The 72,089-nt window shown below is 37.2% G+C and overlaps 1 protein-coding gene across 1 annotated transcript; it reads right to left on the minus strand.

The window, feature by feature from the left end:
* Positions 1 to 4,887: 4,887 nt before the first annotated feature.
* On the minus strand, positions 4,888 to 58,989 carry sorcs3b (sortilin related VPS10 domain containing receptor 3b). The gene is made up of 27 exons (XM_079632258.1): positions 58,246 to 58,989; positions 39,677 to 39,744; positions 35,827 to 35,926; positions 35,566 to 35,724; positions 35,263 to 35,336; positions 32,444 to 32,508; positions 29,822 to 29,940; positions 26,300 to 26,389; positions 26,037 to 26,216; positions 24,847 to 24,993; positions 23,609 to 23,711; positions 22,217 to 22,293; positions 21,975 to 22,066; positions 19,949 to 20,056; positions 19,533 to 19,650; positions 18,940 to 19,073; positions 17,192 to 17,305; positions 16,660 to 16,831; positions 15,815 to 16,001; positions 15,410 to 15,543; positions 13,294 to 13,417; positions 13,004 to 13,116; positions 12,155 to 12,286; positions 9,972 to 10,071; positions 8,479 to 8,584; positions 8,035 to 8,270; positions 4,888 to 6,512 (listed from the first exon to the last, which is right to left on the minus strand). The coding sequence occupies exons 1-27, from the start codon at positions 58,831 to 58,833 to the stop codon at positions 6,451 to 6,453; spliced, it is 3,702 nt and encodes a 1,233-aa protein (XP_079488384.1). The 5' UTR covers positions 58,834 to 58,989; the 3' UTR covers positions 4,888 to 6,450.
* Between the last annotated feature and the right edge of the window lie 13,100 nt (positions 58,990 to 72,089).

Here is a 72,089-nt window from a genome sequence, read left to right on the forward strand (position 1 = left end):
CAAATGCATAAATGTAAATGTAAATCGGGAATAAGTGCAGAGGAGATTTTTTTTTTTTTTGCTGAAGAGTGTTTTTTTTTTTTTTTGTTATTAAAAAACAAACAAGCAAGCCAAACCCAAGTGAGAAAAAGTAACGTAACACATTCCTTTCAGTAACTAAGTAAAACAATTAGTTACTTTTTAGGAAATAACGCATAATGTATTAAAGTAACTTTCCCCAACACTAGTTACTAAGGTGATACAATGCACAATTATCATCTAAAAAAATACAATACCATTTAAAAGCTTGGGTTTGGCAATTTTTTAAAATGTTTTTGAAAGTCTTTTATGCTCATCAAGGCTGCATTTATTTTACCAAAATATAATTAAACACCAATATTGTGAGATTTTGCAATAATAAAAAAACATACAGAGTGGGTAGTTGATATATATATGACAGATCTAAGTAGTTACAAAGTCACATTTGCCTTTTTACTGATTGGACTGTGCGTATATGAGTGTGTGTTTGAGTGCATTTGAGAACTTGCTATGCACAGTGACTTTTTACTTTGAAGCAGCTGGCTCTATCTCAGCCAGTTCTGCCTTTATCATGTTCAAACACGATGCATAATTCAATGCATAATTTACATTGATGGCAAATACAATCACAATATATATTTTATTATTAACAACACTGATACACAGTGACTGCGATATCAAAGCTGCACAGCATGAATATAAAATACAAACTGCACACAAGGAACTGAAGCTGAATTACAGGCTGTTTGCACACATTATGGCATCTCTTAGAATCGGAAGTCAATATTATTAATCTCTCCATTATCAATTCCAGATGAGAATCAAGCTAATCTCTAAACTCACAGGGATTACATGCAGGTGTAAATTAAAAGGAAGATGATGCAGATGAAATGATCTCAGGTGAAGAGTTCTGTGTTAAAATGTTTTGCACACATTTTCACATAGATAATTTTGTTCTCATTAAAATGTTTTAAACAAGGGAAATAACCCTAACCTTAGCAACCATCAAAACACAGTAGTAACTGCATAGCAACACCCTAGCAACCATCTAGCAAACACCCAAGTTACCCTGGCGGTACTGTCACATGCAAGAACCACTCAGATTTTATTCACAAAATCTAATTTACATTTGTCTTCACATTTAATTATTCCAGATAATTACACAATTAGACATTTTCTCATGAAAATGATTTGTAATTAAATATATATTTTCGATTTGAAGTAAAACATAGCAAGCAAAGAAATATAACCGAAGCAGATCAATCTCTTAGGGATTCAACCGCATATTATGCCAAAATGTAAAATTGCACTTTGTCCATTTAAAATGGATATTAGTTTGAAATCTTCATGCTCCCCGTAATTGCTTAAAGTAGTAAAAATTAGGATATGAATCCATAAAATATGGAATCACAAAGCAGCTCTCTAGATACACAGATTAACATCATGCAATAAACGTGAAACATGGTCACATTAGCAACGAACAAATAAAATGTCATTCTGTTAAGTCTGAGGGGAGAAGAGGTTCCTGCAAATATAATCATAATCATTAGTTTGATATCACTAAGGACAACCATCTCGTTTAATATCCTTTAATGAAGCACATAAAACAGAATGGCGTTTCATAAAGTTGGTCTATTGGAAGGTCACCATGGAAAAGGATATTTCCTATGTCAGTCCCTCCGCTTGGATTTTATCCAGTTGGGAGGCGAGCTGGCATCCAAATTTTAAGCCTGGCAGTTATTTTTGGCATTAAGTGAATATATTATACATTGTATTAATGCCTAGTATGTTAGATATTTATAAAAAATAAATAAAAAAGTCCACATTTCAGGAAATGCAAAGTCTCCTGCTGCTCTAATGATATGTTTTGACAACTCGGTGACAACATCTCATTTCATTGTATTATTTTTTTTATAAAGGTCATGAATAATGATCGTGCATAAAAAAATGAACACGATTGTTTTTCTAACAATTGCGCCAGTCAGAATGGCACTGAAGTGAAACGGGCCTGATGAATGTGTCATGTGTGAGGTGAACTCCGTAAGTAATGACAGACGGAGGAGATGGAAGTACTCAAACCAAAACAGGCCTTTTTAATAATTCATCAGACATTAAATAATCCCTCTGACTTTATCAATGTTTCCCCATCTCTGAAAGCTCAGGATGACCTTTGGAAAATGTTAAATCTTTTTTATACGCGGCAGTGATGAGTCTGGCAGGAAAGGTTGAAACCTAAACAGTCCGTCAGCTACAGGAAGTACACACCAGAAATATTCACGCACACACATTCTCATGTGCTGACAGCCGAAGCTCAATCACTCCGACATAGATTCCTTTTTCAGACTTCATAACGTGACAGCTGTCTGTCTTTTTCCAAAACTTAAAGTTACATGAAAGTTGAAATGCACTAACTGCAGAAAGTCTGAAACCTGAAGTTTACAGCAACGTTTTTTTTTTTTAGCTATTCATCTACACAGATCCAAATGCACAAATAGGGGAAATAAAATTGGCAAAATACATTATTTATTTTAGTTGAGCAGAGTGGGGAATTTTTAATCAAACATTGCAAAACAAGTTTGCACAGTAATGTGAAGTACTGCGTCATGGGACGTGCAGTTTTACAATTTACGTACGGTCTCATTAACTTGTAATTATGCCGGTCACATGTGAATATTGGCTGAATTTAAAGTAGGCCCATCACAACAAAATACAAAACACTTAGCGTAGAGTGTGCGGCGAGACATCCAACTATTTTCTTTGCTGTACATTTAATCATAATGGTAAATGAGATTCTAAGGGAAGCGGTACAGTCCTTGGAGGCAAAGCTCTGTGTGCTTTACAATAAAATCACTCAAGCTCTCATCCTTCTCTCCCTTATCACATAAACATGACCACTAGGGCTCCCTAGATAAAGCTAACTTTGTTTCATGCAGAGTGCTCTATTGTTCAGGTTACTGAACCTTAATCTTCAAATGCAACCGCACAAACTTTGAAAAATGCTTAGAGCTAGAAACCGCTGGATATACGAGTCGTCTGCGGTTGTGTGTGTGTGTGTGTGTGTGTGTGTGTGTGTGTGTGTGTGTGTGTATGTATGTGCAAGAGAGAGCTAAAATGATGAAAAATATGACATTCTAAAGGCTACTGTGGTGCAGGATATTTCGACAGCCTTTGTCCAGACCAGCAGCCTGCACATTTATGGGTGGATATTGAATGGAGGCCTGTTTGCATTTCCTTTGTGTACCGGGTCTTTGAACAGCTTCAGCAGATTCTGGAGTCAAAATCCTAACACACTGAAGACATTTTTTGCAATGTCCTGTTTTGTTTCACTCTCTGTGTCCATCTCAAAGTACGCTGAAACATTTCAATTGAAAGTTTCCTGATAAAATCGATTAATGTAATGAATTATAATGAGTTTGCTCAATTAAATCTTTCTCTTATGACCCTGGCTGCACTACTATTCCAAAGTTTGGGTCAGTACGATTTTTTTTAAGGTTTTTGAAAGTAGTCTCATAAACAATAAAATATTATTGTGAAATATTATTAGAATTAAAAAAAATTAAATATATTTTAATATTAATTTAAAATGTAATTTATTCCTGTTATTTAATCAGAATTCTCAGCACAATTACTCCAGTCTTCAGTGTCACATGATCCTTCAGAAATCATTCTAATATGCTGTCACGTTGTTTTGTTCAGTTTAGTCTTAGTTTCCATTCTCATAGACCTTATTCACAACAGCGCCATCTTTGATTTTTAACGGGAATGAAAGTGAACGAGGCTGTGAGGGATAGACATGCATCTCTTCAGAGGGTTGTACTGTTATTTAATGTGTTTTTGGATTGTTCTACTTACGAAACATTGCAAAAATATCTTTCCAAGACATTTCAGTCGACAAAAAACTTTGATCTGGGAGCTTAATACTGCTTTTTACAGCAGATGCCATTGAGAAGATGGTAAGCTATACCTATCATGGCACTGCTCTGAATAAGGTCTATTGTTTGTCTTGATTCTACTGTAGTCACCCATCAACTGTTATAGTTTTTATTTATTCGTACACCTGTTCCCTGTTTTTTTGATTACCTATCCTCTGCATTTAAGCCCTGAGTTCTCCTCTTTCCCTGGTCCTGTGTTGAAGTTACGTCAAGTGTGTACTGCTTTCTTGTTCCTGGTGTTTATTACATTTTATGGTAACACTTAGTTAGGGTCTAATTACCACTATTAAAGTTGCTTATTAGCATGCATACTAGGACAATAGCCGTTTATTAGTACTTATAAAGCACATATTAATGCCTTATTCTGCATGACCATATTCTAGATCCCTTAATCCTACCCAATACCTAAACTTAACAACTACCTAACTATTAATAAGCAGTAATTAGGGATTTATTGAGGCAAAATTAACTTTTCACTACATTCATTTAAAATGTGTAGTCTTTCTTATCTGGGAAAATAATAAAATACAGATGGCTGATCCCGCACTAATAGGCGTTTCACACTGCCATGATTCAAAGCTGAGCTCTTCAATTTGTCCTACTCAAACTTCCTGTTTTAACAGGAAAAATGTCAATACAGGAAAGAAACGGACAGTAAACAGAAAATATACCTGAAATGGTGCTCAATGGAGATTATGCGGAATCACAGTGTTTACTTTCATTTCAGCAGAGAAGCTCTTTTGTTTCCTTTCATTTAGCGTGATCCTATTAAAGATTCTTCAGTGTCACAGGTCATCTGCTAGACTATTTACTGCATGGAGAAATGAAACAATGATGAGTGTTTGGAAATTGCACAGAGAAATTGGGACACACAAGGCCATCCACTTATATAGAAATGTCATTAAAATCCATTGTAAAGAATCAGTGGGCAGTCACTAATGTAAAAATACATTTATTCAGATTAAAGTGACTTTCAGTTCACAGTCAAATATAAAACTGGCTGTCAGCTATTAGCAGCAATGAAACATGCGCCCAAATGAGTATACGTCTAGGAATATAGTATTGTGAATATGAACCAAATTAAGAATATGTTGCCATCTTACAATACTAATACACATTGCCAAGGCACAAATGGACACGTTCAGCAGATGAAGCTTCTACACAGATGAAGGTACCAACCTATATTTGTGCCATATACATCTATTTGATCCTAAAACCATGCTCCTTATGACCTCTTAACATCTCAGAGTCACTATCAATTCAGGGCTGCGTTTCCCAATAACGTTGTCTCTTAGCGCGCTACGAAGACTCTTAAGGTATAACTGTCAAAAAACAGTAGGCAATTTGGTCAGGGATTTTTAGCAGGTTGGGTGAGAAAAAAACACTGACATTATGGATTCGGACGGCAATAAAATCACAGACGTATCCCTGTAACTGTTTAAAATACCGTACGAGCCTATGAGAAACAATTAGCATCCGAATAGGACTTAACTGACTTTCACTGCCTTTGAAAGCGCTCCGCAGACGGCGCCGTCTTTTAGAACAACTATTCGCTGTATCGCTGCCATAGTTTGAGCAAACTCCCCATCACAATCATTCCCTTTAAATAGACTATTAAGCCTTTAATGGTTTGCCAGCAGATGTACCTTTGGATAATATGATTAATTCAATTATAATATTATAATTAAAATCTAACAACAATCAGTGTAATGACAATTTTATTATTGGCATGAAAACACTTGAATTAGCCTAATTGAACACTGTCTTCAGTGTATTAAAACTTTAGAATTATATTAGTAGGCCTATAGACCTGCAATAGTGATAAGGTAAAGCTGAGAGTGCTCCAGACCAACCTATGACTTACAGAAGGTGTACATAACAAAGAACGTTTCGGGAAACACGCATTAGCAGTAAGGTACAGCTTAAGGTGTAACTTAAGAACCACGTAGCGTTAAGAGGGTTTCGGGAAACGCAGCCCAGATGAGGTAAGCATCAATATAAACATACATAAAGCTATAAGCATATTTCAAATGAATAAATATTGATTTTCCTGTATGAAAGTGTAGCATATATGTCTTTTTGATTTTCTAAAAGTGAGCTGTTTGTTTACAAATGTGAGAATCTTAATATATCTACAAGTTAGCATGCAGAGAATGATCTCTTACTTTTACAAAAGGAATTTGGTGTCCCTGCTTAGGAAGAATAGATCAGTTTTGCTGATCGCTTTAAGAAAGAATTGTATTGGGGTGAAAGAAACTACTAAAGAGCTGATCAAATTTAATTCTAATGTTTTCAGTAGAGATTTTGATTTAATTTACACCTATAATTAATAATACCTTGATTAACACTTTAGGAATTGTTTATTTATAGAGTTCAATGAAAAACACCACAATAATGAAAAAAGGCATAAGCACCATAATAACAGGAAAGGTTAAGGGAGAAAATGGTATAATTATACATCTTATACAATTGATATCTCATCAATAAACCTTCCTTCATTTCAGACATTGGTGCAGTTTGGAATCTGTCTGGTCCTTAGCCGCTCTCCAACTCCAAGGCCTCCTAAACACACACACACAAAGCAGAAATTCACAGTAATTGCAACCAACAGGCAAGGGCAACTCTGTGATCAATGCTTTCCACCTCAGTGTCATGGGATCAGTCCTTGATTACTGTGAATCAAAAACACTCATAAGACAATCACCTTCCCTGACAGCAGAGTAATAAAAGTAGAATGAATGAATTGGGGTCCATCCACTGACCTCACGCTTACAAACAACATATAGCCACAAAACAAGCACGTCTCTCTCCATGCTCCTTGAGCACCAAATCACATCTTTATAAGCATTAAAGGGACAGAAAAGAACTTCCCTTGTGGAAAAAGTGCACATAATTGACACAGTATGAATGTGCACTTGTAGTGTACTTTAAATCGGAAAAGTATATTTTTTAAAAACTGTATTTTCAGATGATATATTATAAATGAAATAAAAGGCCACTCAAGTGAACTTAAAGAAAGAACACTTTCATGACTGTTTCTGAACACACTTAAGTAAACTTTAAAAAGAGCACTTTGTAATAATGTCAAGTACAACGTTTTAAACATTTATCATGCTTTAAAGAAGAACACTTATTTTGATGCGTTGACTAACATACTAAAGCACATAAAGTACTTGATTATAATTTTAACTGTAGTGTGTTATTTGATATTACATTTAAAGTTAATCTATTTTAAATGTACTACATTGCAAATTCATCACTGCAAATATGTATACAAATATGTTTAAATACAGGTGAAACCCGAAAAATTAGAATATCGTGCAGAAGCTGCAGAAAATCTTTTCACAATATTCTAATTTTGAATTTGGGGTTTTCATAAGCTGTAAGCCATAATCATCAAAATTATAATAAATAAAGGCTTGAAATATCTCACTTTGCATGTAATGAGTCTATATAATATATTAGTTTCACCTTTTTTACTGAATTACTGAAATAAATGATCTTTTGCACAATATTCTAATTTTTCAAGCTTCACCTGTACATGATATTCAAGTTTCAATAGAAATTACATCAAAGTAAATTTTAGTTTACCATGATTGCTCCTCAGTACATTGGACAGTATACTTTAGCCGTATTTTTAAAATAATTATGAAATGACTTAACTATGAAAGATGTACTACTTTGGTGGGTCAAAAAGCACTCTTTAGCATTTAATATATTAAACAATAATACATTTTAATTTAATTGTAAATAAAATGCAATTAAGTGCCTGAAAATGTTATGTTCAGTTCACACAAAGTGGAATACTCTTTTTAGAAGTATGCTCAAGTGTACTTTATTCCACAGATAGATTCCACAAAGATTCAACAACAACATAACAAAACCTAGGACAGGTCCTGGAGGGCCAGAGTTTGCCACAACAAACCTGCCTGGAAGTTTCTAGTATGCCTAGTAAGACCTTTATTGGCTGGTTCAGGTGTGTTTAATTGGGATTGGAGCTGAACTCTGCAGGACAGTGGCCCTCCAGTAGCAATATTAGACATGACCAAACATATGTTGTGTATGGTTTGATCACTTCTCTCACCTGGGTTCTGAGCCTCCAGCTCTTTCTCCATCAGTTCTCTCGGAGGTGGCAGATGGCTGAAACTGTTGTGTGTTCCAGTGTTTGTGGGAAACAGTGTGTGTGTGGTGTGTGTGCTGCATGATGTGAACGTAGTGGATGTTGTACGTGTGCCGTTCTTCTCCTGTTCGACAGCACTGATCATCTCAGGCTCCTTCTCATGGGTATCCTCTGTCTCCACATGGATCCATGGGATTTTACTGAGCAGACAGAACCAAAAGTAGTGTTGTGGAAAAAAACTGGATGCACTTTTTTGTTGCTACTCCAAGAAGGAAACGGTTACTGATGCCAATAAAGTAAGTGATGATCATTGGCTGGTATTTTCAGGGCATTTGAAAATAACAGTCCGCCATAATTAGCCTAGATTTGTGGAGCAGAATTGGAGGATTTGGGAGAGGTGAGGCTTACCGTTTGAATTTGTAGATGAAGAGAATGGCCAATCCCACTAGGCCCAGAGAAACCAGTAACAGCATGGCAGAGCCACTGGGGAGAGCACTGGAGTCCACCAGAGGTGCTGCAGGCAGACAGCATAGTTAGTCTCAATGTCTCATCTCACAGTGTACTTGAAGCCTGTATATAATGCATATATATATATATATATTCATAATGTATAATCTATGAAAAATGCATTTTATGTACTTCTGGTAAACATGCCCGATTAACTATACATACGTAATTATTGATATTATAAAATGACTAATTACAATGCTTAATATTTCATACATTGGTTATAGAGACTAATCATATTGAAACTGCTGAATAAAATACAATATAGAAAGTACTTGAATACATTTATTTCAAGAATTTTATATTTATATGTAATGCCCATTTCATAATGTATTATGCCCATTAAAATAAAAATGACAACCATTGCATAATGTTTTTTTTCTTTGAGATTGACCTATTCTGACATTATGAAAATCTCAGGGATTTTCACAATAACTCTTGCTAGCAATGATTCTAAATCTTTATTTTCTCAGAAATAATCTCTAAAAACAGGAATAAAAAAAGACAATGTGTGAGAAAACAAAACAAAAATCGGTTGACCACAAATCTCTTTGCTGTCTCTCAGAGCGTGTCCATTTCAGTAATTCTAAAAACCGTCTCACTCTTTCACCACACACACACACACACACACACACACACACACACACACACACACACACACACACACACACACACACACACACACACACACACACACACACACACACACACACACACACACACACACACACACACACACACACACACACACACACACACACACACACACACACACACACACACACACACACACACACACACACAGCAGTCCATCCTTCAGCCCTTTGAGGGTTGACGCATGATGATTGTGACCTTTCGGCAGAATGCAGGAGGCAATCTGAACCTTTTCCTGTTCGGAGCAATGAAGACAAATGGCCGTGTCTGAAAAGGGTAGAATTATATGTGGCAGAGAGACACTCTTTATGATCCTGTAATGTCATTTCCAACTCACTATATTGGTCATGCTCAGACAGGCTCCGCATTATCAATATTAATCTAAAGTCCAGGGTAGAGTATCTGTTCTCTAGGATTTCTAGCTCCAAAAGAAGTTTGAAGGATTTGACACAATGGAACGTCAGCAAAGTAATCATTTAGTGTACCTTATATAACCACAGAAGCGTAAAGACACCTCACATAACCACAGGCAGCGCTGTAATCTACCACAATGAGGCTGCAATTAAATGCAGAACACAATGCTGTAGACAGTTTAATGTAATTTATAACAAAAGACAACAAGTTCTATAACCACAGACAGAACCAGTGGAATGCATTTAATGTTCCTCTGGAAGGGTCATCTGAGAACATGGCTTGTCCTATTAAATCCTTAGGAACAGAAACTTGTGTTCAGGTCTTACCCAGTGTGAGCTGAGACACAGACACAGTGACCCGCGTGTCAGGCTTCAGATCAAACTGGATCAGGTTCTGATTTAAAGCGTTCATGAAGACCTCCAGCATCTGAAACAAGAGAAAGATGATGGTGAGTGATGATGATGATCAATAGGAGGGCTAAAATAGTGAAGAGCTAGTTGAAACCTGTTATTTTTCTAAATGATCTGAAATGAAACGCCTTGTATTAATCGATAAGATCATTATATTAAATATTTAATACGCAATGTTAATACATTAAAGCAGAAAATGTGTGTAAATGATTCACAAGTTCACAAGTCTGAGGTCGGCACGTTTTTGTGTTGTTGAAAGTCTCTTATGCTCACCAAGGCAGCAATATTACGAAATATTATTACAAATATTATTGAAATAACAGTTTTCTATTTTAATATATTTAACAAATTTAAATGTATTCCTGTGATGGCAAAGTTGAATTTTCAGCTTTTAATTTTCATTACTCCAGTCTTCAGTGTCACATAATCCTTCAGAAATCATTATAATATGCTGACATCTTATCATTATCAATGTTAAAAACAGATTCATATTTTTGAGGAAATTGCAAAAAAAAAAAAAAAAAAAATCAGGATTCTTTGATGAATTGAACATTCAATGAACAACATTTATATGAAATAGAAATCTTTTGCATAACATTATAAATGTCTTTACTGTCATTAGTCTTAATAAATAAATGTATTCATTTCTGTCAGTTTTTTTTACTGATCCCAAACTTTTGAACGGCAGTCTATTTGTGTTGAGTTTATCAAAACAATATTTATAAAATGGTAAATGGACTGCATTTATATAGCGCTTTAACAGACCCATGTTCACCAAAGTGCTTTTACATATTGCCTCACATTCACCCATTCATACACCGACGGCAGTGTCAGCCATGCAAGGCGCCATCCAGCTCGTCGGGAGCAGCTGGGGTTAGGTGTCTTGCTCATGGACACCTCGACACTTGGTCAAGTGGAACCGGGGATAGAACCACCAACCTTCCGGTTTGTAGACAACCTACATGAACCACTGAGCCACTGCCGCCCCTAGTATTCAATGATCATACTAAATTTTTCATTCGGAAAGCCGTAGGTGTATGGGGCCCTATGGGCCCTTGACTACCAGAAGCCCGGGGGAGCCCTGGGGTTTAAGGCCGCGCGATTCAGTTTGGTTCAGAAAACCCATTAACAATGAAAACAAATGTTTATTAATGCTGTAATATATGTGTCCCATAGCCTACACAAGGCCTCTTAAACAAGGCTCTTGGACAATGAGGGCTCCCTGGAACTTACTGCTCTTATAGAACTATTGTCCGATCCTGTTTAAAATTATATTTATTGGAACCACTCTTTGAGCTTATTTATGTCCGTAAAAGGTATTAGAAATATAACTATTTATTATTACAGTAGAACTACCCATTTCCCCTAAGTTGAAGTGAGACAATTTTTTTAAACATTGCCTATTTTTTTATTTGCATACTTCTTTGTTGCCTAATTATAAATGCTCCAACAAAATGGGGCTATTGACATAATTTGAAAGCTGAGACTTTGTTTCATATCAAAAGTAACCTGCCTTGTCTTGTCTATCGGTATCAGTGGCCTCTTTGCTTCGGGATTTTTCATTGCGTGAAAGAAGAAACGGAGAACAGTGTCAACACGATGCGTGAGATTTGGCAGCCCTGTCTTCACCAACACTGTGCATTATATATATTAAAATCCGGAAAAAAAAAATTGCAGCCCCTGCGAGATTTTAGAATCGCACTAAGAGGGGGGGGGGGCTTTACAAAGGCCCCAGGGCCTTTACAAGTCATAATCCGTCCCTGGTCATCACCCTATATTAGCTGAAAATTCAATAAAAAATAGTGCTGTTTTTAGCATAAATTTGAATTATTGTCAAGTATTAATTTGACTGGAGTTTTTATTTCCCTTTATGGTTGCTAGGCATTACAAATTCAGCCCATGACAAGTGCGTGCATGTATTTTTCAGCAGGTTTATTCGCTAGTAATAAAGCCTGTTTTTATTGCCACTATAATTTATTTAGCCATCAGACAATCATAATAGGTTATTTTAACAGATTGTATCAATCATCAGACCTTGTCATTCCGGGAGATCATAGCAAAGCATTTTATTTCAATATGTGTGTGTGTGTGGTTTTTACCTTATCAAGCTGCTCCTCTGTGTGTGATCTGAATGCCGACTGGTTCGTCTCAGGTAGGATGAAGAGCTCAGCGGCAGTTGGAGATCCAGGAAACACAGAGACCAACAACTGGTCCTTAGGGAAGCCACAAACCTAGAAACACACACACACACACACACACATTTTTCATCCACTAATAAACATTACATTTATCAGCATGCAACATTCATGACGGGATCTAATTCATGCATAAAAGCTAGTCAATCATTTCATGCCCGTTTGCACATTAATAATATCTCAGTTAATGTTTGCAAATCATTATAAGTCTATTCCAGTGAATCTCGAGATGGTTGTAATATTTATGATATGATGTTGTGTAACCATACTGAAAGCACTGTTCAAGTTGAAAATCCAGAGGTATTGGGAAGACCATTATATTTGTGCTTGAGCGACTCATTGTAATGGAGTTCTGCGGAGCAGTTCTTTGGCTCTGTTCTTTAATTGGCTGACTGGCTTTAGAGTCTCTCGGTTGCCGCATCAATATTCACTCTGAACTCCTATGATTCACTCTTGCCAGTAGCACTACATTACCCTATCTCTCGCTCTCAGACTGAGGGGAAATCAGATGGATGCGTGAGAGCACGTAAAGCCTCTCAGCCAAACACAAACCTCGCCAGAGAGCCCAGAAAGAGCCATCAGGCTTAAAACCAGCAGCGTTTGAGAGAAAGGAAAGAGAATAGCTGAAGAGAGAGGAAGCGTGGTGAGCTATCAGCAACCTTTCAAGAAATTTCATGAGTTCTTTTCAGTAGTTCACTGACTTGAACAGCGCACTCCAACAGGAACTGATGATGGACTTTAAGCTCAGTATACCTGAGAGAGCGTTGCCCTGACAACCCGCCCCACGTCCTGTCTCCACTCGGCAACCGACGGGTTGTGCTCTTCCAGGTTAGGAGAGAATGACAGCAGTAAAGAACGGAAGAAGTCTAGAAATGAGAGAAACAACATTGAGGGATAGGAACACGGTTTATTCTTTCGCAGAGAAGCTCTGCCTGAAATTCCTCTTAATTCTGAGTATGTTTTCAATTCTCAGTGAAGCTAAAAATACCACATTCTGTATCTCAAAGCACACTGCAGTGTTCATGACTACAGGAGGTCTTCACCTTTGACAGTGATGGTTTTCACATCCTGTAGGACTGTGCCTCCTGCCGACACTTGTACGGTGACAGAGTTAGGTCCCTCTCCTGTGAACGTGTGTGAAACGTTTCCTTCCAGTGTGATCAGTGGCTAAAAACACACACATGCGAGATGTTCGGTTCAGATTTAGCTAGGCAGAGAAACAGGAAAGTAAATCACAACTCTGACTGACTCTGTCTGACTGAACTCTGGTCTGATTTGTGAGTGGCAGAATCATTTATAGCAGAAACCAGTTACAGCCCTACATGACCAAACTCCCGTTGTGTTTCATGGTTCAGTAGTCATGCTTTTGATCTCAGGGCTTTCCGTAGATATATTGGTCTTGGAAATCTTCATGCTTTTTCCTAGTATTTCTTAACATGCCACTCCGTTTGTGAAATGTATTTGTAATAATATAGAGGGCTTTGCTGATCTAATTTTGCGGTCCTTTTGTCTTGTTCTGGAACATGATGTTGGGCAGCAGCACTAAAATAAAATGACATTTATAAATGGCATTTTAACATTCACAATAATTTAAAACAACGCGGTAATACTTTAATGCTGCCTAGTTTTCCATGGTAATGAAAGTGGTGGATACAAAAACATTGTACTTTTAGTCTATAATGGGTTAAGTTAATGCATTTACTTCACTTGAATTATTTACAAGTATATTCTTTTTTTAATATCCCTAACACTGGAGGCTCTGCTTTTTGCCTGGCTGCACTCTATGGTGTATATTATTACTTTATTAAACATTAAATGCAACCACGAACAAAAACAGCTGGCTTATAAAACATATCTGGACTGAAAAAATGGGCAACATTTTTGATGCTTTTCAATGGAACGGTGTTCTGTTTGCATCACTCTAAAATAATCCTGAAAGCCGTTATTATATATAGGAGGAAGGTACACAGGGTGAAATTAACAATACTATTACAATTAGATATTTTAAGAGAATCTAAACGACATTCAATTATAATACAAAGCTTCTGTGCAAGTGAGTTTTTAAATGCTTTCAAACTGCTCAGCTCTATGGCAGGGCTCCAGCAGGAAAACGATGCATAACCATTAAAAGCTGCACTGCCACTTTTTATGTGTTTCACATCAGAAATGTTAAGTAGACCTGAACTGAATGATCTCATAGTGTGATTAGAAACATAATTCAGTGATGTTTGAAAGCATAATTAAATAGTGATTCATATGCCAATAATACATCTATCCTAATTCTGCATGAGACAAGAAACCAGAATAAAGTCTGTGATAAGCTTGAGAACATTTAGCAATAATTAAAACAGAGGCAAAGACTAAATGGCAGCCATATTGACAAAAGTTTGGAGTCTCTATAAGACGTCTCTTATGCTCACCACAGCTGCATTTCTTTGATCAATAAAATAAAAGTAATATTGGGAAATAATATTACATTTAAAATAACTGATTTCTTTTTCAATATATTTTCAATTGTAATTTATTTCAGTGATCACAAAGCTGAATTTTCAGTAGACATTACTCCAGTCTTCAGTGTCACAGGACTCTTTAATGAACAAAGAACAGCATTTATTTGAAATAGAAATATGTTGTAACATTATAAAAGTCAACTTAATTTGTCCTTGCTGACTAAAAGTATCAATTGCTTAAAAAAAAAAAAAAAAAAAAAAATCTAAATCATAGACTCCACACTTTGGACCGGTAGATTAAATGCCCAATAATATGTTTCCTTATGACAAGAGATCTTAAAATTCAATCTGGGCTTTTTAACTGGGGGCATTTTCCCCTTGTGTTTTCCCAACTATGCCTGTCATTCAACAAAAATTATTTTGACAGAGATAGAATTTAGTTATTCTTTTTCTTTTGGTAGCAGGTGTTCATACTGCAAGGGGGGAAAACAGTGTCACAGTACCTCCCCCACTAAAACATGGCTTTGCTTTTTACTTATTTGGCCTCGATCCAAATCCATACTAAAACAGGTTTACCTCTCTAACCCTGGCAAACACAATATCTTTTGCAGAGCCCTTGCTTTGTTAGAGGTCAAAAGTAATACTGGAATAGCTGCCTAACTGATCTGGGCCTCTGGGCCACATGTATACAAATACTCAGCGTTTGAACCTCTGTGCTGTTATTGAACCACCAGTAGAAGGTAGTGGTCTTGGGCTGACTGGGCCACAGCACTGCTGTCAGGTTGGCCTCTCTTCCTCTGATGACGACCACCGGTGTCGAAAGAAAGATACGCTCCACGGGACCTAACACGACACATCGGACGTGATATCTCATCAGACACAATATGAAGTCAATAACGATCACATTTAGCACTGTACACAACAGCAATTTCTGCTTCTACACATCCTTCATTGAGAGCTGGTTCAGAAATAGATTGTCTAGATGTGCAGTGAGTGCCATAGAGGTAATTTAGTGTGACAGGAAAGATTTTTTTTTCTTTTTTAAAGTGATGGCAGTGGCTTCTTAAAGAAAATTCTAATTTTTAGAAATATATGACTGTGGTCATGTACATACTAGTGATGTGCAGATACACCGAGCTGCTGTCAGACCCCTGACTGTTCTGAGCACGTGCGGTGACCCTGAATATCCCAGCGACCCTGTACGTGTGTGTGATGCTGTCACCAAGGCGACTTATATTGGAGTATGACACTGAGATGCCATCTCCAAAATCCACATGGAGACTTGTAGACAACGAGTCACCCTACAAAGAAACAAAAACAAGAAAAAAGCAGATATATTCTATGTTCTCGAGAGACATTGAGGCTGATTTAGTGGTTCACAAACTGTAGTCCGTGAGTTGATTGCCACATGAACAAAATTAGATCTAAATAAAATACATTTTCTTACTATTTCTTATTATTATCAATGTTGTGCAGCATAATATTTTTGTGGAAACCATAATGCATTTTTCAGGATTCTTTGATGAGCACAAAGTTCAGCATTAAGTGAAGTAGAAATCTTTTGTAACATTATAAATGTCTTTACAATCACTTTTGATACATTGAATTCATCATTGCTAATTAAAAGTATTAGTTTCTTTAAAAACAAATTCTTACTGGCCCCAAACTTTTTAGCAGCAGTGTTTGTAAGTGGTCTTCTTAGCTAGTGAGTTGGCTAGTTAAGGTTCATTAGTAGCAGTCTAGTTAATCTCATTGAAAAAATAACAAAACAGCACTCTAGCAAATTGTGGATTGGTGCCTCAAGACAGGATTGATGAATAAGACTACTTTATGAGATTTAGGGTTTTGGTTTTACTCTTGAAGTGGGCTCTCACCTAAAAATGTTTGAGAACCATTAATGTAAAGCACAATACCTTACTAAATGAATTACTTTGTGTGTGTGTGCAGCTGCTAACTCACATTTTGCAAGGCTACTCTGAAGGTGATGTTTGTTCCCAGTACATCAGTGAGCTGAGAGTTGATGGTGCTCAGTTGTAGGCCACTTGGTGCTATGGGTTTACACTGTTGCATTCTGGGACTCAGTGTATCCTTCAGTCCTTCTCTACAGTTATTCAACAGCACTCTCCTGTACCTGCACCGCCATGCACAAATACTTTAGAAAACATCTCTGTTACCAGCAGAAACACAAAAAGGGACATGTAGTTGATACACAAACAAAAAAGTTTTACTCAAACAATCTTCTGCAGGCTATATATGGTAATCTAGGGCAGGACTGCTATTACTTTATAAGCTAAACAGAACATGTCACAAAGAGATTCATATTGCATCTATGAATCACACTGCAATGTGTGTGTGTGTGTGTGTGTGTGTGTGTGTGTGTGTGTGTGTGTGTGTGTGTGTGTGTGTGTGTGTGTGTGTGTGTGTGTGTGTGTGTGTGTGTGTGTGTGTGTGTGTGTGTGTGTGCCTGTGTATCTCTGTGCATCTGTGTTACCCTGTGCTGTTGCGGAAACGCTGTCCATGGCTGCAGGTGTGTGCTGGTAAATTGACATCATACCAGAATGCAGGTGCACATTTTCCACTGGCCTGTCTCTCAAACCCATAATCACTGCAAGGAAATCATAAAAATACATCAATTATTCAGTTTGGTTAAGCTCCTCTCTATAAGGCCACAGCAGTCTATAGAGAGAAGTGGCTTGAATATATACTATATAGAATGTACTTTACATACAGTGCAAAATAAAGGTTTTTCAAGGTCTGTCTCATGCACCATAGGATTAACTAAAAACCTATTTTTAAATGTTCACTGTATTATTCGTGTTGTCTATATGAAAGGTTCCCCAATCTATCTGACATGATTTTTCGTTGACCTTTCCAGTCATTTGCTATAAGGATTTTGAGGGGGGGATTATAGCCAATTTTTTTTTAAGTCATCTGCCTTAATAAAAAAAAAAAAAAAAAAAAAAAAACTTGCCACACATCATCTGATTTATCGGTTTATACCTCAGCAGTTAAAATCACTAAATTGCACTCGGAACAGTGTAATTTTTAGTATGAATTATATATAGTACTTGTTAATATTTTGATTTAGCTTTTATTTTTACATTTTTAATTTGCCATTTGTATTTATTATTTAAAATGTCTATTTTGCCTTTATTTTTAATTTTAGTATTGTTTGTAATTCAACACAAACTTCAACTTTTATTTAAGTTTTTCATCTAATAGTTATATATTTTATTTCTATATTTCAATTCGAAAACTGTTTTCAAAAGTTCAAAAGTCAATACAACACTGACTTGGAATCAGACTGTCAAACCTATTTTGGTATGTAAAGGAAGCTATTATAGTAAATGTAGTGTAGAATAGAAAGCCTAAATTCAATCGGTTCATCATATAAAGCGATCGTGTCTCTTCAGAAAATTTGGACTAAACCGCTTAATTAATATGGATTAGTTTTACGATCTCTTTATGAACTTTTTGAAGCGTCAAATTTTTAGTTAGCTGTCAATGGAGGGGCAGGAATCGCTCAGATTTCATCAAAAAAGTTGTGAAAAATGTGATCCGAACATGAACGAAAGTCTTAGACTTGAGTTGCGGGTTTACAACATTTAAACTGCTGTAGTGGATCAGGGCTAAACTCAGTAACACCAGCTCCTTCAGGCTAATCAGATCACTGCCACATTTATCATCCATTTAAATATTCATTACTTATTCATTTGGAGATAATTAATCATTTGACATTATGCTAATTTTGCGCGCCTCTCATTCGTATGTGTAATTTGCCTAAGAGCAGACGACTCTAATGGAGCCTGTGTGCGGTACAAGAGAGATTTATGTCGTCGTTATGATCAGCGCAGGAGTGTCTCTCCATGTGCATCGTGGTGGGCTTGTAAAGACATCTCCATCAGTATAGCGATATGATTACGAAAGACCGATGTAAAACCAGGCTTTTACCTTGCCGCCTCAAGAGCAAACTAATTTAATGTAGCGACTGCAACATTATCATAAGCTGCACCGAGCAGACGTTTGACGAAGGACAGATGAAGAGAAAAACCTTGTTTTTTTACATTCAAATACCACTTAATTAATCTGTATAATTGGTTGGATCCCTGCAGCTTTTGTTCTCTGCATGCAACACTGAGTCCTTTGATCCACCAGAGTAACTGTCACTCATTTCCTCCATTGGAAAAGCAGCTGCTCTGCATTTCCGCGTATGTGCACGTATGCATGCCTGTGACTCACCACTCAAAGTCATAGAGGGTGCAGATGCAGGGCTCAGCTGAAACGACTCGAGAATACTCCCGACCCAGAGTGCAGCGTGTGCCAGGCTTCCTCTTCATATACACCTGTCTCTCTCCCATCACACACACCTCGCCCTTAAATGCACATAAATATGTCACTTATTCACATGATTTTCTCCAAAATAGGCTCTCAGTTTTCCGGTTACATTAGATGTTACACTCCTTCTGCTTAGCTAAGGATGGCTATAATAGTTTGTGTTCATTTTAAAAAGTGCATTGTGCTTTCCAGAAAACAGATTTGACATGCAATTTAGGCTGACTCTGTAAAAAAACACAAGTGAGAGTCAAAGCTGATGGACAACATGTCACCAACATTATGGTGGTAGCTAGATCTTTTGCAAAAATCCATTACGACCATTAATTTCCATTCGGCTTGGGCATGTTATCCCAGATGTGAAAATAATCTCACGTGCCACCCTAATTACTAGCAAATTCAGTGCCAAAAGAAACTAATGTTGAATGTTGAGTGAGTGAATTAGTGTTTTGCTGTTGAGACCGAACAGCAAGGCTTGCTGATAAATGTGAGGTGACAACCTTGTTATGGAGGTGCCATGTCTGAAAGTCTCCGTCTGTGCATTTCCGCCCAAACAGGGAGCTGTAGTCAATCTTTATCAGCTGCCAGTCGGAGTGGTAACTAAAGTGCCCGAAGAATCTACAAGGACAGAGGTGCTTAAGTACAACAGGATCTGTTTACTTTTACATTCTTTACAGTTGCTAAGGGACCAAAAGGACACATTTTGCAATGGCAAATCTGTAAAAGACTAATAGGAAGTGTCAGTAAAACTACATTGCTGTCAGTACAAGTAAGTGTGCAGGATCCTAGTCCAGACCTGCAAAAGAAAAGGTTTAATCTGATAATAATGAGCCCAATCAAGTGAGGGTCCATTACTGACACCTCCTGGACTATTTAGATAAGTTTGTCTGAGAAGATGAGGTAAAACGATTCTCACGTAATGATGCGATTCTCAGTCTCCGGAGTCATCAAAACCCCGTCAACAAATAGGGGTGTAGATGAAAAGCTGAGTTTGTCCCACTGCCGGCCTTCATCCAAACTAATCCTAGACACAAATCTTTTTCATTTCACTGACAAAGCACATTAGGTTCATATTCTGATTAATATACTGTACAGTGCACATTTGACAAAGACATCAAAATAGAAGATGCATTTGTTCAGCCATCTGAGAATATTTAGCAGATCCACAAAAACAAGTCATTGCGGAGTCACTGCATTAACATTTAATGTGGGCTGCATCTGCATAATTACATTAAAATCAAATCTAATATATGCTCATTGAAAAATATCAAGACAAAATTATTCACCATAGCTCACTTGTGTTTACATTACACTCTAATCATTATTAGTCATGTATAATGTATATTATGTCTCATTACACATTCAGTCCATTTTGCATTTCATTGTTCGGTTGCATCTCCTTTTCCTGCTTTCCTTCTGTCCTTTGCATTACATTTATTATTTTGCTCTGTGTAAGTGCCTCTTCAGTGTGTTTTGTTTTCAGATCTTGTTCTTTCTATGAATATTGTACTTTAAAGTCCCTGATTGTGTCAATGACATTTATTCTTGTGTGTTTAGAGCCCTCCTGTTTGTCCTATTATCTGAGTGTTGAATGTTTAAACATTACACATTAGTTATGGGCTAGTTGTGTTCTTAGGGATCTTTGTTTAGATCAAGTTAATTTAGGAGTAATTTGGTTATATACTTTCAATAACAAACTGCAACTACCTGGCATTGCCGAGTCTGCAGAAAGTGCATTTCTGCATTCATATCATTTTAATAGTTAACAACATCTATTGTTTATACACTCCATCATTCAAAAGTTTGGAGTCAGATTTATTTGAATGAAAATAATACTTTTATTCAGCAAGGACACATCAAATTGATCAAAAGTGACAGTAAAGACATTTATATGTGAAGATTTCCATTTCAAATAAATTCTGATCTTTTTAACTTTATATTCATCAAAGAATTCTGGAAATTTGTATCACAGTTTCCACAAAAATATTAAGCTACACAAATTTTCAACATTGATAATAATAAGAAATGTTTCTTGAGAACCAAATCAGCATATTAAAATGATTTAAGGATTAGAAGGATTCAAAAGAAAATTGACAGCTTTACCATCACATGAATAAATTATATAATATAAAATGTATTTAAAATAGAAAAGTTATTTCAAATTAAATTATATTTCATAAGATTGCTGTTTTTACTGTATTTTGGATCAAATAAATGCAGCCCTGGTGAGCATAAGCGACTTCTCTCAGAACTGTTGAACGATGTGCATATCTTCACTTCACTGTTCTCTGTATTTTATTGTTCAACAGAAGTAACAGTCTCTACATTACGGCATCTTGTCATGTAGAAAGGAAATATTTTCTGGTGTGGTGTTTCTGTTGCTGTAGATATGGGTCAAAGTCACCCAAGTTGATGGCTGAACACCCGCACACACATCAGACTACTGTTCTAACATCAGCATCCCACAGGAGGATACAAATTATCTTCCGCAGCCTAATTGATCCTGACAACGTTTCAGAGCTTAGTACATCAAAGCCGCGCGTGTGTGACGTGGCAGGAACAACATGTGAGCGGAAGCCCACCGAATCCCACCTCTACTTCAAACCTTAACCCTCCCCAACATGAGCATAAAAGCCTTGGCAAACACAACCACCTGCACTACAAAGCCATGACAGGCACTTTCTGCTGAAAGGATTCCAAATGTTTGATATGATAAGACCTATTGCCTGCTGTTTATATCTGCCAGTCCCCGTTTAAAAGCTGATGTTTAAGCATAAGGGAACTTCAAAAACTTAGTCTGAATAAAAAATATCCAAAAAGTTAGAGATGAACTGCAATGAACTCAAAGATGCATAATCTCTCTAGTATTCTGTAGAACATTCATATAATGTGTGAAGGCAGTGCATTTATTAATCTTTGTGTTTGTGTGCATTTTATCTCACCATAAATGGCGTGTAGGTACAGCAGATTGTGTAACAGCTAATAAAGCCCCTCCGTGGTCCAAAAACCAGACACTGTGCTCCTCTTCAAAGATCTAAAGACAGTGTTTACAGAGTCAAAAACCTGCAAGGTAATTCAGCATCCTGTCTCTTTGTGTTTCAGTTCATTTGAGTGGTGATCAGAGACCAGATTTTATCTTAAGACTACAATACAGTCAACAACTCTGAGCAGGCGAGCGGTTTACCTGTCTCCATGTGTTGCCGGCATCAGAGGAGATGAACATTCCTGTATTCGAGAAGGAAAGCTCGGGCCCAATGTTACCTGAGAGGAGAAATACTGCTGTAACTCTGACAGATGCATTATTATTAACCATACATATGCTGGAGGAGGAGATTTGATTCTATTTCACATAATAGAATATACGGTTATAGAATTCCAACAGGTAAAAACACTGAAAAAGAGGTCTTTGATATTCTGCGTATTTGGGTAATTATGCAAACATAAGCAAGAGCATAAACAATGCTCTATACTGCACTACAAAGGCAAAACTGTTTTTTTTCTCACATTTGATCAGAAACTGAGCATAGCTGATCCAAATCTGTCAGTCACCAGACAGTTCATAGTCTAAGACAAAGGCTTTTTAATTCCTTGACGCCAAATACTCCCCTATATGACATTGCCAGCATTATATTGTGTTACACTGTACAGACAAAAAATCAATTGTTTCCAAAATTAAATAATTTGCTTCTATATTGTCATTGTACTAAAGCATATTTATGTATTTTTGTTTACAGCATTTCTGAGATAAAAAAAAAACTTTTATGCAACATTATACATTTCATTCATTTCTTAAGTACCTTAACACATTTTTAAATCTCTTTTTCTCCAACTATTTTGCGCCCCCTTTACCGTCCCCATGGGGGTCCTTGGACACCAAGACCAACGAGACCTGATTTAAGTCATTTAGGTTAACTCAATTGTGTGGTTACATTTTACCTTTGCACAGCAGTATAATATTAAATCAATAATCTATGATATCCTGAATAATTCCTCATGCACATTGTCTGGTGGGGTTAATGCCAGTTGGGTATGAGTGCCCTGAAAGACCGCAATCATCATGACGCCTGATGAAAAACATTTGGTGAAGCTGCTGGCATTGAAAAAAAAAAAAAAAAAAAAAAAAATGTTTCCAAATCCCATATTTATACACTCTGAGCATGGGAAAGTGATTGCAGAACAGCTGTCGGACATGACAGGCAATTATGAATGTGGAAGACACCGGTCATATTTTCTGCGTGCTCTGCATGGCTAACTTTTTGAGCGTGCATCTATCTATACTCATGCAGGAAGCTATTTGGGCCTGAGTTTTGAAGATAACTTTATAATGAATCTGACAAGCAAAAGAACAGCGTGAAATGAGTTTTTGTTCCAATCATGCCAAACTCTGCAGCTACAAAACAGAAAGATGTAACAACTTGAAAGCTATGATGTGGCCACTTAAACTACGTCTGCATTTAAAAGCACGCACATTTATATGCCTTCTTCGCTCTAATTTATCAGAAACACTTGGGGGACCGTACCCAAGATGCCACAAGCATAAAAAACAATAAAGGAAGTGGCACAGTTACACACACACCTGTGGCCACTATAATCCCTGGAGCGGAGTGTTTGGTGGAGATAGTGTCAGGTGTGTAGGGGTTTTCAGACATCTGCAGGTGAAGGTGCAGTGAGCACGACGGCTGAAAATTAGAACATTACACAGTATTAAATAATATTTCAATACATTTACATTTATCTACATAATCTCCCCTGCATCAACCGACTGTAGCATCAGCTTTCAAAAGCCGTGCAAATTAATCCGTTTCGGATCTCCGCGGCTTCTGTCCATATTTTTAGTATCCCTTACAATTAGTGTGACCCAGTTCTTGCGGAAACCAACCAAATCAAATATTTGATATTAGAGCTTCACAAAATCATAATGTAATTACGCCAATTAGAATTCAGCATCAATACAGTGTCAAAAATGCAGTTAAACAAATGCAATCAACCACCTAGTGATTCAAAGCTATTTGCATATGCAAGTAAGCAGCAAACTATTGTTCTCACAAGTTGGCTGTGTACAAGTTTCTGAATTCTTGTTCTGGATTCTTCTTGGTTGTTTAAAGTTGGTAATAAGTCCCAAAATACCCAAAGCACAGGGACTGGGAAAAAAATTGTTTCATCTTGTGTTTCTAAAGAATGACAACACATGTGCAATCACAGAACCCACTGTCTTTTGGTGCAGCAGAAAAAAAAAAAAAGTAATTAAGATTTTTTTGAGATCTGCTGATAAATTAACTCCAGTTGTTCAATGTATGTCTTAATTGAAATCACCAATCTTCCAGAACAGTGTAAAACATCAGTGAAAGTCATTACAAAGATACAGAGAAGGTAGTGTGTCTTAATCAAACCATCAGAAAGCACTGAATTCAGAGCTATTGTTTGGTAGCTGGCGGTCACCCTCATCTCACTGTGAGACTAAAGGAGTTCCTCTTTACAGGGCTCCACTGTAAAAATGCATCAAACGTGAAACGTGCATCAACACTGTAATGTCTTGTTTTCATCTGACCACAGTCAAGTAGGTGTGTCTGAGTATAATGTACTGTATATGGTGGGTGTATCTTCTTTTAATAATAGAGGGAGTGGCTGTGGTTGCAGTGGTCGTGACATTGTACCAGGATCAACATTATTAATGGCTGTTTTATGTTAAATAGTATTTCACCTACTTTTATTTTGGTGATTTATGCCTTTTTTTTTGGGGGGGGGGGGGGGGGGGGGGGGGGTAACGTCTTCATGGAAATGTAAACCTGCATAATTTAGTCCAGCATTTCTCACCAGGTTGCAGTTGATGTCATGTCCTGTAGCGTCTTTTGACGGAGGCTGTAGTAATCTCCATGTCTGGCCTTTGTTGTAGGTAATATATGTTCTCATCTGCATGTCTTCTTTTTTATTGGCTATGATCAGCCCACTAACACCCGCCACCTATAGGACAGGAAAAATAATCGGAACTACTTAGATTTCCATTTCCATTTTCCGTGTTCAATATAATATGAATAAAATATCTATAATAATAATTATTATTATTATTTACAATTACAGATATTAGTTGGTGTTCTTTGGCTAGAAGCCAACAGAGGAGAGTGAAAGGATATCAAGTTATACATTATTACAGATAACCCTAATTTCTCTTTGCATTTTTGCTTACACTACAGTTTCTGGATTTCAGTTGCTCTCATTATCAGATTTTCTTCTTTCTTTGTATGTATAGCGTTTAATGGCGTAACTTCAAACATTGTTGTTTTGTGCTGCATTACACAGTTCCCTGTTCTACTTTAGAAAAATTCCTGGAGAAAGCCATGCTAATTACAAAAGTTTTTCTAATTGCATACAATGGCCTGGTTTCATAGACAGGACTTAGATTAAACCAGGATTAGGCCTTAGTTCAATTAGGACATTTAGGTAGCTTTTATAAACATGCCATAGAAAAAAAGGTCCCACTTTATATTAAGTGGCTTTAACTACTATGTACTTACATATAAAAATAAGTACAATGTACTTATTGTGTTTATGTTGTATTGTAAAATACTTTTTGTGATACGGGTAAGGTTAGGGACAGGTGTGCTGGTATGGTTAAGTTTAAGGGTGGTTTAAGGTGTAAGGGACAGGTCAACAGTGTAATTACAAAGTACAATGTAAAAACATATATGTACACAATAAGTCCATTGTATCAAATTATTAATTTCAATGTTAGTACATAGTAGTTAAAGCCACTTAATATAAAGTGGGACCGAAAAAAAGCATTACTGTGTGCATCTAGAGACAAAACAATGGCACTGACATATTTTAAGATAAGTCAGTGCAAGTTGCTTACAGTTAAAGCAGCTCAAACATGCATTTTAATCTGGGACTAGGTTTAAGCCTTGTCTGTGAAACTGGGGGGAATATGTATTTGTGAACATTCAAGATGGTAAACTTCTTAAACGTATTTGGCAAGCACCATCAGACAATACTACATATTCACAGACCTTGTAGACATCCACAATGAGGTTTCCTGCGAGGCCGCGGGAGGTACGGAGGTTTGGGAGCGAGCGGGTGAAGTAGACTCCAGGTGTGTCAGAGATGTACAGACTGTAGGTGTCATTTTCGTTCCATTCCTGAACTGCTGCCAACACTTGCCCCTCATCTGTACTGACAATATGCATGTCCTGCACAGAGAACAGCTGTTAGAGCCACATACATTTCATCTGACAACTTTTTGTGACAGCTAGTGCTGTGTCATATGTCTTACTTTGGGTAGACAGTATTTAGGGAGCTGTATGGTCCTAAAGGGCCCTCGCTGATAGGACACAAAGTATGTAGTTCTTCCTGCTGTGGTTAGCTGATACACACACACACACAAGTTACAGACAGCATTTACAAGGACTTACAACAGGGATCAGCATTTTACACCAGTCAGAACTCATGCTTGCTTGTCTATCATAGAAGTGACTTTCCATTGCTCATGATCCGATGTTTTTAGCATCTCAGAGTGGCTAGGTTCACGGTAAATGCAGCAAACTATCTCTGCATTTGCTGTGAGCACTTGCGAACGCAACGTGCAGCATTCACAGCATAACATTTTTGTGGACAAATGATTACAGCATCACTAGATTTTTTTAATGACACGTTTGTAAACATGTTTTTACAGAAACAGCGGTTTTCTGCGAACATAAATGCTAGAGGGTTAAACTCTTGCAATTGGAAAAAATTATGACAAAAGTATTGTAAAGTATAAGTAAAATAATGAATATATATAATAATATATATTTTTATTTTACAGTGCAGTTTACAAACTTACAATAGTAATATATTTTTGTTTTAGAAATATAATAATTGTATCATTATTATTATGCCCTTAAATTCCCCTTAATTCTGTAGGAATGTTTTCCTGTAGTATCAAAAACGTAACATCGATATTCTTCAAGCTATCAAAGTTAGAAATACCAGGGCTGCGATAACGTTTCCCGATAACGTTGTCTCTTAGCGCGCTACGAAGACTCTTAAGGTATAACTTAACTAAAGGTATACCATTTCTAGGCGTGTTCCCCGGCCCGAACCATACCTTAGGAAGTTGCTGAAGATATACCTTCTCACGTGCAACGTTACAGGTGCTGTCCGCGTCGATGGTGCTGAATTTGTTGATATCGACGGCTCGAGAATCAATTATTCTCTCGTGCAGGGGCTGCTTCACTGCATTATGTGAGAAAGCATTGTTCTTTATAAAAGAAGCAATTCAGAAATAGTTGAAATTGCATTTATTAGTGGGATATTATAAAAAATCATCCAAACTATAATAGCCTAGCCTACATGTTTTTAAAATTGTATCATATATTGCAGCCACAATAACCATTAAACATTTTTACGTGCTTTCTTCTCGTTCCCATTTTTTGTTCGCTGAGGTGGATCTGCGATGAAATATTGTTCTTGTAAATACTTTCCAGCATCCAGGTAATTTGGCCAGGGATTTTTATGCGGGTGAGAAAAAACACTGACATTATGGATTCGGTTGGCAATAAAATCACAGACTTACCCCTGTAAATGTTTAAAATACCGTACGAGCCCATGAGAAACAATTAACTGACAGCATTCTTTCACTGCCTTTGAAAGCGCTCCGCAGACGGCGCCGTCTTTTAGAACAACTATTCGCTGTATCGCTGCCATAGTTTGAGCAAACTCCCCATCACAATCATTCCCTTTAAATAGACTATTAAGCCTTTAATGGTTTGCCAGCAGATGTACCTTTGGATAATATAATTAATTAAATTATAATATTATAATTAAAAATCTAACAACAATCAGTGTAATGACAATTTTATTATTTGCATGAAAACACTTGAATTAGCCTAATTGAACACGGTCTTCAGTGTAAAAAACTTTAGAATTATATTAGTAATAGTATACCTGCAATAGTGATAAGGTAAAGCTGAGAGTGCTCCAGACCAACCTTCCGAACAACTTACAGAAGGTTTACTTAACTAAGAACGTTTCGGGAAACACGTATTAACGGTAAGGTACAGCTTAAGGTGTAACTTAAGAACGACGTAGCGTTAAGAAGGTTTCGGGAAACGCAGCCCAGTATTGTGACAACATCTCACGCAATCCTTTTTACTTTTTGAAATGTTTTAGTTTTATTATGTTTTAAAGCATTTCTTTGTCACAGGTTATTTCAGGTTTCAAAACAAAGATTATTGGAGAACCTCTTTTATCTTTCAAAATTTCACATATAATTTGACGTGTTACTTGCCATTTCATTGTAATTATTTGAGAAATATACTAGCAATTTCTGAGTGAAAATTGTAAATCGTCATTTTTTCCTGCGTATCCTCATGGGGTTCTTTTACATGCACACTTATGATTAAGCTACAGCATTGTTGTTTTTTGACAACGCATAATTGCACCTTTGAAGGATTAAATACATAGCTTTCTTTTAAGGCAAACGACAACGTCAATTGTAGTCAAATTGTTAGACAAAGATAATCGCATTATCTAGGTCTTTTAGTCTCACAACTTTTTAAAGAAGCAATTTGGTAACAAAATCAAGCATTGCGTTAGTTCAAGCAGGCTATGTAGTCAAGCTGAGCTATCAGCTGTCATTAGCCGACTGGGAAAAAATACCAAACCGCCCATATCAGCTGATTCAAATTCTAGGCACTCTATTGGCAACGCTCAAACAAGGCGCCTTACTTTAATGAAGCTCAGTGTGCTTGCTTGACTGCTTTCACTGCATGCTGCTTGCAACCCACGTCCTCCCCAGCTCCTCCTTTAACTTGTGTTTAACTTAATCAATGTCATTCTGTTGCCATTGATGCATGCTCTGTTCTCAAAGGGGATTTTTGCTACTCTCCCAAATGAAATTTTGGGAGGTTGTACCCAGAAGCTGCTGCTGTTCCCCGTCTTAGCTTTCATGGAGCTCATGAAAAGGACGGGGAATTTAGAACAGAGCCATACCGCCAAATGTAATAAAAATGAGCTAAACGTGCAATCAAAATTTTGACTACAATTTTTGTCTTATGTGTTTTTGACTTGTGTATTTTCAGGACAAGTGGACCTGACTGAACTATTGTTTTGGACAAACTTTTAAAGTGCATTTACTGAATGTTGGTGGACTCACACAGACGCACATGTTGTATACACTCTTATCAAGTAGATTGTTCTATTAGGTTGTAAACATAGTGCATTAGGGTCTAATGCTTCGATTGATCCAGTGTCAATAGAGCTTAGATGTTCAAAGAATGAGACAGTGTGTGTGTGTGTGTGTGTGTGTGTGTGTGTGTGTGTGTGTGTGTGTGTGTGTGTGTGTGTGTGTGTGTGTGTGTGTGTGTGTGTGTGTGTGTGTGTGTGTGTGTGTGTACTTTTACAGGGTGAGGATGGTGCTACACTGTGTTTTTCCTGCGAGAGGTGTGGGGTGTCAGCTAGTCTCTTGTTCATGTGCTTTTCGAATCAATATCCTCATTATTCTCTGTCAACTCAAATCCAACAGCTTCAAGCAACAAAAGTCAAAAGAAAGTCACTTGTATTGACAGAGGAGAGTTCAGGTTTGGGATTCTCACTCAAAAACCTGTCCTGTCCTCCCCTGGACCGATGTTAAAGATGGAGAGGCTGGTTTTAGTGGTTATCATTCACTTACACGCCACTGACAGAGATAAAAAGGAGAGCTATAAAAAGAGTCAGACAGAGATGACACACACACACACACACACTTTTGGTATCTCCCACACCAGTCTAAATCACATACACTTACGCACTTTATGAAATGCACACACTTCTGTACCTGTAAGAAGATGTATTGGTCCTGCACTACGAGGGAGTTGGTGTCAATTCGGCCACTGAATGGATACTGCCTACTCTCCTCTGAACACTTTTGTGCTCGGCAGGTAATATACTGCATTTCTGTGAGACACACACAGATTTATCAACACAGGATACGCTTGTGCACAAGAACGCCTTGATCTACACCAAACAAAAAACAGATGATCAATATCTCTCACTCTCGCTGGCACACACACACCCACACAACAAACACAATCTAGAACCTACACACAAACTTCCCACACATCTCTATGTCTAGCCAAATTAATCAGTGCTCTCCATTATCAGTCTCTCTACTAGCGATCCATCCTCACTCAGAAGGGAGAGAAAGAGGGGGTGGGAGTAAAACTACAGAGAAACAAAGGAGAGAGCAAAGAGAGAAGGGAAAAAATAGGCCCATACAGAAACAACAGATTAAGATTATTAACTCTTTTTCTGATTCAGAAATCACTGAACAAAAACCCTCTACATTGCGAGTTGATCACTTTAAGGTCACACTATATATTAGGTGTCTTTAACTTTTATGTCATCAAAAAAAAAATTGAGTGTACTTAGTGTACATGTTGTATAGAAGTTTTGGTTTGTTTCTTACGTAAAGCTCACACAAAGTTTTGCACAAATTATTTGGACTACTTTTAAGGTGCTTTTGGGGGCTTGACAGTGCCTGTTTACAGTCTGCTTTCACTGGTTAGACAAGAATGTGCGAGTATATTCTGGAACATTTCTTATTTAATGTTTCATGGAAGAAAAAGTAAATAATTACAGAATTTGAATTTTTGTTGAACCATTCATTTAACTTTCAGTAGCATGTGACTGATGTAACAATGACAACATCTCAAATGTGTAAAGTTTAATTTAAACCAGGGGTGCAAAACTCACAGCTCTCAAGAGTTTAGCTTCAGCCCTAATTAAACGCACCTGATCAAGCTCATCAAGTCCTTCAGGCTTAATATGGAAAAATACAGGTATTTATTTGGATACCGGGGTTGGAACTAAAAATCTGACAGTGGGACTGTGGTCCTCCAGAAATTGAGTTTTGCACCCCTGATCTAAACCAACAAAGTCCCTGTTAATTGTGCTGTATTTCTCATCAATGCATTGCAACTTTTCTGGTTCAATAAATTAGAAAACTCCTTGGTTTGTAATACAGATTGAGGTTACACAACTATAAATTATGTGAGTAACTAGATTCCGTGTTTCACATGTGGAATTTTCAACTTCTTGGCAAAAATGCAATCAGTATTTCAGACAGTGTCCAGACACTTGAACTTGAATTTAAGTAGAAAATAGGATGCAGAATTCCAATTCCAATTTAAATGCAAGGAATCCATTTGAAAGTTTAAAAGCCTTGAAGTTTAAAAGTTTATAGGCATTCAGATTTCATTATATCATCAGATGTCAATAAATTACAGTGGCAACCGACTTCAGTTCCTAGAATGCATTACAATTGCAATTCACTAAATTCCTTTTTTTATTTTTGTAAAAAAAATATAAAGATGTCTGAAGAAAGACTAGCATAAATAGAGATCGAATTTTTCACCTCAAATTTAAAGCCATTACAGAGGCGAGTAAATGACTCTAGAAAGATAGCAGCATTGTTAGATCGGTAGGTCAATTACTAAATGCTGTTGTCTTTAGCCATCTTCGTTGCAATATATGCCAATGGAGAATGTTCAAAAATGTATGTGCCTGTAGCTGAAGAAGAACTAAAGATATCTCAATATAATTTTAGAGTCTGGTCAACTTTTCTGAAGTTACCAAGAGTTAATAGACCTAAGTTTCATGTCTCTTATGGCAGTGTGGTTGCTTTCCCCAGGTCTATTAGCTCTTAGCTCCATAATCAGATAAAATAAACAAAAAACATATTTCCCTTAAGCTGAATAAACTATTGAGAGAAAATGAATTTGCCTCATCTTGACAGTGAATTTTCAGTGAATTTTTGGCTCTAAAATAGTTAAAATTGTTATGTTCTTTGATAGAAGGAAACATTTTAAAAATTTAGGTTAACATTATTTGTCCTTAAGAAAAGGTCTTACGTTATGAAAAATTAACCATATTTGGTTTTCAATCACTGGAAATGATTAATTGCAGAAGTTTCCCAAATTTGGCTGATTTGACACGGAATGACCCTGTCTGAAAACTAAAGAAGTTTTTGGCACCTTCCCCATTTGCCTGTGCTTCAAATTTAGTTTGGTATAACCACGGCATCACTCATAACACAATTAAATGTATTGTTGTTGTTAAACTGTCCGTAGCTTAGGGGCTGTTGTGTTGTGTCAGGCTCATATCAATAGAGCTTAATGCACAACACTGTCCCACAAGGACAAAACATAAGCACAAGAGTCTGCCAGAACGAAGCCAGAACCATTTACTATTGAATTTACTGTTGTCCACAATTCATCTGTTCATTTTTCACTGCGACACAGCAACAAAAAAAAGCATAGGAGGCTGGGGAGAAAGTAAGAAAGGCAGGGAGAGAGAGAGAGAGCAAGGAAGGGAGGAAGAGAAAACTGAAAAAGCAGGAGAAAGGAAGAAATATTCTGAGGTGCAAAAAAGGGAAACGAAGGAAAAGAAAGAGACTAACGTCCACTGTCAGTTCGAGCCTCGATGTGCACCAGGTCTGCCTCTTTATCCAGACCACTCAGAGCCCTGAAAATGAAAAAAGAAAAAGACAGAAAACAAAAAAGAACAGAGGAGAGGAAAACAATCAGGAAGAGCTCCAGTGGAGAGGAGATGAAGAAGGAAGGAAAGAGAAGGAGGTGCCAGCAGGGGACGGACGGATGAGTACGGTAATAGCATGAGAGTGATGGAGTGATGGAAGAGGAGAGGGGAAGGATGGAGGGGTAGTGATGGACAGCATAATTCCACTGCTCCAGTAGGAGACAGTCTGTCTCCAGTGAATCCTTATTGTTGCTCAGATAGCAATTAATCACACACACACCTCACTCCCACAAACCATTCTCCATCGCATACACACTTTCATTTCTTACCTATTTTCACCTGTAACGCACACACACACATTCACTATCATATCCTCTTTCTGAGGTTTTTAATCATCTTAACGTCTTGTCTTTTGTTATCCATATTTTCTTCCAAGTCATTTTGAACACGGTCACAATCTGATATTAAATCATTCTTACAATCCAAAATTAAACCTTTCAGTAAAAATCTGATATTCCACCTTTACAGAGACCTCGTTTGATATGAAGCCCCATTTACATGATCAATCTCAGATTAATATTAATCTCAGTCTGAATTTGAACATCTCTCTCATTGCATGTCTAAAATTAAACCCCCTTCTTCTAAACTTCTCCATCAGTTCCAAAAAGGTTGTTTTCTTGAGATCGCAATGTATTTTTCTCATGATCTCAACATAAACTTGTGGTGATCTTGACTTGAATGACTTCTATGTTCAGCTGCAAACTGCAGAAGTCTCTGTCCCTCGAGTTGGCAGACAATGAAATTAAAGGTAAAATTGTAGCCTCAATCTCAAGTGTCAGACCGTGATTTGGAAGTGGTCCATCACTGACAGACATTGAGCTATATCAGCTGGAATGAGTTCTTGATCAAAGTAAGAACGATTCACTCATCTACGATGCAGAATTATATGAACACTACTGTTCAAAAGATTGGGATCAGTTTTTTAAAAGCAATTAATATTTTAATCCAGCAAGAATGCATTAAATGGATCAAAAGTGACAGTTAAGACAATTCGAATGAAAATATTTCTATTTGAAATAAATGCTGTTCTTCAGAATTTTCATCAAAGAATATGCATCACGGTTTAAGATGTAAACTCAACCGTTTTCAACATTGATAATAATAAGAAATGTTTCTTGAGAAAATCATCATATTAGAATGGTTTCTGAAGGATCATGATACTGAAAATTGAGTAATATAGAGTTAACATATATTGGTAACACTTTACAATAAGGTTCATTAGTTAATGTATTAACTAACATGATCTAACCATGAGCAATACATTTGTTAAGTGTTATCAATATATTAAATTAGAAAAGTTAATTTTATTGTGTAAAAACATTTCACAATAAACAAAAAACAAGCTGTGATTTAAAAAAAAAAAAAAAAAAAAAGTTTAATTCATTAACATTAGAAGTAAGAATGAACAATCTGACCGACATTAACCCAGATTGGACAGGAAGAGGATATTGTTAATTACTGGTTCATGATACCTAATGCATTACAGTAACTATAATGTTAACAAATTGAAGCTTATTGAAAGTCTTCAAGTTTTACCTAAATAATATTACAACAACTTCACAATATTATAAACAACTTCATTAGTCTCAGTCAAAGTTAACCACTTCTCAATATCTCAGTCTGAGAAAAACACCTCTTTCAATTATCTGACCGAGATTAAACTCTTTCAATCCCAGACAGACGTTTACTGTAAGACTTAGATAATTAAAGGGCTTTAAACATTCATCTCAAACACAGCCTGATACTGAGACCCATTATATTCCAATGCTAATCTTTTCCATTTTCCCCTTCTGCAGTCACCAAACCTGACACAGCAGGGCTTCAGTGACACAAACATAAGCAGAATAGTGTATGTCTGTTTGTGTGTTGCAAAAACCAGCAACACAAAAAATAATGCATTTTTTATATATATTTGAAGGCAGGAATGTGAGGGAGGAATAGAGGAATGTGTGTGTGTGTGCAGAGGGATGTTAAACCCAGGGGTGAAGACATGTTGTTGCCCATCTCCACAGCTCATCGAGCATGTGACAGGCAACCAGTTATTCTGACTACACCCCACACAAACACACATATACACACACAAGCTCACACTGATGGGATTAAAATATAAAACCTGATCAAAATTCCACACATACGATAACATGAAGCACAGGGGAGAGGGAAGTGACATGACAGTGAGATAAATGGAGATAGATAGAGAAAGAGAGAGGGGAAAGAGTCATAGAAAGTGTGTGTATAAGTTTATCAGTGTCAGTGTATTGGACGTAGAGAGTGGGTTTAATATTGGATTAATTTTCAGTATGTGATATTGTGTGCGTGCGTGTGTGTGTGTATTCTTGCAGTCAGATTAATTTTCAGTGTGAAATTGTACTGTAGGCGTGTTATATGAGATTGATGATCAGTAAAAAAATTACTCCGTCAGTGTGTGTGTTTGCGTGTGTTTGCATCTGAGAGAGAGAGAGAGAGAGAGAGAGAGAGAGAGAGAGAGAGAACCATCTCTCTCTCTCTCTAAAAAATTACTCCGTCAGTGTGTGTGTTTGCATGTGAGAGAGAGAGAGAGAGAGAGAGAGAGAGAGAGAGAGAGAGAGAGAGAGAGAGAGAGAGAGAGAGAGAGAGAGAGAGAGAGAGAGAGAGAGAGAGAGAGAGAGAGAGAGAGAGAGAGAGAGAGAGAGAGAGACTTACCAGTAGAATCGCCCCGGAGTTACTCTCTCATGAACAAGAATCCAGTTTTTACCGAAGTCCACTGAGCTATACAGCTACAGCCAAAAGAGAAATAGACACATTCACTGTAAGATCCCTAACTACAGCCAACAAAGGTAATTATCTCGCTCACACTTAATTATCCACATTATCTGCTTTTAATTGTTCAGTAGAACTAGACCCTCTCGAGGCTATGCGTGTGTGTGTGTGTGTGTGTGTGTGTGTGTGTGTGTGTGTGTGTGTGTGTGTGTGTGTGTGTGTGTGTGTGTGTGTGTGTGTGTGTACCCTCTGATCATGGCTATAGGCCAGTATCCAATTCTCCTGCGTAGGGTGGAACAGAAGACTCATGATATAGAAGTTAATATTGAACTTTTGAAAAGTGGCTCCTTCATCAGAACTGATAAGTAAACTACTCTCCACCTCCGGATCAGATAAAATCAGGATCTGAGGAAGAGAGGGGAGTGGGAGCAAGAATTATATTAGCTGGATATTTTCTATCTGACAGTTTTATACATCCATATCTCTGATGCATTTGAACACACTTACCTTCCTCTTATTGGTGGGACAGACGTACAGATAGCTCAGCATGGTTCTTATCATCACTTTATCCGTCAGCTTCTCGTATGTTGTCCCAAAATCTACTGACCTACAAATACATATACAGAAGGTCAATAATGTGATATATATATATTTTTTAATACAGTTACACTTTACAATAAGCTCCCATTAGATAATGTAAGTTAATGTGTCATTGACCCACACAGACATTTGATTTCACAAAAAGCACAAGCCAAAGTGAAAACACAAAAGGAAGAGCTGAGGATTTTTTAATCTAACCTGTGTGACAACAGGTTTCCTGTGTCATGTAATTTATCTGCCCTCACTAAATGTAAAAATTCAGTGCCAAGCGATACATTTGAAGCAGGATTTTGGACCAATTAGATGTCACAAAGACCCTGCTTCCCAGCAGAACAGAAATAGAAACCAAACGTCCAAAATGTCTTGTTGCGCATCCCTTGTTGCATCCCAGCTGGTTAGGACAAAAACTCTAAATAATGTGGACACAGGCTTAAGGCTTTTTATATTAGACGGGTACAATAAAGGGTGACAGGAAACATCGTGGGCCATGTTAGAACCCGCGTCACCCACTCAACGTGTCAGGAGCACGGCGCACCACAGCTGCCGTGAAGCTGAGATTTTCAAAAGTCATTGGCGTAATTAACTGAAGCGGTTGTGTATGCAAGCGTCTCCGTTCCATCGGAACTCATTAACACAGTCTCTTCTCCGGCAGGTACGACAGCAGACAGGAGAGTCTGCCGAACTCTTACAAGTATAATAACGTTAATGGTTTTAAGCCAGACAGTTGCGTGATGCGGCGCTCCAGAAGCACACGTGTACGTGTCGTCTGAAGCATTATCTCCTCGAGTGCTCATCTCTGAATGTGCTGAGAGTGCTCATACTCTGACACTTTTACCATCGGATACAATTACACAGCCGTTCTGAGCTGTTCAGGTTATTCGGGTTGTGTAAGCTGTAGCGGCACAGGTGAAGAGGAAGATGGTTCTCTGAGCACCCTCAAACGAGGCTGAGTGCCTGCCCTAAAACGCTCCTCTGACGTTTCTGGTTCGGTCAGACTCCCTCTCGCTCCTCTGGCAGATCTACCCTGTACTCAAGAGGACATTACTCCTCCTCTCAGGACAAATACGCCTGGGTACGTGTGTGTAATTTAGCAATTGCATGGGAAGGCTGGATACTTTTTAGAGCATGTATCTTTATTTTAAAACACAGGAGAGTGTGATTAACCAGCTCCTCTGAATGAGCCGTGATTTGTCTTCATATTTTTTCTACCCTTTTATGCCGCCTACAGCAACATTCATTAATCATTCATTCTGTTATTACTGACATCATTTACTACAGCCTGCAAGCTGAGCTTTAACATTCACCTCTTTTAATAACATGATGCCACATCCCCCCCACTGTCTATCTCTCTCTCTCTCTCTCTCTCTCTCTCTTTGTTCCTCATCTCTTGCTCATCGGCTCTCCCATTCCTTTACTTTCCTCTTCCTCATTTCCTGTTTATGCCATTTCTGTTTGTGGAAGTTGGGTAATGGCTTTCTGTTTTTCTCTCTGTAAACCCCCCAGCTCACCCCCCTCTCTGAGTGACACTCACCAGGAGAGGAAATCTCATCAGGGCTTGCAGCCAAAAAGAAATTAAACAAAGCCTTCCTTCAAGGTGATTGCAGTGTGTGTATGTGTGAGCGTTTGTGTGTATGTGCGGGTTTGCAGTGATGGTATGTTGATAAAGGATGATGTCATACTACATATCTCCCGAAACATATCAAGCATTCCTTTTAATTACTGCAATATTGTTTTCATTATTCTTTTAATTAAAAATGACAAAAGTCCAACCAAATATCAGCTGTACTGATGAATGATCACTTTGCGCTTGTGGCTACAATTACTCTTTCGTTAAATTCCACTTACCTTCAGGTGGTATTTATAGAGTTGTGTGTAAATCACAGCTTTAATAATACAGAGAAAATTAAAACAATTACATTTAAGATTCAGAGAGGTGGTTATATTACAGTAATACTGATAATAACATGCGTTATAATTCAGGCTGATTTAAATTAAAAACGAATAATTTTAGTTTTGTCCCAAAAACTTTAATTAATAGTTAAATAAATGGCTCAAATAAAAAAATGATCTGTTCAACATCTTTCAAATTGAAACCCCAGTTGGAAGTTCCAATGTGACTGAACGTAGTGCAAAAGCATAAATGTAAAGGGAGTTTATTAATCCAGTAAGAAAAATTCAGGGTCTAGGGTTTTTAAATTTAATTAAAGGTACTTTAAATCGCAGTGAACTGTAGATTTCACTGGGAGCCATTTTAATGGATAAAATACTTTGGAAGTGAGAAACACCCCAGTTGAGCAGGGACTTTCTAAACAGACCCTCTCAGACAGCCAGACAGAAATGCACTGCTGCAGTCTAATCTGAAACTTAAAAAAGCATACCAAAGTACGAAGAGCTTTTCGCAACTTGTTAAAGGCTAGAAAAAAAATGTCTTATGAATAGTGAAGGTTTATAAATGAGTAAACGATTGTTCTCTGTGAAGTGAAGTCGAAATTAATGGGGGGAAAAAATCAAAACGTGAAGTGCCAGAATGTACAGTCAGTGCTTTCTTTCTCTATGTATAAGCCTGCCTTACACAGTTACCTTGCAATTCTTTTCTTTCCATTGTCTACACACTATGACAAAGAGAGAGAGAGCCGGGTCATGGTACAGAGCGTCCCAGGAGAAGACAAGGATTAAGTACTTTACCCAGGGGCATATCAGCAATGGTCAGTGAAAGTGCTTCTGAGCAGTATTTCATCACTGATCTTTGCCATTCATATAGTCCGGTGTACTTGCCACTAACGCACTTGTGGCTAATGCAAGAATGTGTGTTGATTTGTAATGGGCTTGAAGCGTAATACTAATTCCACAGTGTTATCAGATCATTTAATTTAGGCTGGGTCAGCAGTGCTGCAGCAGTTAGAAGGTTCACCCTTATTTAAAGAATGCAAGCTTTGTGTTCCTGCCCTTTTCCTAGCACTGATATAAAATTTCCCCTGTGCTCTCATTATAAACTACTGAGTAAAAAATGCTGAAAAAAAGTAAAAACTTGCCACATACCCATGAGGAATGGCAAACTTTACATACAGTAGGTGTACAACACTGTATTTCCGTGCATTTATGATGAGCTGTTCTCTGTGTAAAAGAAGTGTGCTTGATTTATTTAATGCGCATTTGTAGTGTACTTCAAAACTTTAAAGTGTATTTTTTTAAAACTGTACTTGCAGATAATAATATTAACTAAAAGTCCACTCAAGTGTACTTGAGTACAATTTCATGGCTGTTTTTTAACACACTTACATACACTTAAAAAGTGAACTGTAATAATGTAAAAATTGTTTTAATAATAATAATTTGTCATCCTTTAAAGTAGTACACTTGATGTTTTGACTAACATACTGAAGCACAACTATATTTTATAATTATATTATAATATATTGAACTGTAGTGTACATTTTATATTACATTTAAAGTTAATATATATTATATGTACTGAACAGCTACTTCAAATGTACAATTAAAAATATATGTTAATTCATGACATACAAGTTTCAGTAGACATGGCATTAAAGTATACTACATTTAATTGCAATTAACATGCAAATAAGTGTCTAAAACATTCACTTTTGTACTCACGTTTTAAATTATATTATTATATTTACTTCTTAGGGACTCTTATTAAAAGTATCCTAAAATGTAGGTGTACCAGAGCACTGAAGGCCAAAATACTCAGAGGAGTGAATAAACTCAGTATTTCCCTTCACAGAAAAGGGTTTACCTCCAGAGCGAACTCTCCGTCACGGTTCCCAGGTTAAAGTCGAACAGTTTTGTCAAAATCAGGATCACCTGAAAGAAAAACACGCAGACATTTAACAAATCACCAAGCAATCTCCATTTACACATTTCCCCAGCTACAGCACTCTTAATGTGCTACTTTAAATGATAAAATGTCTGTCAGGCAGCCTCGCAGTGATGGATGAGAGTAAATATCAGGTGTGAATTTTATTATCTTGAGATGACAGCAGAATAAGAGGCAATGCACTCAGAGCCAGGACAGCCTGATGGAGGTAATGATGATCAGGGGAAGAGAAGAGAGAGAGAGAAAAAAAAAACATGACGCTGTACACATACGCTAAAAACACAAACACGCTCAAGCTGTCAAATGTCACGCTGAAACGTGGCAGGTAAAACGCTTTGCTCTTCCCAACTGACAAAACATTCTGAGCACACACTCATAAACAACAGTGAACAAACAAGCATCTGTCTTTCCACTGTGAGTTTTACCATAAAAAGAAAGGGATAGAGAAAGACTTTGAATCAAAAGAAGACAGTAAGTGGTCCCTTTGCGTCCGTGTCTGTGTGAGAACACAGTCTTCAGTATCGCGTCCACTCCACACACACTAATGAATATTAGACTAAAAGGTCCAATATTTCATTTCACACTCCATGATTGTTCCCTAATGAGAGTTCAGTCAACAGGAGTATTGTCATTAACCTAAAAGAAAATAGAGTAATAATTCATGAAACTGATGCGGACGCAAACACGACTGTTATAGAAAAGCCTATTACAGCCTACCGGTAGTCTGTGACTTTACTAACATCACTATACGTCCTATGATTGTGTATGCGTGTGTGAGCAACCTTCACTTTTCATGGCCCCACCTGTGACGGGACGGCTTCATCTCAGGTTAATTAACCAATCAGAAGAGGACAAGCTATTAGCATATCCAAATACAGCATATCTGAAAGAGCAGGACCCCAGTCAAACTCACTCAGCTTCCTGAACCAGCAAAACCACCGTGATACTGGAACTAATTACATCTCTTTCTTGAAAGAGAGAGAGAGGGAGACCAGTGTCCATGGGGCTGAAAATGAATATTAATTTCAAAGTCGAGGTTTCTATTGTCCGTTTCTATGAGGTCAATAATATGTGCAGGGATGTTATGCAGATTTAATTACATTTGCATATGAATGGTGGGTTTGATCAGTTCATGTTCAAGCTAAGATCAGATTCAGTTTAAACATGAATGACTTACTGTCATATTACAGTCAATGGGCCGAGGTCTGTTCGGTCGCTTTATTCTTCTAACCTCAAATACATGAAAAAGCTTCACCATTACATTCATCTTTTGTTCCTCTACCTTTTGTTCTCTCTGAAATAAATGTTTCATTACATGCGAAACATGTCAACATTGTTGAAGACTCAGGAACTCACATTCCTGTCTTTTTTTCAGCTAGAGCTGGCATGTCATAAAACCCGTATTACATGCTGAATCTTACAACTAAACATTTCCATTTCCATAATTCCCATATCTATTTCATTTACTTTATTGCATTTTACCATGAAATATGATTATCTAAATTGCAGCTTATAGTGCTGTGTATGGCCATTTTGCATGCTCTGCGTGATACCATGGAAACAACTCCTGCAAAGACCAATCAGTATCCACTGAAGGCGGCTCACTTGACAGTGACAACAAGTAGCAGTGAAATCAAAAACAATAGCCGGTGTAAGAACATATGGTATTGTGCTACTAACATAGCTGATGAATCTTCCAGAGGAAGCGGACATTACTTTTTACAGCTTTTGTGACTGAAATGGCAAGACATCTCACTTTGGCAACTCTTGTATTTCCCCAAACTAGATGTTTACTCTGTTGCCTTTGAACATTAAAAAACAGTATGAATAAGGGGTTAAACAATATATCATGTCACAATATATACAAAAATGCAACAATATGTATCGTGGATAGTGACAATATGTATTGTGTATAGTTCACCAAACACACAAAATGACTGTGTGAGAAAATTCAAGTTTACAGAGTTTTAGTGTACATTAAACTATATACAATGTTGAATATAATTTATAATAATGCAATGGGGGAATATTTTGGGGTCCTCGCCAAATGTCTTATGTTACCAGTAAAAAGTGGCCTACATTATTTTAAATATGCTGTATAGTCAGTGACAGAGTGCAAGCATATTGCATTTCCACCTAGGGTGGGCGATATTGCAAAAATATCATATCACGATTTTCAGGAAAATCATGATTCAAGATTTTATCATGATTCTTTTTTATGTTGGTTTTACTATTCAGCAAGTGACTGAGCATTACAGCCAAACTAATGCCCCTATTTTAAAAACAAAGCCTTAAAAGGGAACAAAATATAAAATAAAAAAGAATGGCAGACATTAGGCCAAAGTGGTGAAGATAAAAATCTTTATCAGTATTTTCTTTGTTATTAAAAGAACAAAGATACACATTACATATATACAACATATAATATACAAATGAAATAAACAGTGCTTTATTTTTTCAGCTGCAGAAGATGCATTTAACAGAAGCCTTCAAGAAAGAAATCAAATGAACAAATATAAAAGTAAAACACTACAAAGTCTTCACTGTATAAATTATACATTGGTACTTATTAAAGCTACTATTAAAGTTCCCAGACACCGGCGTGTCTGAGCTACTATTAAAGTGTTTCAGACACTGGCACTGACACGGACATACACCCGAAGCGCACTCGCACTTAAAAGCCTGTCAAACACAGTGCCGTGTCAGGGCAGGCACAACGGCACGGACACGGATACACCGGCACGGTCACTGGCACTGACACCGGCACCGACACGGACATGGACACCAACATGAACACCGGCACCAACATGAACACAGGCACGGACACCGGCACAGGCACTGACATGAACACTGGCACTGATATGAACACGGGCACGGGCACGGACACGGACACGGACACGGAAATGGCACGGAAACCGGCACGGACACCAGCACTGACACCAGCACAGTCACCGAAACCAGCCGGTCACCGACACCAGCACGGACACGGACATGGAAACGGCACGGACACCGGCTAAGGACACCCAAAGATACACATTACATGTATACACAACATATTATATACAAATGAAATAAACAGTGCTTTATTTTTCAGCTGCAGTAGGTGCATTTACCAGAAGCCTTCAAGAAAGAATTTAAATGAATGAACTATAAAAGTAAAACACTACATAGACTTATTTTATTATACATTGATACTTATTAAGACTTATTTTATTATACATTGATACTTATTAAAACTACTAAAGTTCTCTTTGTTTTTTGTTGTTTTATTAACATTAAAGGGATAATTCCCCCAAAAATGAAAATTGTCATAATTTACTTAATTTACATAATTTATTAAGTTAAATAAGTTTCTTTCTTCTGTTGAAAATAAAAGTTATTTTATAGAATGTGGATAACCAAACAGTTGCTGGTCCCCAGTGACTTCAATAGTATATATTTTCCTACTGGGAGTCAATGGGGCTGCAAATGTTTGGTTTGCCACATTCTTTAAAATATCTTCTTTTGTGTTCTCAAATGTTTGCTTTGACTTTAAACTTAACCAACTGTGTTTATGTAAACCTTGTGTGTATTTGACAGTATTAACCCAATAAGACTCGAAAGATAACTTAATCAGGCGTTGTTTGACAGGCTTTTAAGTGCATGTGCGCTTCAGGTGTATGCGCACAGAAAAGCGCATGTTAGAGCAGCGCATCAGCGGGCGAATGAAATGTTTAACCGGCAAGGCTTTAAAGGGATACTCCACCGTTTTTTTCATATTAAACTATGTTATTCCCTTAACTAATACGAGTTGATACATATCTCTCTTGTCTCAGTGCGTGCACTTAACCGCTCTGGCGCGCCGCAACACTTTGATAGCACTTACTGTAGCTTAGCCCAGTTCATTACAAGGGACCAAACAGAGATGAAGTTATAAGCGACCAAACACCTCCACGTTTTCCCTATTTAAATACAGTTACACGAGTAGTTACACGACCAAGTATGTTGACACAAAATAAAACTTGGCGGTTTTCTAAGCGGGTTAAAAAGAATAATGTATGGCGGAATAGCATTTGGAGCACTTCGACTCGGCGCAGTAATATCATCACAGTAATATCATCAGGAGTGATGATATTACTGCGCCGAGTCGAAGTTCTGCGTTAACAAGTGATGTGAATGTACGTTGCATTGTACAGTATGTTGGGACAGAGGCGCCAGAACTGAAACTGATCGAATGCACTGTAGCACGATACTACAATATTTCTTCAAAAGAAGATCATGGAGACATTTTAATCGTCCACGATCAAAAATCGTTATATCGCTCACCCTTATTTCCCCAGCCCTCAATGTATTACCAAATTTAGTAAATTTGTTGGTAACCTTTTACCATATGTCTTGGAATATCGCAATAATATTGTATCGTGAGTTTAGTATCGTGATATGTATCGAAGGGTACATGAGGGTATCGTTACACCTCTAGAATGAATATCTAAAAGTGTACTGCATGTAGGCTATGTATTCATATTGCACAAAAGACATTAGATGTACATACTGTAGTAAAAAAGACGAAACGTGAACAACATGATCTAGTTTATTGTTTTGAATTGAATATTAACCACGGTTTGCCTTTAAGTAGCCTGTAAATGTCCAAATTTTTAAACCTTAAACACTAATAAACCTTTCATCTGGGGCCCAATATTTTTAAAAGTTTGAATGAAATTACATGTGATTATATATTTAATTATAATAGAATAATTCAGAATATTCAAACGTTAATGTATGTGTTTCAGTAGAATTCATTAAGATCTGAAATGAAATCCCTTTTGTTTATGTAATTTTCATTCAGTCAAAATAAAATGTAGCCAGTTGAATAACAAAGATGCTTAATTGTTCTTAATAGTCTTTTTAATCACAACAAGTAAATCGGTACAGAATCTGCGCCTGCAGAATTCCACAGAAACATTTGCAGAATTAAAAAATACACACATTGCATGCTTATTCATTAAAGACTTTGGCTAATTTGATGATTCTTTCAGAAACCAGTAAAAGTGCAGTCATTTATGCTCAATTGAACATATTCTGCCATATTTTAATCAACTCACAATCTGAAATTTGCATGTTTCCCCACAAATAAGTACAGAAAATACAAATTCCTATATTTGACCCATTCACCATATATTATTATTAATTACGCCAAAATCAACTGCACAACAGTAGTAGTAAAAGTGTCTGATTATAAGTTTTTCCCCCATTGATTACAGTTTTCCAAGTGAGCACCCTACTAACATTATTCTGTTTTATTTATGTTGTTGTGGACCATGACATTTTGAAGAAGACTCATGGCTATTTTCAAAGAGAATCCACTCGTGGGAAATCATGATACACTAGTAAACTTCAGCTTTTAAGCTGTAACTTTTTAAAAATGAAATAATACATAGAGTGGGACAGGTTGACATTTTAAATCAATTTGTTGACTGAAAGTCTTACTTTCTCCATCTATCTTTTGTAGCCATTATAGAATGTGCTATTCTTGCTTAGAATAAGGCCTATGATGTTTTCTAGTTTCCTGTAGCCACAGAAGATAAAAACGCCAGACTATGACAACACTCTTGGTTTAACTATACATGAACTGGGGGGTATGGCTGCATCAAAATACCACAATTTTGGCTTCAGTACAATACCAGCCTCTGGCATCTCAACAAAATCAACATATTAAGCATCGCATTAACAGCCTCAGGCAACCAGTGAAATGAAACCAAACTCTGACTGTCAAATATATTCAAGTCAATATTTCGTGAGATTCAGTGTCAAAAATGAATAAATAATCTAGTTTCACCCAAAAATTAAGGGTTAGTTCACTGACCCAGGTAACGAATTATGCTAAATTACTTTTTTAGTGCCAGTATAACAATCAACCCTATTGGAGAATAAAACAGACTATAGAGGTTCGTGATTCGCCAGCAGGTTGTTTGAGGCAACAACAACAAAAAATAACCTAGCAATACCATGTGCATACCTGAGAACAAACAGCGGCAATCTGGGATTGCACACACAACAAATCAAGTAAACATGAAGACCCATTTTAAGTGGTAATTTTGATGAAGCCCATAATTAAAACCGTTTCCGAAACCCCAAACAACAAAATCACATTAACACGGGTAGGTGATTAAAAAGTCTATATGTTCTGAGTCAGTTTTCGGTCAGAGACTTTGTTTTCAAACACTCAGATGAATTCAATTAAAATGGTGAAATGAAATGGAACTACCTGCTCATTGTTCCAATGGCATTCCTACAGCTCAATGCTCTCCGAGTGAAACACTGAATGTTCTTCAGAACCCATAGAACACTGAATTCTCCATTGCAATACTTTTTCTCAGCAGAGCAAAGAGGCATTTTCATTGCGATTCTGCTCTCAAAGGAGTCATGCAGCACATTGTGACTTTTGTTTCTCTCTGGTGGACTTCACTTCACAGCTCATATCTCAGTATTTTTGGCACTAATTTGTTTCTGTGTACTGTAATACACCCGCGGAGTTAGTGCCAAACTGAAATTTATGCTCACAATTTAAATAAAATACAAAGGACGGAGGAATCTTTATTCTCTCATAAATCCAGTGATCATGAACAGACTGGGTATAATATATCAGTTTAGCTCTAGTGGAATTGAAACAATCAGTTGCAATGTGTTCTTGGAGTGTGCTGAATATCAATCCAACATTCCTTACTTTTTCATTTTACCCTCTCTTTTCATTCTCTTTCATGGTGTTTCCTCCTCAATCTGTCTTCTATTGCTCTCTGAGTATCATGTTTAGAAGCTGCCTTATGAATCAATAAACCTCAAGGCATTAAAATATGTTGCAAAATGGAGCGAGGGGATGGAATGAAAAAGTAGAATTGATTTTTTAAATGGTTTATTTTAATAAAAGACAGCTGTATTATTGTATGCTTCATATATCTGAATATAGTATGACAAAGTATAAAAAAGGTGGGGATGTTGAATGGAAGTATCATAAATTCAGCGGGAGTAATCAAATCTTATTGCATGTTTATGTTTGTGTCCAGTGGTTTATTTGGGGCTGTAGGGTCTCATACTCTAATGATAAACCATCAAGGTAAATGAAAGACTCTTTGTGTTTTGTGTTTGCGACTATGTCAGAGTTATCACAGCATCATTAGAACTGCAGACACTCATAGCATGAAATAGAGTTTATGGGGATAATATACACAATAGATGAATTTCAAGAATGAGTTTGCGCTTTGGGGCGAGAGGCATTTTCTCATCAGTCAAATAAGCGAAAGATGTGTGCTCTCCTCACACCTAGAAAAGGAGAATACTTATTCATATTTATGTTTTATTAATGCTCACTGCTTTGCCTTTGGAAAAACCACAAATCATTGCATTGCTCGATTCTGCCTCGCTGGAAATTTCAATCATTTTCACACACTTCTGGATCTTTTTTTGTGTTTATTCAACAGAAGGCCTGGGGGCCACACAGGACCATAATAAAACTCTGTACATTATCCCGCTCCTTAAACATAATCCTCAAGTACACATCTGCATATGAATATACATGTATGAATATAAATGACCTTCATAGACATCCCTCAGAGATGATCCTCACATAGAGCGCAAGCAGGTGCACATATCCGCACACATTCATACACAACGCACATACAAACGCTGTGCACAAAGTTTCTGCTGAGGGCAGCAGCCTTCATAACGCTGCCAACAGCTGGGAGGTTTATTTTACTGCATGATATAAAAAGAAACCTTCATGTAAGCATACACATAAACACACACACACATATAAATCTTTATGTGTAACCAAACTTAGACATTGTGTGCATATGTTCAAGTTATACGGCTTTATATTGTATTCTTGTGCTTGTACTTTTTGTTTTGTTTATTTTGAGATTTTCTACAGCTTAGAGAACTGGGCAAGTGTTCTGGTTGCAAACCTCCTTGAATCTTTAGTCATGTTCCATGCTCCATTTTTCAGACGAATTACTCGCACATGAGCTTTTGCCAACATACATACACAAACAAATCATAAAGCTAGTACTAGGGGTACTGGTTTTTGCCATACTTGTGAGGGCCAGACTTCTGATAATGTCTTCACATGTACCTACGTAACTTGCGTAAGTTGCGTAGTTTGCTTTTAGGGTGGACCGGCACGGATTAGCCTAATTTTTACAACAACAGAGTGAGGTCTTCACAATTGTACAATTTAGCTTAACATACAGTGCATACCTGAAGACTTGTCTCACCTCATGTAAAGATTATAGGTGGTCACTCCCTTTCTGCCAAAGGGAATCTGTGACATGCTGCTGATTACAACACATTCATGTAGACTTCTCCTCTGTTAAAAAAAAGTCTATACGGCAATCATACAGCATTGGAATTTAATTTGGAACATTAAAAATATACAATTGACCATGCTGTTTTTAAAACAATGTATCGTTAAAACACTTACATGTATAAGGGCTTAAAACAAGAATTCAGGTTTTACACTTCCGTAGAATGACCTCATTAGACTTTCATTGTGAGAGCATTACAATGCATAAATAAATGCCCTATTTAGTTTAACAGAGAGACAAGTCAAAATAATTTTCTTAAAACAACCCAATTTTAGTCCTTTAGTCTTCAGACTAATGCCTCCAGTGACCATTTGATGTATAGGGGGTGTATCTGCATGTAAAAGAAAAAAACAGTAAATAGAATCTGCATTTAAAGAAGTAAGCCTTTTCTCCTTCACAAAATCAATGTGCTTTTGAGTGCTGCTTTGTCCATAAGAATAGGACTGTCTGTCCTGTGAGACAATGTCGCCTCAAAGATAATACAACCACTGCAGAACTCTATGAGATACAGATCTCAACTATAATCACCCATGCAGAGAAGGCCAATGCTAATCCTACACACAAGTAAGTGCTGTCTTTAATGTCTCTAAAAAAACTGTAAAACTTTCTAATGACTAAGAAAAAAAGGAACCAAACTGATGCATGAGCCAAGATAATCAAATTATATTGATATTAAACTGGTGTTGTAGTTGTTCAGAAACACTTTACAATAAGGTTCCATTTGTTAACATTATTAACTACATTAATTAACATGAACTAAGAATGAAAAATTATTCTAAAGCATTCATTAATCTAAGTTAATGTTAATATATATTACTAAAATGAAAAGTCTCTGTTACCATTAATTAATGGACCTGAGCTGACATGAACTAAAAATGAACAGCTGTATTTTGAGTAACTTTAACAAGGGATACTAAATGCTGTAACAAATAAATTGCTCATTGTTAGTTAATGCATAAAAAAATGTGAACTAATGGGACCTCTTTGTAGAGTTCTTCAATATTAAATTATAATTTAATCCTAAAAATACAAAACTATAGTAATAGATTTAGTCTAAATTACATTTGAATACAGGGTAAAAAAGGAAACCACTTTAACTGGGTACTTAACATTTAAACAATGCTTTTCATATTTTAAGGCGTAAAATAGCTTAACTATACAGTAGACTGATCTTGTAATGCTCCTAATTTAATCAAGTGAAATTATTTATTTTAAGGAAAATTATTATTTTTTATAAACAATGAGCTTTTTAGCTCCCTGAAAACATTCTGTGAGATTATTGGCCCATATAAAGCGGTAAATATTAATGGCCCTTCTCCACAAAATGTTAAACAGAGGTGTTAGTCATTTTTAAAAGGATGTAGCCTTTTAGAGGAGATTTATTTTTCAGACCTGCAGAGCATTAGCACAAGCTGTCACTGGGGTTAAAGGGCTAGAAATATGAGTGAAAGTTTTGCCACTGAGGTAAAAATAGATTGAACTGAGCTGTCATCTGAACAAAGTCAAAACAAAGAGAATGAGAAAAAAAAGGTTGCATCATTAGCATTAAAGACACCGAAGGGTTTTTACTTTGACTTGAACATATCTCTTCTCCCTCTGAACACCGTTTCTGTGATGTCACTTCCTTTCTGTGGCAGAATTGGGTTATAATAGCCTGCTCTCTAAATTTTCTTTGACCTCTATGTTATGCTTTTTTTATTTTGATCCGACTTCCTTTGTTTCTTTGGCTTCCTTTGCTCCTCTCTATGTCTTTCACAGCCGTTCTCTAGAGTCTGGATACCCACTCGACCTCCGCTGCCTCTGCCTTTAATTAAAAAGACAGAGAGACAAGCTGACTCTCTACAGACCAATAATTAGACACACACACGGACACACACAGGTCTCAAAGACATTCACAGGCATACACGCGCACACATCAGTGCCAAACACATTACACACACACAATACCCAAGCACTCTTGTACACACAGAATCACACACACTCTCTCTGAAGACCAATGACAAATGCTCTCATCTCTCATCTCCAGGTCACTTCTGACACTTGCTCTCTACATCCCTGGAAAGTGTACAATGACCACAATTAATCTGCATGCTCATTAATATTCAGTACTGAGACAAAGCCTGGATAGCTCATAATGAATAAATCCGTCACTGCGAATCCCATTGGAAGGAAAAACAGGTCACTGGTCTGCATACATTTGAATGTGAAGGGTACATGGGCGCTTTCACATATCTTATTATTATTGAGCACATTTTATTATTGAGATATACAGTGGCCCCCAAAATGTATTTGGACACTTTGTGTCAAAAACGTCTCTATATAATACCGTTTATTTTAAAGAAATATATTTCAACAATTTCAGCAAAACATTTCACAAAAATAAGCTTGTTCATTTTTAAATCAATAAAGATATAATTCAGAAAGAAGATCAAACTGACTTCACATACACTAAAATTGACCCAAATTGAAACTAAAACATAGTTTATAAAATATATTAAATTCTTTTTTCGTTAACTAACTATTTTCATTAGCTAAATATTCTTATTTTTACTGTTACTTTAATGCATATTTAGTGATTTTGATTCGATAATCAACAAGCGCACTAAATTAAACTCAAAGCATGCCAAGGAAATGAGTATATGGAAATGTGCCATGTCAGCACATACAACTTCTTCTGGGAAAAAGAAATCATAAATCTTACATGTAGTATATGCTTCACTCTTTATAGTCTAATATTATTAGTATTGCATAATTATTAATGTAGATAGAATGTTATAAAAACACCACATGAGCATGATTTACCATTAAGTTACTCATGTTCACTTTGACAAATGAAAACAAAGAATAGGGAGGTTATTTGAAGTCATTTAAGCTGTTTGTGTTTCATTTTCTTATAATGTACATTTTTCTAGTTATACTGTTTTTTTCTGGATTCCTTAATTTGGGTTTATTGTGATTTTTGGTTGTAACTGCACCTGAGTTTTCATACATTTTGCACTTAGGCTCTATTCATGTCATGGCCGGTTATAGAAAGACCAAGGACATATTTAGCACATTCAATATACAGATTTTAAAAACGGTCATCTTATTAATCAGAAATATGATGTTCTTCCCACCTCTGAAAATTCATTTTTGGTCAACCTCGAATTTAAAGAAGCAACATTTACGGAAAAACAAAAACCTAATCTAGTACTCAGATTTAAAGGGGTCGTGAACTGGATTGTTTTATTATTTTATAATGTTGCCTGGGGTGGCCTTATAATGTCAGTATGATTTTTACTTCAAAAATGGTCATAATTTAGAAATAAAAGGCATTTTCCAAGCCTGATTTTAGCCTCTGATTTGAATGCTCTGTTTTAAGGGGCGTGTCTGCTGTGAGACTTCAGTGTAAACGCCCACTGCTGTGATTGGCTGACATGTTTGCATATGAAATAGCTAGTATTACATGTGGAACTCTCTCGAAAACTTTTACTACGTTTTTATTATTAAAGCTATCGAGATGAACGAATCGTGAAAAGTATTGTTTAAAGCATTATATTTAAATCCATCCCATTACATGAAAGGTTGCAGTGATGAGCATTGAGCAGATTACATGTTAATCGAGTGAATGAAAAGATCTTATCATTGCAAAGCAATTTCTGCACTCTTGCAAATACTTTCACCAAATAACGATGCAAATACAGTAAGAGCTTCGTTGTGTAGTAATAGCGTCATTGATTTCATAAAATCAATGTTTTTGGCAAGTGTCCAGATAAACTCGCGCTGTGTGATTGACAGCTTGGCCGATTTGGAAAGGGAGCATTCTTTGGTCACTTATTTCTGTATATAATTTAATCACAATTTAAATAAGATTATTTTCATCCTACTAGAAGAAACGATGTGAAGTTGATCGTTTAGTCACTGATGCATATTAAACAGTATTTAACGAATTTGAGAGAAATAATATATCTGAACTTGAATAATTACACATCAGAAATCACTGATCGCAGATCAGGCATTAGAATAAACACATGGTTACTTATGTTTGTGGCGTTGCTGGCAGATCCGTGTCGTAAAAGTCTGTTTGCAAAGCCTGTGTCGGAAATTGTGACTGATTTACTGATTTAATAAAGTTTAACCACGCATTCCTAATATTGGAATCCATAGGAAGCTTATGTAGCGACTGTCTTCTTCCACAACCAGACACTGCACAATATTTTGTAAACGGCATGTTTATTGGTAGTTCGATTCGGTTGATCACCTCGTAGGCTTAGGCTTATGTTATTTAGCTATGCGCGAATCAGTGGGCAGGGCTAAACAGGCAGTGTTGAAGTAGGTGTTGATCTCTTCTGCGGAGGCGGTGTTTGATACCCTTTGACGTCATAAATCCCCACAAAAAAAGTGTAGTTCGCTGGGCCTGGTGTCAATAAACGCTTTTATTGGACTAACAAGGAAGTTTCAGTTCTGAAACTTTCAGGATATTCGTATAGTATGATGACCTCTTAAATGTCAAAAGCTCAAGGAAAATTTTATTTCTCAGTTCATCACCCCTTTAAATGACTGCATTGGCATAACATGTCGTACTGCAGTCCTCTTTACAGAAGTGACAGTCAGAAATTTTAACTTGACTGAACTAACCATCACCACCACATTTGTGAGTTTCAGCAAATACTCGAGTGATGGAGTTTTGCAAATGTGTGCATATAGCAGGATAACCTGAAAAGAAGATCAAGAGTATCACAAAAAGTCTAATTATTTAGGTTTAAGGATGACTTTAAGGAACTATAATATTAAAAGATTGCCTAGCTTTACAACAATATTTTTACAATGACAAAAGAAAGAATTTTTAATTGCAGATAGGCTATTTATAATCCTTGGCTTCTGAAATGTTAAGAATTGGGCTGTTTGTTTCACTTTCCCTTGAATTTGTCCATAAATCTCTGTGCTGCTGAGCAAATGACAAATTATTTTAGCTTCAAACTTATATTAGTACTGGATATTCGTATACTTTGGAATGGCTGCGTCTCATAAATCATAGGATTTTAAAATGATTAGTAAGTGACACAATACATGAATCTGTAAAACATGGAGTTTAACAAAATATATTCGCATTGCTCTGGTAGATTCTAATAATGATTATGAGATTTCAGGGTTTGAGAGAATAAATCCTGAGGTTATGCAACCAGCTCTGCACATTAGGTGACAAATTATTAGAGACAGAATGTGCAGATTCACTTCAGGTAAATGGATACGACTTGCTGTCTATAAACAGATGGACAGAAGCTGTAAAATGCCCCCTGGACTAGTACGTTTTGGGAAGTTAGTTATTGTATGGCGGTGGTTAATATAAACAATATAGGTGGATGTCAAAAGAGACATAGGCTAACTCTTTAGATTGCATGAGCATTCATTCAAGAACTTCATTTTGGTATTAAGGCATAGTTTGTTGAAACTGCTTTCATTTTCATCATCTTTGAACAAATGAAAGAAAAGGGAATACTGGAACCAAAAACTTTTTTTAATATACAGTTCAAAGGTTTGGGAACAGAAATATTAATAATTTTGTTCAGCAAGGATGCATTAAATTAATAAAAATGGACCATAAAGATTTTTATAATGTTACAAAATATAAATATTTTTTATATAAATGCTGTTCTTATTCCATCCTGAAAAACAGCAATGGTTTTCAACATTGATAAGAAATGTTTCTTGAGCACCAAATCCGCATATTAGAATGTTTTCTGAAGGATTCATGTGACAGAATGTCAGAATAAAGTATTATGTCAGAATATATTATATTTTAAAATTATATAAAGTTTTAACAATATTTAATAATATTGTTTTACTGTATTCTTGGTCAAATAAATGCAGCCTTGGTGCACCAATGTTCTACATATTTTTTGGAAAAAATTTTTTTACTTTTTCAAATAAACTTTTTTTTTTAAGTACCAGCAGTGAGTTGCCGCAAAACTAAAACATTGGCTTCCTCTCAAACCGCCCTAATATTGAAAAGTCCTTTAAAACTAACCAGGCTTGATGTGTCCCCGAGTCAGAGTGTGTACTGCTACAAGCTCAGCCACTCTGCTGCCCTGAGATAGATAGGACACAAACTTGTACACACGTACACACACACACACACACACACACGCACACACGCACACGCACACACGCGCACACACACACGCGCACACACACACGCGCACACACACACACACACACACACACACACACACACACACACACACACACACACACACACACACACACACACACACAACCACTTTGGCTGTCACTCCAGAGTGAAACTGTTGGAGGATGTGTAGACATTTGGATGGACAGCCAAACTCAAGGACATCCCTCATGCTCTCCGCAGGCCATGAGTACTCACATGAAAACATGCGCACACGCCCTTGCAAAATTTCACATGAACGCACACACAAGCCCACACTTGGACATAGTTGACTGCCATCTTCCTGTAGGGCATCAACAGAGCATCAACATGAAACTCGAGCAAAGCAGACAGGCAAACTAAATAAACCCTGAGCAACCTATGATTGTACAGCCATAATCTGCGATTCTCTCACAGCAGGCCGGAGAGTTTTTTTTAAACTCTAAAATCACTGCTTGATCGCAATCAAACTCCCATGGAGAGACTTCCCCTGGAGAGGTGCTTCCTTAGCCACATTTGCATAAGATCCGTTTTGTCTAGACAACGAAATACACAAACCCCACCTTTACAATGATTTCTTGCTCTGCGGGGGCTCCTCTCAGAGAAAATGTCAACGTGGACTTTGGAGGGCAAACTATGGATCAGGACCCAAGGGCAGGCGTTGCAGGGGCAGCAAAATGATTCTCTTGCATTTCCATCATCTTTATGGATTTTCATTGATTGTTTTTACAATTGAGAAAGCGGCCAAACAGCCTCTCAGTTGCCGTGAATCAAAAGTGAAAGCTTTCAGCTTTCAGTGACATTAGGCCTAAGAGAGTATGCTTTCAGCATAACACTCAGTTTCTTGCACACACACACACACACACACACACACACTCAGTCCTCTTCAGGAAAACTGCTGAACGCTGTGGATCAATTTGGTCGCTAAAGCCACTAACATCAAAATAAAGCAAATCCTTGCATGCAAACGTTACTCTATTTGAAAGGCGTAAAACATGAGCCAAGTAAGTTGCAAAATGAGTACCATCATAATGCAGACTGTATCTGCGGATGCCAGGGTCCCTAATCTGTGTTCACTGCGCCCTACTCACCAAGTAGGGGATAGCTGTGTAAGTTCACTTCCCTTCACAAAATTCATTCATTTGGTACACCCTGCAAAATCATCACACATAGATGAAATTTGAGTTTTGCATATTAGAGGAGTTTGAGCTATGATAACAATTTATATCTGTAAATAAATACAATAGAAATGACCATACTTATACATTTAATATACATGCGCATATATTACATCTGTTTATTTAAATACAAATATATTTATTTTTAATTAATATCTGAAAGCGTTAGACTACGTGATAAATGTATGCTGCATTGTTTAATATGAAATTAAATGTAATTTGGTTATGTTAAAATTGAAGAATCTGTTCATCATATAAAGCGATCGTCTCTCTTCACAAGGCTTGGATTAGACCGCTTCATATGGATGTTTCATGATGCGTTTATTATCTTTCTAAGTTTCCGTTACCTGGACTTTTAATAGGGGGATAGAAACATTCAAAGATTAACCTGTTGACTATTTTTATTTATCAAATGAAACACACCTAGTCTCTAATTATTCCGTGACATCATCACTCAAACGTGCACGCCTGCAACACGCTCTCTATGATACCCTTGAGTCTAGCAGTATCCCGGTATTTGCATACTCTACAGGTATCTGTCCATCTGCTCTCACCTTCTGGAGCAAACAAGGGTATTTAAGGCAGACTGTGCTGTAACAGTAAAAAGTATCATTATTATTGCCCAATGCATCGAACTTTGTGTGTGTGTGTGTGGGGGGGGGGGGGGGGGGGGGATTGAGTGAGGTCCAACAGAGGTGTGAAAGGCCAGACATTAGCTTTATCACTTGTGTGGTAATAAGACAGAGTGTCTACAGGAAGCAAAAGGAAAGGTTTCACATTTGATGAAAACTGGCATGACAGAGGGCTTCATTTGTTGCTTGCCGCTGAGAGGCTACCGGTGTCATCTCTTCTCGTGCTAACATCATTTCCTAAACGGATCTTTTCAAACTACCATATGGGCCTCATTTTTCATTTAACGTCATGATTGTGTATGATGTTTTTTAATATATAATTGAGTGCGTTATCCTTTAAACAATTTGGTTGGTGGTTCATTATGTATAGCAGTGTCAAATGTGCCAAATCAATACAACAAATGTCTATGTGCAATGCATAAATGTGTGTATGTCAGGCTGAGATAGAGACACACAGGAAGAAAGAGTTTGTGTGGATGCTATCTTTTCTCTGACGTTCAGTTTGCATCTGTGGCGTCGCAAAAACATCACTCATGCGGTTTGGTAAAAGATACACCGATGGCATCAGCAGCACTGCAGAAACGCGCGCACGCACACACACACACACACACACACACACACAAACACATAAATTCTGCAGGTATTACCCTGCCAATCTAAAAAGTATGCTGACAGAGTCAGTCATTTATATTTCAGATGAGGCACAGAAATTGTGAAGGAAAAGGAATGAGTTCGGGTTACCAAAAAAAAAAAAAAGGCGTCACTCAAACCACAGCAGCATATGGAGAAATACAAGCAGAGGACCCAGGGTGCTAGAGATGTAGGTCTCTAGCAGATGCAGCAAATTGATTATTGATGAAAGAAATTGATTGTTAATAAAGTAAAGCGTTGCAGGCAAATAATTGACAGTCATATTAAAGTAATATTAATTAATTCTTCTGAACTGTGCACTGTGTTCACTTACACTGCATTTCTGGCAGGTTTATTTGAAACATCTGCATCCCAGAACAGATGCCCTAATGAAGAAGGCAACAAACACCAAAGGGGATGATGATGGCAAATCAGACTAAAAGCTGTGTCCGAAATCCTGTACTTTTTCAGTATGCAGTGGATCAGATAAAGCAAAAACTGCATCTTTATACTTCATCCACCATGTTGACATTGTCTTTTGACCTATGATTTACCATACTAACAACACCTGCAAAAACAAGGTGTTAAATATGAAAAATTTAGCCACAAGAAACAACTTTCTTATCTACAGCACTTGGCTCACAATTCGGAGACAATTTATTGTATTATTTCTACTTCTCTCAGCTCCTGTGGCCTTATGGGACAGAAAAGTGTCCACTAGCTGCACACTTCAGTATCTAAGCAGATGCAGTAGGTCATCCGTATTGCTTGCCTACAGTTTCATAAATACTACACATTCTGGCATCCTACTCTTTTTTTGTAGTAAGGAAGTAAATATATAAATACACATAATCGGGTGTAGGGGCAAATGTCTATGTAATGAGAGACTAAAAACAAGAATTATTGTATTATTTATCACATGAAATCATAAGGCACAGTAACAAAACGCAGTAAAAATCTTCAATGCAATATTTCCATGCAAAACTTCAAATCTGCCATTTAATTAAAGAGTTTCAGAGAAAGTATGATGACAACATAATGATAAGCAAAATGAGACTATTATGATCACACATACTTTAATTCATCAAAATAATAGAAAAATCAATGGGTGGGTGTAAAATGAGAACCAGTGGCTTCCAATAATCAATATAATTATTTATGGAAAATAATTCATAAGACATTCATTAAATTAGTTAATAATAAGGGGAGACATATTGACTTCTTGTTTTCATTCATGGGTTAATTCGTGGTCTGTCATAGCCTATGCACGCACGGAATTTGCACTGACTCTTTGGATGAAACGCCTTTGGTTGCAGTCTCTGTCCGTAAACACACAAGAGTTGTTGTTTTTTTTCTCAATAAAGAGCGTGTAGAAAGAAATGGTGACGCGTGCACGGTTTTGCAGCTGCCACGCACCAGTCGTGTGCGTGAACTACAGTCCAGAATGTCAAAGAAATCCATCACAATAAAACAACAGATAAAATGACCCACTTTCTCAGTTTTAACAAGTATATAATAATTATGGCTCTCTAAAATGTGATGCATGGATAAAGTTTAAACTCACGCTGCTGTTGTGTCCGGACCACAGCACCATGGCCTGGTTATGAGCAGAATCTCCAGACAACGCAAAGGTGGACGTAATCAGGTGTGGTTCATTCTGCCTCGGACTCTTCCCGGAACCGTCAACTCCTCCGGTACGCCTGAACTCGAACCGAGAACCGGCCGCACTGTCAGACGGAAACAGACTGCGCTTTTCCCTCCTGTTTACTTTGATTTCCTCAGGAAACCATGTTGGATAAACTTTTCCGTCTTTTTCCTCAGCTGGGCTCGTCCGTTCCGCTTGGGATATGTGCGAGTTCTCCGGTGTCTCTCTCCAGGACACAGAAGGAGACTTTATGTGCGCTTCAGGGGAAAGTTGAGCTCCATCAATTCCCCACTTCCAGTTTTTATCAGTGCTGCCGTCCGGTACACTTCCAAAATCACGGCTGACGAAAGCCGTTGTCCGCACTTGTGCCTCATTTCGGCGTATTGGAGCGAAGCACGAGGTGCAAGTGATATCTGCGCGCGCTGGGAGCGGCACGAGAGCGCAGAGGAAAAACAGCGTCCAGTACGTCCAGCTACACTCCGTCATCTTAATCATCCTTACTCTCATTTTCACCTTTTACACCCTACCAAGTCCACGTAAGTTCCCTCAAAATCCCAACAAAAACACCTAAAATAACTTTTCGCCACGGTAGTGACGTTGAGGGGATACCTGTATAACGGTGAATGTATCTGATGTGCGGGTTCGGTCGGATGTGAGCTGGGTGTAGTTACCGGAGGGGTGGAGCTGCTGAGTGACACGCGCTCACTCACTCGCTCCGGCTTGGACCAAGCTCGGGAGCAGAGTGTGTGACAGGTGCGCGCGCGGGGTATAGCGATGGCCCCGAGGGTATCCGCGAGCAGAGACATCTGGAGCAGTCGAGACGGCATCTTTTCATATTAATATGTAAGCAGGAAAACAGACAACCTCGTCTGCTGTCACATCAATGAGAGGCAGATTTTAAATACAGAAACAGCTAAATGAAAACCACTGATAAGTCTTCATTTAAAGTAGAAGTAAAATTGATTTACTTTGAAACTGATCTTTCTTAAAGAAACTTTTATTATTATATAGGCTACTCACCCTCATGTCCTTCTGAGGAACATATCTTGTGAAGAATCTGTATGCTCCTCTTTCAATGGCAGTTTATTGTATCCATCGGTCAAGCTCCAAAAATGAACAGAAAATGGCATAAAAGTTGTCCACATACTTTTGAGGCCATATGATGAAGATTATTTCCTTCTACTGCAGTTATCTAATTTCACTGTTCTGAATATTCAAAGTGGAGACTTAACACACAAGCATTTGGTATTTGGCGTAAATTATGTACAAAAAAAGTAAGGTGAATTTAATGTAAAAAAAAAAAATTATGCGTATGGCTATACAAATGAGATTTCAGAACTTCGGTGAAGCAAATCATTTTTAACAGCTTACATTTTGGTTCCTCTCAGTTTTAAAATACTTGGGGGTGTTTTTCAAACAACTCAGTCAACATTCACATTAAAAGATTGCTTATAGGTTCGCTTAGAAATGTTGTCAAGTTTTTTCAAGGCACTTACTGATTGACAACATAAGGATCTAGAGTGAGTCACATCAGAATGTATAAATGTATATATATTTTTTAGTTTTGTAGCCATTATAAAAACTGTCATTGTATGGAAAAGATTCTTTAAAAAATATTTTGTTTCATTGAATAAATAACAGTTTGTCTAGAAGCCAGGTTCTGCCTCAGAAATTATCATGTTAAATTGTGATAAAGTTTAAATAACAAGTAAGGTCACAGATATAAGAGAGAGATACATTTAAAGTGTAAATTGAGATATGGCTTTCATACACTATAAGAAAAAAATCCAGAAAAAGAAAAGAAAAGGTAGCTACTGGTCATTTTCTGCCAGGACATAGTCTAAGTTTACAGACATTTACTTTAACTCTAAAACACAATGCAATACATAATTTAAAATAAAGGTAAAATGCCTGCAAAAATCAATATGGAAAATTCCTATATACTGTAACAGTACATTGGGCCCTATTGGGACTTTTGGCATGTGTATGTTTGGAATGACATCAGAGTGAGCAGTTTGAGCATGAAGAAAATTTGCATTCATGATTAATTTAAAACCTGTCGATGGCATTATTAGAGAGAGAAACAGACATTATAAGAGGGAGAGAGAGAGGGCAAAATATGTCTTTCCTCTCCTTTGGGAAGGAAGTGGCGTGTGTTTGAAGCAGGAGGGGGGTAAGGAAAGCTCTTTATGCAGTTGAGTTAAAATATGCACAATTACAACTGGCTCTGTATGAAATTAAACACTTCCACAAACAGACACACACACACACACACACACACACACACACATATTATATGTATATATATATATATATATATATATATATATATACTGTACAAACATGTTCAGCTCTTTTTTGTTTTTACCATGATTAAGACGGTCTGGAAATTACTCTGTCCATCACAGAAAACCCAGAGGATTTACGTAAGCTCCATAGATAACTTTATGTTCCTGCCCTCTCAGCTGAACTCTGACCCTTGCTAACAAGATTTATTGAACTGTATTAACTCATCAACTTACCTACAGTACCTGTTCAGTCGACCTGATTTAACTTATTAGCACATTCAATGTGAATTGTTTTAATATATATTGAAAGTTATATAACTTTTGGGAAATGGTTACCACCCCGTTTCTCAATCTGGCTTTGTACCTCTTAACACAGACAGTCATCTGTCTAAAACAGAACATTTTAAATGTGCTAGGTGTGTGTCATTTTTGTATGAATAATTGCAGCATCAGCGTTTTTAATGTGATTCCTTCCACTTGTTGTCTTCATAAATCATTTGTTTGTGTTTTAAAAGCGAGCTTTTTCCTGGCGGAATGCCCGGTGTATTCGCAATGTGAAGGTGACTGACGGGAATGTTTTGCATGTATTGGATAATTGGCATTTCACTAATCACTTATTGCTGTGTCAATGCTTTGTCAGATTTTCTGACAGTTTCAAGGGAAATAAATCAATAACCTCTTCCTCTGTGACATTTTTACTTTAGGGCAGCCTCTGTCTGGATTACCCTATGATTCCAGATTTCCAGCCTTGAATACTCCACTCGTTCGCCAGCAGCAATGGTATGACTATTTTGTTTTTTAAATCATATGCGACTCATAGCTCTTAGTCCTCTCACATCCTCAGTATATCACACTTCTGTCATAATCAAACACAAACAGACACAGTATTCTCTACAGTTTACAATATACTGCTGCAAAATATAGACGCTTAATGTCACATTCTTCAGACTGACGTATGTTCATGCACATTCAAACACATGTGTATGCAAAGACTAGCAACCTCCAGGCAGTGTCCCATTTGCAGTGTTCTCAGTCCATGCAGGAGCTTGTTAGCTCTGACACTCCGTATGAGATCTGACAGACACTGAAATGGTCTCCTCCTGCACACACAACACACACACACACACACACACACACTTATGCAGACATGTGAAAGAGAGTGCTGCAGAGCTTTTATCACTGCAGTTGCCATTGTGTGTAGCGGACACACACACACACACACAGAGACACACACACACAAGCATACTTTCATTGGTCCTAGTGGATGGGCTTCTCAGTTGCACAAAGAGAGAGAGACCAGAAACTGACATAATGAAGCAGCTACGCTCACACTGGTTAGATATATTTATAATAAAATTAAAAAAAAGGAAAGGAAAGGGAGAGAAGAGTAATGAAATTCCTGACTGTCCTTAAACTGAATCATCCATATTAGATTAATTGTTTTTACAAAGACAATGAACTATTTTGTTCCTTACGGCTCATTATCTGTGCAGTGTTTTTTTCTCTTCATTATGGCTCTCCTCTTTATCTGTCTAATGTTCACAGTCAGAACAAATCTCTGGATTTCAAAGACAATTCAGAGAGTCTCTTGACGTGATACATTTTTAAAATGCAGAGCCTGGATTTTGTTGGTAAACACATGGGGAAGAGTCTTCAACAAGGTCAGAAAAGGTCTACCGTGATCAACAAAAGTCTTTGTTGTTGCAGGACGGAAAATAGCGTGTCAGAGGCAACATTTTAGAATGAGCTTAAGAGCATTTTTTCTCTTGGTAGGGCTCAAGTGAAAGTCTGAAGCTTAAAGTGTTAGTTCACCCACCTGTCATTATTTACTCACTCTCATGTCATTCCAGCTGTATACATTTTTTCTTCCGTGCACACAAAAGGGGTTTTGACACAGGTTCATGCCATTCTTTTTCATATACAAATGAATGGAGATGGATGCTGTCAACCTCGTGTGCTATATTACAATTCTTCAGAAGCCATATATTTGATGAACAGACAGAAATTTACTGCATTATTTGCTGGAAATCTTCCACCCTGATGTTTTAGAAATGGAGTTTACATGTCAGTTTGATGTCAATAATGCTCACATGTCTTGTTGTGATGTATCAATGTTTAATATGCTGAGAGATTTTTCTGTGAATTATTTAAATAATTAATCAAAAAGGCATTCACAAAGCTGTAGAAGATGAGTCAGCTTGAACATGCTCCCTAACATCTTGCTTTTTTCTATTCCACAGCTGAAAGTCCCTCAAACTGATTTGGAATGAATGACACATGGGTGAGTAAATGATGACACAATTTCCATTTTTGCCAAACTCTCCCATTAAAGTGTAGTATACCCAAAAATGTAAATTATCCCATAATTTACTCATCCTCAAGCTAGGTGTATATGACTTTCTTCTTTCAGCCAAAAACAATCGGAGTTATATTAAGTATCCTGGCTCTTCCAAGCTTTATAATGGGAGTGAATAGTAACTGAGATTTTAAAGCCCTAAAAAGCACATCTATCCATCATAAAAGTAATCCATAAGGCTCCAGGGGGTTAATAAAGGCCTTCTCATAACTTTATAAACTGTAATCACTAGCTTCCGGTAACATCTGTCCGTGCGTTCAGGAGAGAGTTGAGTTCTGACGTAGGATGTAGGAGTAGCGTGAGCTTATGTAAGAGTAGACGCCTCTCGTGGTTGAAGCAAATAGGGCTCAAGGGGTGTGCAACAAACTTGAGATCCTCCGACATTTCTCTTTAAAAAAAAATCTAATTCTAGACTTCTAATTCGTGACTGGTGTTTTGTTTTGCTCTATCCTCTGCGCTTCAATTTTGTCAATACGTCATATGTACAGTCAGAGGTCACTCTTTTGCCGAAACTTGCATACAGAAGCCAGTGATTCTAGTTTATAAAGACATAAATATGGATATTTTTCATACAAAAACACATCACTTTGCTTCAGAAGGCCTTTATTAACCCCCTGGAGCCGTGTGGAGCACTTTGTTGGATGGATGGATGAATGGATGCGCTTTTTGGGCTTCAAAATCTCAGTTACTATTCACTTTAGTTTGGGTGAACTAACCCTTTAAAGTGCTTGACTTGCACGCAGAGAAATGATTGAGAAGTGTTCTATGAGAGCCTGTCAATTAGTGAGGTTAAAGGTTTTATATATAGTTGTGCTCTTCTAAAACCACTGGAAATGCATCAACAGATTTACAATCAAGTTTTCCAAGTGTAAACGATGTAGACATTCTGAAATGAACAAATTACTCAGACAACCTGATCCATTTCATTCTGATGTTTCCCTAATTGTTAGAGGTCAGGTCATTTGAAAAGCTAAAGATGCTCCATTTACACTTACTTTTAATTGCACCAAACGTATTGACCCATTGTCAAGGCAATTAGTGAAATGATGAATAAAATATCTTATTCTATTATGTAACAAAATGATAGTCAATGTGATTAGGAATAAGAGTAACTCATCGGTACCTCTTACAATAAATCTTATGTTAAATTCACTAAATATGAAAACAGTGACACATCTTGAGGGCAATAAACACAATCATTCAGAGGCCATCAGTTACAATTACGCTGGCAAATTAACTGTTAATGAATAATGAAGACCACTACACACACAACGTGGTTTGTCTTTAATGGGGTTTTGGAATCATTCTCTCTGTGTTTTAATGTTTACTCTCTTTCTCTCTCTCACTTCTTTTCTTTGCTCTGCAATTACAGCTGCAGCTTCGCCACACAAAATCTTAATCAGAGAGCAGCCTATTCATTTATATTCGGGCAACCATGCATATTATCAATACAAACACATGCACACACACAAATATTCACAGGTCTTTATGGCTCTGCTGAGTGCATTTGTTTATTGCCACTGGAAAGCAAACACCATCTGTTAATGAACAAACTCTCTGACCCACTTAGTTTCATTCACTCTCTTTTAGTCTTCCGCATGCACTTGCTCCAGACAGACAGAGGTTCATAAGTGTGTCATTTGGGGCAGAAAGAATGCTATTCTTCAAGATACATAGAATAAAGTGAATCAGTTTGCGCCGTCTAATGTTTTTCCAAGGCACAGCATGAATCAATACTATCAGATTGACTTTGGCTCTTTGGGAAAACAAATCAATAAATAAGTTGTTTTCTATATGAGTCCCTTAATAGACATAAATCAAAAGAAGAGCCTATGAGATGTGCAATGGATTAAAAGAGAGAGAGAGAGAAATAGAGAGTGATGTCTACCTCTCTGATATTGAAATACCAGAACAATATTTGTAAGAACCATAACTCTGTATTTGCATTACCATACATTCAATGGGGGGAAAAAAAGGTTTATAAGATGCAGAGTACCCCCAGATTATATATCCAACAATGTTGGGAAAGCTACAAAAAAATGTTGCTTACTAAGCTACCAACTAAACTACAGAAAAATTAGCTAAACTAAGCTGGTGTTATGAACTGCTCCAAGACAAGAAGGTTGAGGATGCAAATGCAGTATTTTTTGAACAGAGTAATCCAAATACTTAATTCAAAGTACAGGCAGGGTCAAACACAGACAGGCAGTCCATACAAACAAACACAACAAGACGGGCAAAAGAGTAATCCACGGAACAGGCAAGAAATCCAAAAACCAAGAGCCGTGAAACCTGGGAGAATGCTCGGAACACTAAACAAGACTTTGCAGATAGAGAATGAGAAAACCAGGCTAATATGGGGTGAGCTAAACAAGATAATGAGACACAGGTGAATGTGATAATGGATGAAGAGTCCGGGCAGTGAGTTATGGGAAATGTAGTTTGTGAGGGAATGACAATAGTCTGATGTGGAGTGCCCTCTGGTGGCTCTCAAGGGCACTCCAGATGGTGACCGTTACATCTGGAGGCTATTGTTTAGAGAAAGTAACCTTTTACACTACATGGCAAAAGTAGCTTCATATTTTATATATTTTAATGAATATGAAATATAAAAAAATAGATTGCTGTAATTTGGTGTAATATTTATATATATATATAAAAATAAAAAAAAAAAATATATATATATATATATATATATATATATATATATATATGTATATATGTATGTATGTTGGCAGTTGTGTTAATGAGGAGAGAAAGTGAGTTGTAAAAAATGAACCAGATGCCAGGCGCATACTGTCAAATACAAACTACATCTAAAAAAACTATTCATATGACTCAGCAGAAGTCTCTCAAAATTGGCTTTCAGAAAGCAGACTATTGTGGCAGTACCATATCCATCAGATGCTTATACAGTACCAGATGCAAAATCATATTCATGTACCATGGTATTTTGACGGCACATGGTGATGAAATATTGATTTTTTGTTACTTTAAGTGCTTTTTGTGTTTTTGATTGATTGGAAAATGTTTTACTTGCACAGTCGTTCTTCATGAGCAGCACTTACAGAACAGGTGTTGAACCTATGAAGACCATCTTAATCTCTCTAAACAATAGAATGCATTTGCAGGTTTCAATGGATTGTGTACTGTAAATATCCACTTCGTGCCGTGCTCATTTTGTTCTGTGTTTTTTAAGTATGCCATAACTCTGAGTGTGAGTTGTCTAAATGATTCACATTCTGATTCAAAACAGCTGATGAAAAATACCAGACAAGAGTTGCGGACTTATTGTGACAGGCAAAATATATGAATTTATAAAGTTGTCATACAGAGTTTAAGCATTAGAGTGAAATAATAATAAGGGGAAAATATATTTATCCTCATTGTAAGTATGCCCCCCCTGGATGTGCAAGCATAGGCACATGCCTATAGTGCCTATGCATAAATCCTGCCCTGCAGACAAACAACTTCATTGCTGAAGGGAAAATGTAATGTTATATAGTCTTTGTCAGCATGTACAGTACCCTACTGCCTTCATCAATAAAGTAAAGCTCCCTACTTAGAAATGTAGTTAAACTAATTGTAGTGATGCTGTTGACCAACACTGATAGTCACTGTTTAAAAAGGACTCTTGGAATATTATGAAACTTTAAAGAGATATTTCACACACAAAAAATATAATTATGTCATTATTAACACACCCCTGTTGTTCCACACCTGACTTACTTTCTTTTGCAGAACACAAAAGAAGATATTTTGAAGATTGTTTGAGGTCCAAACAACATTGGACCTGATTGACTTGAGGGTGAGTAAATGATGACGGAATTTTTAGTTTTGGGTGAACTATTCCTTTAAATCTGAATGATCTATGCAAAAAGCATTAAAAAATTTGCCCAAATATATTATATCACAAAGCATTAGTGAAAATGTTATTTTAGCACAAGACACAAAGCAAAGCACTGCACAATATCTTTTGGAACAGCTCCCGGCCATGTAATGTGTCCTGGTAAAAGTCCTCCTTCTACCTGCCCTGATAAAAAGAAAGAAAAATCGATGGATTCAGGCCCTACAGTCCAGATCAGTTTAAACCAGTGCATGGAGAGAGAGATAGGACGGCGCAAATGTCAGTCTTTTAGTCCCTCTTTTCCACTCTCTAGATACCATGAAATGAATAGCAGAGAGTCATTTTAAGTTCACAGGACCTGAGAGGCTGATAAAAAAAACCACAATGATTATTAAAACAACAGGGTGTTAAAAAGACAGACCCATCTGTTGCGTCAGTCTTTAATCAGTTTAATCCTGTCTTGAAATCGGTTTAATCCAGTTTTAAGACTTGAGGTTGAGACGGGAGGAAAAAAACAGTTTTTAGAGCAGATGTAGCAAAGACTTCCAAGTTGCACGGAAGACTGGATTATTTTGTCATGCACTAAACAGAAACCTTTCTCATAGATGTAACGACTGAGACAAATCAGACACAATTATTTGGTATATTTAACAAATAATCTTTAAAACTCACTCTGGGATCTATGGTCCCATCCTCCCCATCAAGGGCAAGAAGGGTCTTTGTTACCATGATTATGATCAGATAGGTTGGTTTTATTGCTGTTAAAAATGTGGTCACGTGGAAAAAGCAGAGGCCATAGAAAAGACCTACAGCCCTTAAAACAGACTTTCCTGCATTAATTTATGGACAAACTGATCTATAACTGAACATGCACCCCAGGACACTGTGAATGATTTACTGTCTTTCTTGTGTAGTGTCTTTTTGATACTATTATGATACTATGTTTTTTATGAGAGAACTACTAGTTAATGTAACCCAACGCATTCTCATCCTTGGGCGTCATATACTGACGCTTTTGACAAATCGTCTACATCTAACGCACATGGCACCCTTTAGCGTCAATATGACACGCACAGAGCTTTGTTCGGTTATGGTTGGGTTTAGGTCTGGGGTAGGGTTAGACCGCTAGGAGGCGCCTTCTGGCCCATATCTATCTGCGTCTCATATTGACGCTAAAGGGTGTCATGTGCGTTGGATGTAGACGATTTGTCAAAGCGTCAGTATATGACGCCTTGGGATGAGATCGGGCTGTGTAACCCCACCTATATCGTGTCTCCTATCTAATTAATCCTCATTTAATGACTCACACTTTAGTGTACATCGCCTTCTCATAGAATGCAGTGTGTGTTTGTGATATCTATCTGCGTATAAATGGACACAAAACCTTTCTCAGGCTTTAAATGGCCTCCACACAAGCCCTCCGCTCTCTTGGCCTTTTCTGGTACGATTGGGTCTCTGTCCTGCGGGGCCTTACCAGGCCCCTGACCCCAGGGCAGCAGGCTTTGATTCACAACTACCCATGTGCTCATTCAGAAGAGAGAGGACTCTCTCAACCACAACATAATCAAGGACAACATCAGGAGTTTGGCACAACTTCTTCATCCAATGTAGAAGTTCATCGCAACTCCAACCAACTCTTCCGACTTCCTCCTTTCTCCTGGTTGCTCTGCGTGGCCTCTCGGCCCAGGGCCGGCAAGCCACCATCTGCGCTCCAGCCATGTACTCATGAAGATAGAGAACTTCCAACCAGAACGGAGTCAAACAAACCATGCAAGTTCATCACCTCTTCTCTTTTTTTTCAACACAGAAGAAATCGATTGAGACATCAAAATCCTTCTTCAGAAACTTCACGAAATGCTTCACTGCAAAGGCAATGCAAGTATACATTTAATGAGGTGCTCTGAAAATAATAAGCTGATGGTTCTTTTCATAGTTAAATGGATCTTTTCCATCCATTTCCTGCTTCTGGTTTCATTCTGTCACTTACCATTTCCCTCCCTCGGAAATGAACATTTCTTAGAATTAATAAACAATTAAAACTGAGTGTTCACAGGACGAACAGGTTGATTGATTGTAATATTCATTTTACTACATTAAATTAATTGTATTAACTGATCCAAATATTCCTAATTAATTATTACAAGTTATGATTGATTATTAATATTTATTTTGAGCTAATTTGCTAGAGCTTCATTAGTTTACACTGCTTCTTATTTTGTCTAAGGTTAATAGAGAAAATGCACAAATGAGAAAAAGATTTCAGAGCCATGGTGCTTATATTTTTTTGCCTATACAGTATCTCACATTATGAATTTGCTTTATTGCTAGATTTTCCGAAATTGCTAGCCTAAAAGAGATGCCAGGTGAGCTGTCAAACTTAAAAGCAAGCAAAATTCTGTGCAAATCATAACAAATAAATAATTTTGAAATGTCCTCTGGTCCATTAGAAAGCTTGTGATAATGTACAGACTGCTCCATGGACTGTACAGCTAATAGGAAATCCTTGAATTCTTTTATAATTAATTTCCACAAATACTCTTAAAAGCGGACTCTTAAAAACTTAAAATATGAAGTCGAATTGTGTTCAACAAATAGTCAGTGAACAGAATGTTGCCTTCGGATAATGTTGATTGTCACCCTGGTGGCACAATATTATATGAGCAGTTTCATTTTTCTATTTATTTTAGAGGTTGCCGGCTTTACAGTTAAAACCTGAAATATATATTTATACAACAAAAAAAACTCCAGAATGAGTAACAGGGCTTCTGTCTAAGGAGATTTGAGATCTGCTTGAGGATGTCTTAGGTCTTACAACAGCTATATGAGAGACTGTCTTGTGCAGAAATAATTCTCTTTCATTTTCTTTTTCAACTTTGTCTCTTTCTCTCACTCCTGTGAAAATGAGAATGATGAAAAGTAAGGATGAGAGAATCTTATGTATGTGCTGTGGGGAAGAACATTTACATGTGGGTCAAGAGCTGTTGATTTAAAATCTCTTAATATTTCACTGTGGGGTTTTTATTTTAGCTTAGGTTGTTATTGTACTGTGTACTGCTATTTACTGTGACCCCGTGCCATGCTCTGCAGGGCTGTTGCTCAGTCGGATTTCATATGCCTGTGATAATAGACACCACTTACATTGTGCATGAATGTTGAGTGAATGTTTGTGTTTTTGTCCCCCTTAGACTGATTATTGATGAGTATGCTGTTAAAGAGCATATGAGTGGGTAACAAGGTTTTGATTTTGCTTAAATGAACATGTTGTGTATTATGCCAGAGAAAGGGTCTAAAAAATAATGTGCCTTATTGGGTGTCAGGTTTTATGGGGGGGAATTGTATTGAGGAAGGTCATCTAAACTTTACATTTTTGTCTTGGGTTGAAGATCCAAATGCAGCTTTATTGGAACAAACCAGAATCGTAATCTATTTAACTGGGCAAAAGGTCAAACACACGGGCAAACAATGAGCAACAGGGCAGAAAACACAGGAAAATGGGTAGCCTAATCCAGAAAATGGGCAGAGAATCAAAAAACCAAGACACGGTAAACCAGGATAATGCTCAGAAATGCAGTGTAACAACATACAAGACTTCGAAAAGTACACAGGGCTTAAATAGGCTTACACTTATTTAAATAAGTGTAAATGAGATAACACACAGGTGGAAGTAATCAGAGCATGATTAGTCCAGGCAATGGATTATGGGAAATGTAGTTCATGATGAGATTAAGCAGATGAAAGGCATGTCCTCTGGTGGAGATCATGGGCGCTCCAGCTGGTGGTTGTGACAGTTACATTAAACATATATGTGTTGTGAATTAAAAATAATTTCAGCAGATTTAGCTAAAAATATTATCATTTTAGTTTAATTATTAAATTCATTCGAGATAGGGCGGAATACATTACTTAACTTTTAAAAATCTGAACAGCTTTTAAAATGCTAAGCATCATTGCAAACTTTGTATTTAACATACATTACATTTTTAATTTAACACTATGCTTTTTCACCTTGGCATTAAATTAGTGAAAACCGGTAATCGCAGCCGCGTGAGTGTTTCTAATACAACGGCTGAGGGAGGGACATCAAATGTGACATCTTTCTGTCTTCTGACCAATGAAATCAATCTCTCCATATTGAAACTCGTGTAAGTATCTTGTAAGTCGCTCTGCGCAGTGCTGCAGGTGCCATATTAGATCCAACAAAAAGTGCCACCCTGCAGATGGCACGTCCCAGTCTCTTCGTCCAGCCAGATCTTCTTAACTTCTCCGCTGTGGACGTATGCCATTATGTAAGGCGACTGCTGACAAGATGCAGCATTAGTTCAGGGAATGTGTAATAGCATCCGTAGACAGACAACATTAGACAGTAACATGAATAACAGATGGAGCAGAGTGCTGTTATGTTCTCTCGTCTAAATTCCCAAAACACCTTATACTACACTCTCTCTCCCTCTCTCCCAACCTCCCTCTGTTTTTCCCCCTTCAGTCTTCCTTTCAATCCGCGTAAAGGGGATTGACATGTTGCTGCTCGAGGATGTCTGAAATATTACAACAGCTATATGAGAGAATGTCTTGTGCAGAAATAATTCTCTTTCATTTTCATCCACTGACTTTACGTCTCTTTCTCCCACTCCTGTGAATGATAACAATAGAATACGAGAGTGTCTCCTGTATGTGTGTACTGTGGGAGAGATAATTTATTTTGCACTGGCTATATATATGTGGGTCAAGATCTGTTGATTTAAAATCTCACAATATTTCACTGTGGATTTTTTTTAGATGACGTTATTGTAATGTTACTGTGACCCCATGTCATGTTCTGCAGGGCTATTGGCGAGTCAGGATTTAATATGCCTGAGATAACAGACTCTATACTTTGTAGAGAGATAAATAAATATGTGTGAATGTGATCGTGAATGACTGTGTCTTGGGACACAGAGAAATTATTGATGTGTAGATTCTTTTAGGCGGCAGATGAGTCTCATCATACATAATTACATGCAGTCACACATTCACACACATAAAATAATATAGTCCTTATACAGATGGACTTGAGCCAGATCATATATAATTAGCCTCATTTAAATGACCAAATGTTCAAGTACAGCCTGACACTCATCTGACTTGACATGCGGCCACACACACACACTCACTTGGGACTCTCAAGGGATTTCAAAGTACTTTTACCTTATCTGAACTCTTTGTACACGAGTCAGGACATTTAGCAATGCATGTTCAATAAAACACTAGATCCATGCAGGAGAAAAGCCATGAT

This window comes from Phoxinus phoxinus, assembly GCF_949152265.1.
Source record: "Phoxinus phoxinus genome assembly, chromosome: 13".
Classification (NCBI taxonomy): Eukaryota; Metazoa; Chordata; class Actinopteri; order Cypriniformes; family Leuciscidae; genus Phoxinus; species Phoxinus phoxinus.

Excerpts from the sequence above, each read along its gene's own strand:
- sorcs3b (XM_079632258.1), bottom strand. The coding sequence starts at position 58,833 with ATGAGAGTAAGGATGATTAAGATGACGGAGTGTAGCTGGACGTACTGG. Across the intron at positions 22,294-23,608 it reads AGGGATTATAGTGGCCACAG|GTAACATTGGGCCCGAGCTT; the intron begins GTGTGTGTGTAA and ends TTCTCCTCTCAG. Across the intron at positions 17,306-18,939 it reads ACCCTCTATGACTTTGAGTG|TGATTATGGGTTTGAGAGAC; the intron begins GTGAGTCACAGG and ends ATTTCCTTGCAG.